Genomic DNA, 62,225 nt, shown 5'->3' on the forward strand with positions numbered 1-62,225 from the left:
CGCTTTTTACCCATTTTAGTCACTTTTCTTTCATTTTTTGCCACCTTTTTGCCACTTTTGGACCATTTTTGCTACCTTTTTCCTTTTTTCACTACTTTTTGCCCATTTAAAATTCCTTTTGCCATTAAATGCCACTTGTCTCCTCTTATTTGCCAGTTTTTGCAACTTCTTTTGGCCACTTTTATTCTAATTCTGTCCTTTTTCACATTTTTTGCCCATTTAAGTCACATTTTGCCAGTAAATACCACTTGTTTCTTATGTTTTTGCCTTATTTTGCCACTCTTGACTACCTTTAGGCTGTTTTAGTCACTTTTCTCTCATTTTTATGCCACTTTTTGCCACATTTGGACCATTTTTGCCACCTTTAACTTATTTCTATTGCTTTTTCAAGCTGTTTTTGCCACTTTCCATCACTTAGATTGTGGCTCTTGCCAAGGTATTTTTCAACAATTTGGCTCTTTGGTTGAGCAGGGTTGAGTAACACTGTTCTACAGCCAGGGAGCTCAATCGAACAAGATGACCTCAAGGTTAAAGCAGGGTGCACACCACAAGATAATCATGTTGATTTTTAGTCTGACTTCCTCCTTCTGACCAAAGTCAGCAAAGGCCCATTTATCTGATGGTTTTAAAGATTATTTTGACAGAGCTTCCTGTGGTGTGAGGAGTTTCACCCTCCCTGATCTGCTTGGAGGAAATTTTAAAAACTTATTTAATGGTCATGTCGTATGCAGCCGGCCTATGACAGATATTCAGCTATCACCCTGAATATTCAGCAGCTCTTTTCTTCTGCTCTGCTAACAGAGATTATCAGAGGGCAAATTCCCGTGAACGTCTCATTAAAGCCTCTGAGGCTTCTCCGTATTTCTACGGCCCGTTTAGGGGACAGTAACCAGAGTTTAGAAAACAAGAACTTACACAATCGCACTGACTCCTCGACAGTAACGCTCCCACATGCTCCTGAATCGAGGCTGACCGCCGATATCCCACAACTGCAGACAGAGAGAGAGTTTAAAGTTAAGTCAGAAGTCATGATTAACCCCTAAAACAGTGGCAGAGAAGCTGCTGTCAGCAGACGGTTTTTGTTTTCTCAAAACTGACTGGCGACGCCCTCAATGCTTGGCATTCACACCAAAGAGTTCGATCTTTGTTTCATCAAACCACAGAATTTTGTTTCTCAAGGTCTGAGAGTTCTTCAGGTGCCTTAGGCCAAACTCCAGGCTCCATGTGCCTCCTACTGAGCAATGCTGGAGCTCTGTCAGAGTGACCATCAGGTTCTTATCACCTCCCTGACTGAAGTCCTTCTAACCCGGCTCAGATTGGCTGAAGGGCCAGCTCTAGGAAGAGTCCTGATGGTTCCAAACTTCTTCCATTTATGGATGATGGAGGTCACTGTGCTCTTTGTACCCTTCCCCAGATCTGTGCCTTAATACAATCCTGCTTCAGAGGTCTACAGACCAAAACAAAACAGGATACTATGGCACTCATAGGTCAGTATTGCTGTATCCCATTTTCTGACAGCTACAGACTACCTACACTGGTGCGACTTTGATTAAACTGTTCATTTAACTTCAGATACTTTGAAATACACTGGATGTGTGGAGTCGGGATAGCTGGTCTGCTTGCTGGCTGAGCATGCTTTGGTGCTGTATGGAGCAACTGGGTGGAGCATGAGTGCACTCGAGGTCGTATTATAATCTAAACATTTTGCAGCAGAGGTGCTCTGGCTTAAATATCATACCCAGATTAAGAATAAAATATCTTTGTTTGGTCTACAAAATACAAAAAAACCCAATCACAACACTGTTGTCAGTCTTTTACAGAACCTGTCAATAATCATTTTTACGTTCTTAAACAACAGCAGGGATACGGAGGTGAATATTGTGATTCTTATTAGGCTATTTAAAGCCAAATGCAAGTCAACATAACTGGAATTCAATAGCTTTCCGACTTGTTATCAGAATGGTTCAACCTGCTGTAAAACAGTCAATTTACAGGCAGTATAACAGACTACCATTGATAACTCTGGGACATAAAGAAATGGATAAAAACACCTTCTCTTACTCTAAATAATGAATAAATAAAGTATAAATAATGGCTGTGTGAGGGTGCACTTACACCAATGAAATTCATATAATGCCCAAGCACACTTATGTTCCAAAGCCACGTCTTTTCAGTCAGTGTGAGTGCTCTGTACCATGCTCAGGCACAGTACACTTCCTTAGACCTGGCACAAATGGAGAGGGTGGGCTTCAACACACTGTGACTTCTCTTGCACAAGCATGGATGCTGCAAGGATGTGACCTTTAAATGATATGACCATTCCTCTAAACAAGCATTTTAAACATTTTTTGAATTCACTTTTTAGACTTTTAAACCTGGGACTGCATTTTGTGTTTGTAACATCTTTAACTATTCATTTACCTACTGATATTGTTTGCTGCTACAAAGAAGACTGGCACACGAAATCTGTTGTGTTTTTATTACGCAATGACAATGAAATATCTATCTGTCTATCTATCTATCTATCTATCTATCTATCTATCTATCAGCAGAGAGTTAGCTGACCAGAGTGATTCAGGATGAGCCACAAAGTGAGAAAACTCACTGCATGGTGTAGTGCAATAACAAACTACCCTGGCACCTTAAAAGAAAAAAAAAATGGGTATTGACCAGTATTGGCCAGTTGACTCACCTTGATGGTGACATTTCCTTTAGTGATCTTCCTCATGTTAAACCCGACTGTTGGGATCATGTCTTCACTGAATTGTCCGGACTGAAACACACACACAAACACAAGGTTACACGCAAATTTTTTTTGATTGACAATTGACACAACTTTCCAGAGGTGCATGCAGATGTTTCAAGGGAAAAAAAAAGTCTTCAAGAATCTTCACCTAGTCGGCCCTTTTAGATCAAGCTTTGGATAATCATGAAAACCTGCACAGAAACAATGCGTGGGAATGGATTTTTGCCTAAATCTGATTCGCAGATATTTCCAAACTCATTTTAACAAGTAAATAATTAAAAATTTACTTTAAGTCCTGAGTAACTACTGAGAATCGTACAGTAAAGTATAATCTTTCCTTACTGGCAAGAATAACAAGTGAATAGATCTCCAACCAGGTTGTTTAGATAAAGTCACACCTATAATAAGGTAAAATATACAGTAAAAATGACAGTGTTAATTTAACTCACATATAGTAATATTGTACACTTTAGAAGTGTCCATGCTCCATATAACCTACAGTAGTTACACCGTGGTGCGCGCAGGTGTGGGTGTTTGTCACTTTTGAAAGTTTTGAAATAATCGTTCACAACAGGACAGAAATGCAGTAACTCTAGAAAATCTCTGACAAGGTGGGTTATTTCTGGAAATAACAAAGCAGACAGTCGACCTCATAGCAAACCAGTGCATACTGATGAAGAACATGCCCTATGCTTCTTTAACAGCCACCTGAAGTCACAGACGGGACTCTAACTCCATGGATAACTTCACTCATGGTGCAAATGTGTCTCACATCAAAAATAGCAACAATGCACCAAAAACATGAGCAAAGGAACCCCAGCAGAGGTCAATGCACAGGGAATATCTAAACACAACTAAACTGCCCAAGGGCATGATGGGGAATTCTGCCCCCAATTCAAAATTGCAGGGGGGATTTTTTTGTTGTTGCAAAAATGGCTAGATAAAGTGGTGAAAATGGGCAAAAAAAGAGGAAACAAGTGGTATGCAATAGCAAAGGGTAGTTTACATGGACAAAAAGTGGCAAGGAATGGTAAAAAAAAAGCAAAAAATGGGATAAAAGTGGCAAAAATTGGGAAAGAGTGGCAAAAAAAATTGTGAAAAAGGGAAAAAAATGAGGAAAAAAGGAAACAAGTGGTATTAATTGGCAATGGGCAGCTTAAATGGACAAGAAGTGGCAAAATGTGAAAAAAAAAAAAAAGGGGGGGGGGGCAAAAGAAGGAGAAAAGTGGCAAAAAAAGATGTAGCACAAATGACAAAAAAAAAAAGAAAAAGAAAAGGGATATTTAATGATGAAAGGTAGCTTAAATGGACAAAAAGGTGAAAAGGGCAAAAATGGGATGAAAATGGAAAAAAATGGGTGAAAAGAGGCAAAAAGAAGTGGTAAAAAAAATATGAAAAGGGTATTTAATGGCATTATAACTGAATAAGAGGGAAAGGCAGATGTTTAAGGACATGTGCAAACCAAATTATCCAAAATATATTAATGTTAAAAATGTTTAAGGATTAGACATAAATGTTTGAAATGTTGTTTATTTCTTAAATATTATTTTTATTTATTATTTATATTTTTTGTTCAATTTGAATCCTTTTAGTGGGTGGGGGTCCACCGACTGAATAATTTCTTTTTAGGGGAGGCTCTCTCTCACACACTTTGAAAACCCCTGCTTTAGTGGATTTCACAAGAAATGTGTACACAGCAAGTTAGTTTGATAATGTAGGTAATTTGATAGTTATGGAGACTGTGTCTCTTAAATCAATAAATGTTCTGTCATTTTAATGAAGGTTTGTGTCACAATGCACCAAAGACAAATAAAATGTCATGATATCAAAACAGACATTTTCTAGAACCGTGTCAAACTGATAATGCCGGTATTATGAAATGACACGGTTAAATTCATCTACAGCAGATATCTGACCCTCCACATGAAATAATTGACTCATTCCCGTCCTGCTGAAGCTAACAGCTGACCTCACCACCGCAGGATAACAATGGATGCAGACAGATGCTAACTGACAGCTGGCGTTAGCACACGGAGCTAACACATGAAGCCTACCGCTATCACGTTGACGAAGGTGGTTTTCCCGGAGTACTGCAGCCCCACCAGGGTCAGCTCCATCTCCTCCTTCCAGAAGAGCGCCTTGAACCAGTCCAGCAGTTTGTTAATTAGCGCTATCATCTTTATCGTCCGATGCTAATGCTAGCTGCGGCTGCTGCTCCTACGGCTAGGTGGCTGTGCTAGCTAGCTAGCTGGCTAACGCCCGGTTGTCTTTTTGATTTGGGGGCTGAGTGTAATTATGACAACCACGGACGGTAACCGGAATCCAGCGGTAGCGGTAGACTGTGTGAGACGTGACAGGACTATCCGAGAAACCGGCTTTTTCTGTCGTTAATATCCGCTCTTTATTTTCGGCTTTCTCTGATGTTTACAGCTACGCCTTTTGATTTTTTAACAACCACCAAGCTAGCTATGATAATCTGTCGACATCCGGTTAAGCCCTTCAAAATAAAACATCGAAGGCGACATTCAACACTCAATAAACATGCAGAATGGACAAGAACACTTTTCTAAATGAGTTGAAATGCAGATATTAATGAACAAGCTTTGTGTTTAACATCTGACTTTTTCCTTCTAGCTGTTGTTGTTGTTCATAATTGTTGAAAAACCAAGCGGGTGTTAGGAGTTCTTCTTCCTGTTTGGGTGGGGTTGATCGAGGAAGCGGAACAAAAAAGGGCAAAGACTAGAAGAAGAGAGAGCGACACATTTGTGAGATTTAAACACTGCCATCTGCCGTCAACACGTGGTTTCTATAATAAACTAAATAAACGTATTATTATTATTATTATTAGGGCCCGAGCACCGAGTGGTGCGAGGACCTAATTGTATTTGCTAGGATTATTTTACTTATGCATCTGCCGTCATTGCATGGACTTTTCAGACCCTTAACATTTCTGAATTCGCAGGAAATTTTGCACGTACCTCCGGTCTCATGAAAATTTTGATATTTTCTGGGTCTCCAATATGAAAATTCAGAATTGCAAAAATTGCGCCCCCTAACAGTTTTCAAAATTAAAGCCCCCTCCTTTGACTTTGTCGTAGATTCATGAAATTTTGTGTGCAGGTGCAGCTTGGGGAGATCTACAAAAAAGCCTCTTGGGCCTACACTCTATCTCCAACAGGAAATCCGCCATTTTGAATCAATATGGGAAACAGGGGCTGTTTTTGGCCTTTTCCAGGGGTCATATCTGGATTAACTTCGCTGAGGGATTTCATCCGATCGACTTGTACTTCAGCACAGAGCTACATGAGACATGGATGATGAAAAGTTATTAGGGGTTTTCTCATTAGTCAAAAGGTGTGGCCATGGCAAGTCCTCAAATTTGCATATTTCTTTGGTAAACAGGAAGTAGTTTATAATTCAGCTGTGCATTGTCCAAGTGGACTCATATTGCTCAGGAATATTGACGGTCATGGCCTGCATCCATTCATATCATCATATTTTCTACAGATTAAAGCGCCACCTAGTGGTGATAGGAAATGTCAAGGTTTATGGTGCAAGCCACAGTTTAAAAACTACTCAAGATATCCACTTCAAATTTGTGTCGGAAGGACTAAAGAAGTGGATTTAGCTTTGCAAAAAAGAAAATTGACTTTTCGTCAGAAGGTGGGGCCTCTACGGGACGACAAAGTCAAGAGTCGCCATTTTGTCTTGCCAAAAATGTTCAAACATTCATAACTCTAGTATACATGGTCATATCTGAGACAGATTTCATGAGCTTGATAGCAGTCCAGGCCAGAACACATCCATGCTAGAAATTTTGAAAAATTGTACAGCGCCACCCTCTGGCAACAGAAAGTCACTACTCCTGAATTTCACAACGCAGTACCTACATGGTTGGAAAAATCATTCTGAAATTCACTCAGGCTGTTCCCAAGGAGTTGGCCTTACACATATACAATGGTCAAACGGCTACGTTAAAAGGCGTGGCCATGGCAATTTTTTTGTTTGCCATGAAACAGGAAGTAGATTTTTCAAATGGATTTAAGACATCTAGAGCAATGAAACTTGACAAAAAAAGTCTCATTGGCATGATGACTGATATTCATTTTGTAGGTGGGTGTGGCCTATTGGCTCAATGGCGCCCCCTACAGCATTTCAAAAATTCACCCCCCAGCAGGTTTAACCTAGGATTTTGAACATGTGTGGGCAGATGCGTCATGTCAGGACGCACAAAAAAATCCTCTTGGACCCATATCATAAGTCAAACAGGATGTCAGCCGTTTTTAATTTTTTGGGAAAACAAGCCATATTTTAGGGGTCGTATTTGAACGAACTCGTCTGAGGGTGTTCATCCAAACTACTTCATCTTTGGCGTAGAGCAAGAAGAGATGTCTTTGGTCCAAAGTTATTCGGGGTTTTCTCATTAGTCGAATGGCGTGGCCATGGCGGCCCCTTAAACTGAAATGCTTCATCATGTGATAAAAGTGGTTTGTGCTCACTAAAAAAACTTCCATTCATTACAAGATTGGCCACATCCTGCTGAAATTAGCCCACACACATCTCTTTAAGGTTGATATTACTCACATTTGAAGGTCAAGAGTCCTTACCTAAAATGGTGTGGTGGTGACAATTTTTCCTTCGCCATGTAACAGGAAGTAGAATTATCTAGCGCTTACAAAATTTGTAAAGCCATGAAACTTGGCAGAAAAACACCCAGTAGCAAAACGAGATGATTGATAGGATGATTGGCTTTTTGGCTCAGTAACGCCTCCTACAGTAATTTGAAAATTCAGCCCCTGCAACAGGTTTACCTGAGGATGTTGAAAATTCTTGAGCTTATACATCGTTTTAAGTTCTACAAAAAAGCCTTTCGGACCCATGCCGTAAAACAAACAGGAAGTCTGCCATTTTTATTTTTATGGTCAAAAAGCAGCATATTTAGCATATTTAGCATGATTATCACTATGGCCATTTTTACACAAAAACCATCCTCTGAGAACAGAATCCCTTTTCTTCTTCTTCTCTTTTTTTAAGGTTTGGTGTTTAAATGTCAATCAGACCCACTAATGTGCCTGAAACTGCTGTAGTATGCATGCCAGGCCAGTAGTTGGCAGTGTGACTGACAATGAAACACATGCATGCACACCTTTCCTTCCCCCTGGTGGGGTCAACAGACAAACATGGCTGACACACAAATGTTTGTGTGGACAGATGAAGTCGGGTTGCTTCCTAGTGACAGTCAACCAAAAAATAAATAGATATTTAAAAAATGGGAACATATAAACGTTGGCAGGAAGTGAGCAGCACGAACAAACAGCACATTTTTGTGTCAACTGTGTAGCACCAGGCCAAGATCAAGTCCCTGAAGGACTACATGCAGAACATGGAGCAGAAGAAGAGACAGCTGGAGGAGAGCCAGGACGCTCTGACCCAGGCGCTCTCTAAGCTGCAGCCTCACGGTTCACACATTTATATTAACCATTAAAACATCTTAGCTCAAGTAAAAACAGGCTAACTTGATGGAATTTTCCTCTTTGTTTTTCATCAGAGAAAAGACACGAGACGTCAGGAGAGGAGGAGGAGAAGGAGGACATCGGCAGACACGATGGGGACATAAAGGTGAGGAGGAAACACGTCACTGAGAATCTCTGTTACAGAAATGTGAAATAGCTGAATGTTTTTGTGTCTGTGTGGCACAGAAAACTCTGGAGGAGCAGCTGGAGAACCACAGAGAGGCTCACCACAAACAGCTGAGCCCACTGAGAGACCAGATCCAAGACAAGCAGAGGATTCTGGACCAGCTCACAGAGTGAGTCTGACTGTTTTAAATCCAACTACATTTTAAAGACGTTAGAGAGCACAGACATAAGAAGAAACACATGGCATGAGATATTTGAATCAAAGTCTGCAGTAAAATAAGTATACTAATTTTTAGACCAGTGTTACTGAATACTGCTCAACAAAAGAGCCAAATTGTCAAAAAATACCTTTGCAATAGCCACATTTAAAGAAGTGAAAAGTGGCAAAAATGGATTAAAAGAGGCATAAATGGTCAAAAAGTAGAAAAAATGGTATAAAGGTCAAAATTGGAATAAAATGGCAAAAACTGGGTGAAAAGTGTCAAAAAGGAGTTACAGATAACAAAAATGGTCAGAAAGTGGAAACAAAATTTGGTGAAAAGGTGAAAAATAGGCATTAAATGGCAAAAAAAATAGGGCAGAAGTAGCAAAACTGGGGGAAAAGTGATATAGAAAAGGAGTTATGGATGATAAAAACAGTCAGAAGCTGCAAAAATGTGGTAAAAAATAGTAACAAGTGACTAAAACGGGCAAAAATCAGCAAAAATGTGGTAAAAATTAATGGAAAGTGACTAAAATTGTCAAAAAGCTGCAAAAATGTAGTATAAAATAGTGGATGGTGACTAAAATGTGCAAAAAAGATGCAGAAATATGGTAAAAATGAATGAATCGTGATTAAAACGACCAAAAACAGCAAAAAAAAAGGTGAAAAGGTGCAAAATTGGAATAAAATGGCAAAAATGAGTGTAAAGTGGCAAAAATGGGTGAAAAGTGACATTGAAAAAGGAGTTACAGATGATAAAAATGGTCAGAAAGTGGCAAAAATTTAGTAAAAATTAATGAAAAGTGACTAAAATGGTCAAAAAGCGACAAAAATTTGGTAAAAAATAGTGAGAAGTGACTTTTAAAAAAATGGTCAGATAGTGGCAAAAATGTGGTAAGATCATGGTGAAAAGTGACTGAAAGGGTAAAAGTGGCAAAATGGGCAAAAAAAAATTATGTGAAAAGTGACTTAAATTGTTAAAAGTGACAAAAATGCGGTAAAAAATGGTGAAAATTGACTAAATGGGCAAAATGCTGCAAAGAGTGACAAAATTGTAAAAGGTGTCATTTAATGTCAAAAAGCAGCTTAAATTGGGTGAAAAGTGGCCAAAAAGTAGCCAATAAGGGGAAAGAATTGCAAATAGCAAACAGCAGGATGAAAGTGGCAAAAACTACAAAACTGGCAAGAAGAAGAGGAACAAATGGACTAAAAGCAGAAAAAATGGATTAAAAGTGTCAAAAAAGGGAAAAAAGGGAGAAGAATTAGAAATAAGGGTAATGAAAAAAAACTAAGAGAAAAAATAAAGGCCGACAATTAAAGCCTCCTGTAGAAGAGTGGGAACAAACTGATTAATGTGACTTGATATGGATCATTCCTGAGGTGAACATTTTTTAAGGTTTTATGGTGAAAAATATTTGAAATGTCGATATAAAAGAGCCACAAACCATCCCAATGAAGCCACATGTTGAGTTTTACTCATTTAGACTAATAACTGTCTGAGACAAGACTTGAACTGGATCAGGAATTTAGTCTCAAACTGTCTAAATTGGGCCTGAAATTTCGACTTCAAGTCCACAGAGACGAATGAAGCAGTAGAAAAATCAACAAACCTATTCATGTTTGATGTTTTTTAGATCTAGGATATTTCCACAGATTTGATTGGTTCTCATTCAACCACTTAATGCTGGTTTAAATGATCCTAAAGTTTGTTGTTATTGTTTTTTCAAACCAAAGTAGTGACAGTCATTGCGACTGTCTACTGTGTGTGATCCTCATGAGGAAGGATGTAAAATCCTCGTACCACTCCTCTTTACTGAGTCAGGAACTTTTAGCTGCATACGACTGTAGTCTGGCTTTACACTGGCTCTAAAAGTCTACACACACCTGTTACATTGTTGTCATGTGAAGGTTCCCTACCTGGGGTCTGGGCACCCCTAGGGGGGCGCCTATAATGAACTTTTATTTATAGAGTCATGATTGAAAATGTAAGAGGAAGTATTAGAGCCCTCTAACAGGTCCAACAAAAGACAGAGGATCTGTACATTTCTTGGAAAAAGGTGACATTTAAAAGTACATTTTTGAGATGATAAAGTCGTATTTTTTCAAGAACCTGAACTCAGAATTTTCTAGTTCAAAAGTCCTAAATTATTTCATCATGCACTTTAAAATTTAAAGTTTGTAATGTCAGAATTGAACATCCTAAACTAGTGAATTTACAAGGATCCGAACTGAAAACAGAGAACAGAAACGTCTCTTCAGAGTCTGGGGAATAATGATAATGTGATGATTCTTGGATCATTTCCTCACTGATCAATCCTACTAAGAAAAATCTCCTGATTAGGCCATCAACTGTAGGACTTATGGAAGGAAAACAGCTTCTTCTCTTGTCATTTTCTTTTTCCACGGCTCTTTTGGATTTTATAATGACAAAAAATTCTACCTTTTAGTTGACATAAATTTCCAGTTTTCTTTTTCTGGTAAATTTATGACTTGTTTAATTATAAATGTTTGAGATTTACTTAAAAATTGACTGAATCTTCTCATTTTGCTATTCTTATGGTGGCTCTAAATGCCGTTGTAATGATGGATAGTTTATATGCAGATATTTATCAAGAACTAGTTTATGCAGGCCTGTTATGCTGGGATTTAGTCAATAAAACAATTTAAAATGATGTTTACTTTTTCAGGGATTGTCCTGGGGGGCTTTAGAGTGTTTAGAGTAGAAGGACCCCAAAGAAAAAAGGTTAGGACCCACTGATGTAAAGGTCTATCATTTCAGAAATGTTCTGCCTTGTACCATTTTTGAAGCCAAATAACTGTTTGGAGAAATTTCCAGAAACCAGATGAACAAAATGAATCTATGTTGATGTGGTTTGTTGACATTTCTCCAGACAGGTACTCTGCCATTAAAAAGCGCCCAATCAGAGCTTAGCGAGCGTCTCCTCTCAGTCTGAACCAGGGTCTGCTGCTGGAGCAGGAGAGGCTGATGTCAGACTACGACAAACTGAAGACTGAAGAGCAGGAGAAGGACGCCAAGCTGCAGAAACTCATGTGAGTAAAGGACTCATCTGTACGTTTATTTATGCTGAATGTGAGTTCATGTGGTTTTTGTTTGCAGGCTGCTGAATGAGCAGAGGGAGCAGGCCAGAGAGGACCTGAAGGGTCAGGGTACCAAAGTATCATTTATTTTGAAAGGGCATTTGAACGTACGCAAATCAAGAAAACGGACAACTTCACTCGTTTTTCCATTCTGGACACAAATGGAAAAACGAGTGAAGTTGTCCGTTTTCTTCTTTTGTGTACGTTCAAATGCCCTTTCAAACTAAATGATACTTTGGTACCCTGACCCTGGAGGAGAGCAAGGTAAGTATTTCCTGTTTCTACAGCGGAGGAGATGAAGTCCCCATGAGGGGCTCAGTGATCATCCATGCATGCAAATAAAGACTCCATCCTGTAAAACTCCAGCTGTGTCTGCGTTTTTGTTGCATAACCCCCTACTTACATCTCTGACGGCTCCCCAGGGGGGCGCCGCACCGCATCCCCCCTTCCCTATCAGGCATGCCTTGATCCAGGTACCGGCCACAGTGGGGTTTGAACCCCAGCATCCCCTGCAGAACTGGTCTAGTCCAGTCCTCTGTGCTACTGCCGCCATACCTTTCACACTACCATCTCTTCTCCTGGCGCATTTATCCTCTTTGTTCAGGATGTGGCTTTAAAATTCACTGAGACCAAGATGGGAGTTGAACCTGGAACCTCCAGACTCTGAGTCAGTCCACTATCTCTTTAGGCTACAGAGCCAGACATGTAGCAGAGCCTCAGAGGGGCTTTTCCTTCTTTATCTGGACTCAAATCTTGAAAATTTAAAGACATTGGTTAGATTTGAAAGGCCAACTCCTGTCCAGGTCTCCTGAAGTCTAGATTTGGACTCAGACTTTTAAAATAAATGAACCCATGGTAAGATTTGAACCTGTGAACTCCTGATTCAAAGTCAGTTCACTTCCCCACTAATCCACTGAGACACACACATGTTCATGTTTCTCAGGGGATCTGATCTCTGCTTTTGGGGACTGGACTTCAAAATGCAGCAAGAATCAAACCCACAAACTTATTACTCTATGGCAGTCCTCTTTACTCCTGAGTCAGCGATTTACACCAGCAGCTTCAAAAAGATTCAAACCAACAACCTCATGGTTTCAGGGCAGTTACCTGTCCAACTGAGCTAACACACAGGCTAAAGCTAGCTGCACTTTCTCTGAGACTTCACATCTAGAGTAGAACATCTCTACAATCCACAATTTTTGCTGCTGAAGACCATTTTGACATCTTGAGTTGCACATCTCCATGAGTGATGATCTTTGCTGCTGAAGACCATTTTGACATCTTGAGTTGCACATCTCCATGTGTGATGATCTTTGCTGCTGAAGACCATTTTCATACTTGAGGAGATATAAATAGATATAGCATTGACAAAAATGATGAAACAAACTTGTACACATCCTGAGCTCTCTATTTGCTCCTCTGGTCGATCTTCATCACCAATGACTGGAACATTCAGTTAATGCTTTTAGCCACTCGATCATTTTTCTCCTGTGGCGTGAGCGTGCACACGAGGGAGAGGGAGTGAGGCTGCAAGCATGCAGGAGAGAGAGATAGAGAAACAGTGGCTGAGCCAAGCAGAGCAGAAAGAGGAGCTGTGAAAATGACAATACAGTGATTTGTTCATAATTTGGAGCTGCATTCAAAATTTTCAGGGTTCATGCCTCCTTCCCATTAGTTTTACTGCCAAAATAACGGCAAGCTCTGGAAATTAATGACGGTTATCACCCTCTGTTTGGGTGGGTACAGCGCGCCTTGTTGCTGGCATGCAACAGTTGTTACGTATCCGCTTCCGCGTAACACCTCGACATGCAACGGGTTGCGAGGGCCCGTTATCACTGCTTGCAGCTTTAATTATTATTGTTATTATTATTATTATCATTGAATTTGACGGCAGCAACACAACTCTCAGAAAAGTAGGGAGGGAGCAACAGAAGGCTGGATGGGAGCACATGTTGCTCTAAAACATTGGTCATCAACTGGCGGCATGAGGGCCATATCAGGCCCCCCAAAGCTTCCTATCCGGCCCCCAGGAGGTCATTAAATCTAGAAAAGGTGTTGAGGTTTTCAGGGTATCTTTAGGCTGCGGCTATTAAATCCACACAAAAAATGATTGAAATTGAAATTGTTTGAGAATGACTTTAAATCTGATCTGTTTTTACAAAAATTCAGACAGGCGGAAATGTTGCAAAAATGGCTAGATAGAGTGGTGAAAATGTATGAAAACCATCAAAATGGGTTGTGGAATGGCACAAAGGGGCAAACATTGGCAGGGAGAATGGTGAAAAGAGGTTAAAATGTAGCAAAAATGGGTAAAAGGGCAAAAATGGGGCAAAAAAAATTAAAAATGTGTTTGAAAAGAGCAATAATTGTGCAAAAAAGTAATAAACAATAAAATGAAGAATAAAATGAGGAAAAAAATGATTAAAAGAGCGACACAAAGGGGATAAAACATGAAGGAAAAGTGGTAGAAAGGGATTAAAGAATTGAAAATTTTGGTTTAAGAGGCAAAAAGTATCAAAAATGAGTTAAAGAAGAGAAAATATATCGAAAATACCTTGGCAAATTCATTAAAATGGGTTTAAAAATGGCTCCCAGGGGCAATAATTGGCAGGAAAGTGGCTAAAAGAAGTAGAAAAATGGGCAAAAAATGAGAAAATAAGGGTTTACAAGTGGCACATTTTTTAAAAAATAGTGGCAAAAAAGTGGCAGAAATGGCCAAAAGAAGTAGTGAAAAAAGGTTAAAAAGCTTTAAAAATTAGTTAATACTGGTGCTAAATTACCATTGGGGAGGGCCCATTCCCTGAGGTTTGAAAGAAAATATTAACACAATAATATGTTTATTAGGCCAAAATATGAACTTTTTATTTTTGTTAATTTGAAAGTCTGGCCCACAGAGTCTCTGTCAAGACTAAATCTGGTCCTTGTGTAAATGTACTTGATGACCTTTGCTCTAAAAGCTCTCTCTACATTTCAGCATTGATAGTTCCTCTCCAGATGTTAGAGCTGCCCACGCCATAGGCACTAATGCAACCCCATACCATCAGAGATGCAGGCTTTAGAGCTGAGCCAGGAGAACAAGCTGGATGCTCCCTCTCCTCTTTAGTCCACAGGACACAGCATCTGTGGTTTCCTCTGACCACAGAACAGTTTTCCATGTTTCCTCAGTCCATGTTAAATGAGCTTTGGTCCAGAGAAGACAGCAGTGTGTCTGGATATGGCTTCTTCTCTCCATGATCCAGCTTTAACTGTCATTGGTGGATGGTACGGCCAACTGAGTTGACAGACAATGATTTCTGGAATATTCCTGAGCCCATGCAGTGATTTCAGTACAGAGTCATGCCTGTTTTTAATGCTGTGGCCCCTGAGGGCCCAAGATCACCAGCATTTCCAGACTCTCTGAATCTTTTGCTGATAGTATGGACTGTAGATGGTGAGTTATTCAACACCTGTGCAATTTTACACTGAGGAACATTTTTCTTAAATTGTTCCATTTTTAGACTCCGTTTTCCCATATATTGATGAACCTCTGCTAATCTTTACTTCTGAGAGACCTTGCCTCTTTAAAATGCTTCTTTTATACCCAGCCATGTCACTGACTTGTTGACAATTAACCTCATTAGATGAATTTTTATCAGTACCACTTATTTTTCCAGCCTTTTGTTCCCGTCCCCACTTTTTTAGTGTGTGTTTAAATTCAAAATGAGCTAATATTTTTAATGAAATGGTAAAATGTCTCAATTTGAACATCTGATATGTTGTTTATGCTCTACTGTTAATCAAATATGGGTTTATGAGATTTGAAAATCACTGATTTTTTTTTTTTTAAGTATTTACACAGTGACCCAGCCTTTTTGGAACCAGGGTTGTAGATTCACCTAAAATAAAGTTAAGTTGCATTTTCCATATGCATCCACCTTTAGTCTTCAACATTTGTCTTCAGACACCAGTGGTGATGCCACTGCAAATCTGTGCATTTTTATTTTTTTAAGAACAAAAACATGAAAAAAGCAATATTCGTTCATAATGATAGCAGTTTTAATGTCCTTTAGCACATCTTTAAAATTAAAACCTAAACACCAAAACTCATTTTTCCTGATTACTGACCAGTCTGCAGATCTTTTATGGTCAGCTGATACAATCTTTTAAAACATTCAAGCTGAATTTATTGTTCTTTTTTTAGCAAACGTGCCAAAAGCGTCCTCTGGTTTAATTCCCCCATAAGTTAGCACGTTCTGCTTTGTGTCCTTGGTCTCTTCAGTAGTTCCGGTTCAGGTCTTCTCACAAACTGGTCCATCTGTCAGTGGCTGCTGGTGTCTGTTTGTTGTCATTAGGCCCCTTTGTTTCAGTCTTCCTGTTCTGTGAATTTTGTCGTATATTCTGCTGGTTCTGAGGTCTCCTGGATTTCTTTGGTGATGCTCTTCGCCTTGGTCAGTTCTTTCCTCTCTGCGTGTCGTCCAGCTGGAGGTTCTGCAGCTGTAGGCTGACCGGTTCCTCTGGATTCTGCTGGGGCTTTGTGACATGCTGGTTCTGGTTCTGCTCCTGGTGACAAGGAAACAGCTTTCACTGTAACCATGAGTACATTAACCCTTGTGTCCTCCTCGGGCCTTTTTGGCCATTTTTCTCAACTTTTTTTTTTTTTAATTATTTGTGATCATTTTGTCAATTTTACAGCTTGTGGTATGAATTTTTACAGGAACTTTTCTTTCTAGTTAAAATTTTGAAATCCAACATGTTTTAGTTTTAAATGTCATTCGTACTCTCTCAATGAATTTTGTACTCTCTGGACACCTTCGAGGCAAAAATGTACACATACGACAAAACTGCTATTAAATCAGCATACATCAATATTTTTTTCTACTTTTTTTCATAAAACTCTTTAACAACTTTAGAACTGCTCAAAACTACCAAACATTTAATAATTTTCAGAATTTTAACCCTTTTAAACTCACACAAAACTCGCCTTAAGATAACAGGCAAAAATACAAGAATTTGGTGCATGGTCCTACAATGGGTAAAAGGTTGAATCTGGTGGAATATGGTAGAAATGTCAAATTTCACTAGACTTCTTCACATTGAAATGCTGACATTAAAGAATGCATGATTTTATACTGCAATGACAGTGAGATTAAAAAACCTGGTTTTAATGGAAGTCAATGGGGGCATTTTTGCCTCAAAGATGTCAAGAGGGTATTTCTGACATTACTTAAAAAATATTAATACAATCAAATCAATTTTGTTGCTGATCTTTGACCCACCCAAGACTCTTATCACGCCTAAAGCCCCATCTTTCTACTATTTATTATATGGAAAATCATTCATTTTTTTCATTTTTTGCAGTAAAAAATGAAATATTTCAAATAATCAAACTGGCATTAAAAGGGTTAAAATTCTGAGAATTATTGATTTTTTTGTTGTTTTGAGCAGGTCTGAAGTTGTTAAAAAGATTTAGGGAAAAAACGGTAGAAAAAAATATTGATGTATGCTGATTTAATGGCAGTGTTTCTGTATGTGTACATTTTTGCCTTGAAGGTGTCCCGAGGGTAATAAATTTGAAGAGGGCACAAGGGTTAACCTTTTCTGAACATCCAAAAACTAAAATGCTGTCACTGGTACGTTTCATATACTCTTGAGAATGCAGTTAGCATCATAAAAAGGAGAAGCCCCCCTGTACCGGTTCATCTGATCTGCAGGACATGTACCTGTTTGTGCTGGAGCTGCGAGCTGTACTGGGCCAGTGTGGAGTACAGGAACTGGTACTGCTCTGTGGTCTGGATCATACCACCCCTGCATAGAATGGAGAGGTTAAATAGGAAGCATGCAGCACACATAACAAGAGAGAGGGAGGGGACTGAAGTCGCCTACCTGTCGAGTCGGAGCTGACACACAGTCTCCAGGATGTCAACCTGACCCGTGTCTCTGAGCTGCTGACAGCCGATGCTGCTGACGATAAAACAGCCCGTCCTCCCGATACCTGCACTGAGAGGGGGAGCAGAGGGTCACTTTTTAAAGCTTCCAGTGGTGGAGTTTAGCTCCTCTCCAGCTCCACTGTCTGCTCCAGATATGGTCACTTTGTAAGGATTTGGTTCCTTTGTCTGATCTCTTTCCCCAAACCCCCCACTGTTTCTTTAAGCAATGAAAAAAAAGACAAATGTGGGCGAAAAGCAGCAAAATATTGGATTACGAATGGCAAAAAGAAGTGGCAATAATGGACAGCCAGTGACAAAAAAGTGATGAAAAAGTGGACAAACAGGGTTAATTTGGCAACAAAAAAGTGTCAAAAATGGGTTCAGGTTACAGAAAGTAGTGGCAAAAATAGGTGACGAGTGCCAAAAAAAAGTGGAAAAAGTAGCAAAAAGTAGCAAAAATGGGCACAATAGTAAAAGGATTGGTTACATTTGGTGAAGAAAGTGGCGAAATGGTTGAAACAGTTAAAAAATGGTTAAATTTGGCCAAGAAAAAGTGGCAAAAATGGGTTAAAAGTAGTAAAAAGAAGAAGGAAATGGGTGAAAAGCAGGTACAATTGGTTAGTAATGAATAGAGTGACAAATGTGGGCAAAAAGCAGCAAAACATTGGATTACAAGTGGCAAAAAGAAGTGGCAATAATGGGAAACCAGTCACAAAAAAGTGGAGAAAAAAAAGTGGGAAAAAGAGGGTTATTTGGCAACAAAAAGTGTCAAAAATGGGTTCAGGTTACAGAAAGTAGTGGCAAAAATAGGTGACAAGTGCCAAAAAAAAAAAAAAAATGTGGACAAAGTAGCAAAAACAGGCACAAAAGTAAAAGGATTGGTTACATTTGGCAAAGGAAGTGGCGAATGGTTGAAACAGTTAAAAAAGCTTACATCTGGCCAAGAAAAAATTGCAAAATGGGTTAAAAGTAGTAAAAAGAAGAAGGGAATGGGTGAAAAGCAGGTACAATTGGTTAGTAATGAAAAAAGTGATAAATGTGAGCAAGGGTATGGAGTTAAACTCAGTAACAAAAAATTGGTAAAAATTGGTTAGGAGGGGCAAAAAGAATTGTCAAAAAATGCTGAAAAGCAACAAAAATTTTATTAAATTTGCAAAAAAGAGTGGCTTAAAGATTTTTAAAAAGTGTTGAAATTGGCTTTTAAAGTGTGTCAGAAATGGCCTGGAAAAGTGGTAAAGTGGTTCAAAAGCAGTGCAAATAAATCATCCAAACATCAGAATCCAATAACAGCATGATACAGTTTTCAGCTTCAAAATAGGGCTGCTGTTAGCCAGGATGCTAGCACCAGTGCTGATGATCCTGCACACATGCAGTGATATCATTAATAAATCTCAGCTGGATAGGGCTGTTCTCTGGTTTGTCAGGGTTCCAGTAAAGAGACCACTGCCGTATGCAGTCTGAGCTATCAGATATGAAACTGTTACACTCCACACAGAGCATTAAGGTTATCTGAAAACCCAAATCAAACATAAATCCCTGCCAGTGCATTGTTTCATCGAGGCTTTGACTCTGACTGGAACCTTACTTTCCTCACTGAACGTCACTCTGGACTGAAGAAGATTTCCAGATTTTCTTGTCCTCACAAAAATCCCATAATCCCCCAAGAAACTAAAGAAAGCACGACAGTCTATTTCAGTGAACCAACCTGCAGTGGACGATGATTGGTCCAGGGCCAGGGAAGTCATCTGTGATTGGCTGAGAGCAAGGGATAGAAAGGAGGGATTTTCTGTATGTCTCCACCTCCTCCACCAGCCTCAGCAAGAGAGTGGTGCATTGTGGGATGTGGTGGTCAGGCCAAGAGGTGAACCAGTAGTGTCTGACATGCCGACGCTCTGCACACAGCTGGAAACGGACGAAGAGAGCAGCGTTTCACTAGCAAGCATCAGCCCCTCAGAGAGGACCTGCTATGGAGGGGGGTTTGGGTTGCAACCCTCGTAGGGAAGCGCAGCTTCAGCAGCTCCTTTCCTTGATGTCATTCCCCAATCTCTGTCCCTGATTTTCTACATTGTTCTCTATCCTGTCCTCTCCAGGAACACCACAGATCTGTACTTTAGTATCAGACAGGTGTACTTTTACTGTACCTGGATCTCCATGTCAGTGACAGTGAACCCGTCTTTCTCTCGGCTGTCTGTCACTCTGAGGAGGAATCTCCCAAATCGACCCATCTCCTCCTCCTCCTCCTCCTCCTCTTTTTCTCTGTGCTCCTTCTCTTCATCATCTTCATTCTCCTCCTTCAGCCTCCTCCTCTCCTTCACCTGCGGCCAGTATAGCTCGCATTTCTGAATCGTGAGAAGAAACAAAGCTTTGAGGACAACTGTGACCCAGACGAGAGAGAACAGAGAAGCGGACCTCCTCACCTCGTTGTTCTCTTTGAGTCTGGTAACCATGACGATGATGCTGCTCCTCTCCTGCCACACCATGTCCCAGAAGTCCCCGACAGTGTGCAGCATCGGCCCCTGGGTGGCGATGTAGGCCCTGGAGGCTCCTTTATATCCCTGCAGCACAGAGAGAGAGAGGTCAGACATTTTTAACAGGCCGAGGCTGTGTCCATAACCACAGTCTCACTGCCTCACAGGTGTACTCAAAGGGAGGAGCAGGAGGGGGGATGACCCCCATGATAAGGTACTCCCTATGGCACAAAACACGATAAAGTGCCCTCCAGGGTGCTCTTTCATTGGGCAAAGTTCTGTAATGTGTCTCCAAGGTTGCCCTTCCATTGGACCAAACATGATAAAGTGTCCCTGGGTTTACTTTCATTTAAGTAAAAAATTATAAAGTGTCTCTTTGTTTTCCCTTCCTTTGGATAAAACATGATAAAGTGCCCCTGGGTTTACTTTCATTTAAGTAAAAAATTATAAAGTGTCTCTTTGTTTTCCCTTCCTTTGGATAAAACATGATAAAGTGCCCCTTAAATCCCCTTCATTTGGATAAAGTATGATAAAGTGCCCCTTCCTATTCCTTGGTTTTGATAAAACACAACAAATTGCCCCTACGTTTTCCTTGTTTTGGAAAGATATAACAAAGTGCCCCAGGATTTTCCCTTCATTTGGCAAAACACGACAAAGTGCCCCTAGGTTTACCTTATTTTGGATAAAGCATGATAATGTGCCCCCTCATTTCCTGATGTTTGGATGAAGCATGATAGAGTGCCACAAGGTTTTCCTTCGTTTGAATAAAACAAAATGAAGTGCCCCTGGGTTTTCCCTTGTTTGGACAAAGCACAATAAAGTGCCCCTGGGTTTCCCTTGTTTGGATAAAACACGATAAAGTGTCCCTAGGTTTTCGCTTGTTTTGGATAAAATATGATGAAGTGCCCCTGGATTTTTCCTTCTTTTGGATAAAACATGATGAAGTGCCCCTGCATTTCCCTTCCTTTGGATAATTTTATTTATTTATTTTTTATTTAACCTTTATTTAACAAGGAGAAAAACTCACTGAGATTAAAAATCTCTTTTTAAGGATGCCCTGGCAGTGAACAGGACAAAACTTGATAAAGTTCCCCTAAGGTTCTCTTCCAATCTACCAAGTTTGATCAAGTGCCCTCCAGAGTTCCCTTTCATCTAAAAATATGATTTAGTGTGCCTAGGGTAGCCAAAACATGTAAAAAATCCTGTTCTGAGAGCTCCATCATTGGAAACAAATGTGATAAAGTACCCCCTAGGATTCTCTTCCAATGGAAAAAGCACTTTAGGATGGCCATTCATTCAACAAAAGTGCCCCTAGGGTTCCCTTCAGTTTGACAAAACATGATAAAGTGCCGTCCAGGGTTCCCTTTCATTAGACTAAGCATGATAAAGTGCCCCTACATTTCCTTCCTTTGTACAAAACATGAAAAAGTGACCTCCAGAGTGCCCTATCATTGAAAAAAAACACGATAAAGTGCCCCCAAAGTTTTCTTCTTTCAGGCAAAATGTGATTATGCTCCCAATAGGGTGCCCTTCCACTGGTAAAAATGTGATAATGCCACCCGATGGCATCTAAATGTACTTGTGGTAATGACGCCACATCTCAGCACTTAATACTGGTACATAAGTCCCCCTGGTACTTTAGCCGCAGTAAACTTAAAGGGCAGGTAACACACCACATTGTCGGGTCAAAGAGATTTTTCCAAACATGCAAGAGCATGCAAACATTACCATTATTACCTTTAATACCATATTCTCAGTTATATACTCTGTCTGATGATATAATATAATATAAACGTGCTCTTTGTCATCTAACAGGTAAAAGCAGACGTGTTTACTTCTGTTTGCAGCTCTCAGAACAAGGACAGATTATCATGTCCCCTCCTCTGATGAAACCACACTACATCCTCAAGCTCATAAGACAGGAAGCGAAAGATAAGGCCGCTCTGTTCATCAACAACAACCTCAAACATCCGGATAAAGAAGTGTGCATTCATTGAATATGTTAGTCAGTTCATGCATGTTGTAGTTACTTCATCTGTTCAGCAGATTGTTAAAGCTGTCACATTTCAGCAGCAGGTGTCAAACACAGACACAGAGCAGGCCGAGGCTGCAGAGTGAGAGCGATGCGTGGGCCGCAGGGGGTGGGATGAGTCAGGGACATGTCACTTCCTCCCTCACTTCCTGTGGTTTTCCTGGTTGTCAGACTCCCACACAGACAAACTGACGGCTCATATCTGAGCTTCTGTTTGCTCCGCTGTCACACACGCACGCACACACACACACACACACCAACGAGCACACGCCCACACTGAGTGACAGCGCTGTCACACATCATCAGCTTGTTGACTTTTTAATAAACATTTCATCCTGTCATCGGACTCAAGAATCAGGAAGTACAATGAGAGACTTTAACTGCTCTCTTTCTTCTCCTCTTTGTTTCATTAGGGTGACCAAAGATGATTTTAGCGAATCTCCAGGCGCCTCAAGGCACAGGCAAAGCTGTGCATGAAAGAAGAGGTAACTGATGTGATTTTGCCCCCAAATTCCCTGAAATGATAACCTCACTGTCCAAACTCCATGTTTGGTATTAGGACATTTGGCAAAGCTTTGAAGAGAAATGCTTGTGCCCTCTCAGAGAATGCCCAGACCAATCAGCATCATCTACCCTTTAAACATACTGAAGATAAATGACTCTCTACAGCAGTGATACTCAACGCCTGGCTCTAGAGCCACATGTGGCTCTTTGGTGAGGATATGTGGCTCTTTTATGTCTAAATTTATGATATTATTCCCCCCAAAAAAACGTAAAAAAAGGTGAAAAAAAAGTCAAATTTAATTGTCAACCTTTATTTTTTTGTCTGTATATTTCCATTGCCTTTATTTGCAATTTTTTGCCCTTTCTTACCCTCTTTTGCCACTTTAATCCCATTTTTGCCCTTTTCACCAGTTTTTGCCTGCTTTTTGCTGCTTCTTGGCAAATTTAAGTTATTTTTCATTAATTTTTTCCACCTTTTTGCTGCTTTTGCAAATTTTTATTATTTTTCACTCATTTTTTCCACCTTTTTGCTTCTTTTTGGCAAATTGTAGTTTTTTTTCACAAATTTTTTCCAACCTTTTTGCTTCATTTTGCCAATTTTAGTTGATTTTCACTCATTTTCCCCCACCTTTTTGCTGCTTTTTGGGAAATTGTAGTTATTTTTGACTCATTTTTCCCACCTTTTTGCTTCTTTTTGACAATTTTAGTTATTTTTCATTCATTTACCTCAAACCCTTTTACTGCTTTTTGCCAATGTTAGGCACTTTTCACTCATGTTTTTGCTGCTGTTTTACCATTATTGCCACTTGTAAGTCATTTTTTGTCAAGTTTCACACATTTCTGCCACATTTTTTTGGTCACTTTTCACCCCGTCTTGCCATTTTCTGCCGTTTTACCCCGTTCACCCATTTTTGGCCACTTTTTTGCAGCTTTCTGACCTATTTTGCCAGCTTTAATTTATTTTTATTGCCACTTTCACCCACTTTTCCCCATTTAGATTGCGGCTCTTACAAAAGTATTTTTCAACAGACTGGCTCTCTGGTTGAGTAACACCACTCTAGGGGGTTTTAGACCTGCATAGTGACTCAGTATGGAATAATGACGAACTCTGACCCTGATGTAGTTGGCGTTGATGTAGCGGTCCGGCCCCGCCTCCTCCTCTGGGCTCCTCAGGATCACCCGGCTCTCAGGGTCTAAACGTGAGACAAACAGCATGGGTAAACAGGTTTGGAAACTGTGTGAAATGTTTCTACAGCACTGGCACTCACTGGGCAGGATGGTTTTATATCGGTCTTTGATCATGTGACCAGGAACGTCGAGCTCGGCGGCACTCACAAAGTTTGGAGGGATTTTCTGTGGAGACGACAGGGACGGGCTGGACATTAAAACAAACACACCTCGTCTCAAGCAGAAAAATAAGTCAGAAGTTTAACCGTGATTCATGATCAACACTAATCTTACATGGAGATATTAAAAAACACCTTTTTCTGTATTTTTACTCCTGAATTTGAGTATCCAGTGAATCTACACACCTATGTGTTGTAAAGTCAGCCCTCTACTCTGTAACACAGGATAATGTGACAGGGGAAACGTCCTAAGATCAGATTCCTAAGATTCTATTATTTATGCAAAACAGAAGAGTAGAAATGAAAAACGCTTTGTTTTATGTTTCATATTTTAATAAGAACTGCCGGAAAGGGCCAAAGGCAGGTTTTTCCATGCTTTATTTTCCTATTTTTAAACAGTAGTTTGTAAACTGCTAATTTTTATGATTAAAACTTTGTCGGCTGTTAAACACACTGACCCGTTACCTGGTACTCGGCGTTCAGCGTGTGTGTGTCCATGGCGGCCTGCTGCAGGGTGGCGTGTGCGAGCGGTCGGGAGGAGGTGTGGAGCAGCTGAAGCCACACCTCTTTAGGGGTGGAGACAGAACAAACAGGCTCCACCCCTAGGGTGCTGACATCCAATAGCAGAGACAGGTTAGAGCCCCGCCTATAAAATCAGACCAATATTGAAAATATTATGACCTGAACTCTCAACTCTTTATGTCACATGAGACGTTGAAAAACAGCACTCTGAACACTTCAGCATGCATGAGCCCATCAAGCATGGACCGATTTACTAGTGTGATTTTGTTTGTTGATGATACCCACCTCTCCTGCAGGCGGACGGAGGCTTTGAGAGGAGGTGTGGTCATAGGAGGCGTGGCCGGATCCTCCACAGGAGAAGAGGTTGATCGAACTGCTGACATACTCATGATGGTGTTTGTGTGCTTCAGAACTCGCTGATGATCACGAAAACATGCTGAAAGACAGAAGGAGTCCATCAAAATGGAAACTACAGGAAAAACAAAGATATTTATGGATATATGGTATCATCAAATGTGCAGGGAATGAAGAAGAATCTGATGGCGGGAAAGTCTCAGGACAGAGCGATCACTCCTACAATGATTTAAGACATGATGTATCATCCAACAGTGATCCATTTCTCTGTCTGTGGTTAGAAAGCTGCTCATGATGTTGATAAAAGAAAATTTGCATCTGGAATATTATGACCAAAATTGCAATCAAACTCCTCTGCTCAATTTTAAGATTGCACTGCCATGGTTCACTTTGCTGCAATCATTTTACCCTCTACCTTTACAAGCCTTCCAGGGCCGGATGCTTAGAAGCATCCCCACAGCATGATGCTGCTGAGAAGCATCCCCATGGCATGATACTGCTGAGAAACATCCCTACGGCACGATGCTGCTGAGAACAGTGTTAATTTTGGCAGCTATTTTTAATTTTAGTTTTAGTTTTTAAATGAAATGCATTTTAGTTTTAGTCACATTTTAGTCCTTTCTATTCTTTTTAGTTTTAATCTAGTTTTAGTCCATAAAAAGTCCTCACGGTTTAGGCTTTTCTTTTAGTCCAAGCATTTATTTTCTTGCCTAAATCTGGTACTAAGTCATGGTAGTGTGTTCTCTGCCAAACCTGGGGTCCCTGCTTTCTACAGCTGAGAGGCAGAATAGATACAGCTGCGTTGTTTTTTGACAGATTTACCCACAGTGGAGAAATATCACAGATTTTGAATGTCTGAGGAAAACTAAATTACATTTTAGTCTAGTTTTAGTCATCTTGGTGAAAATAAAACTTAGTATTTGTCAGTTTTAGTCATCACAGATCTATTTTTGTTAGTCTTAGTCTATTTTTTGTCATGGAATAAAAGGCTGTCGATAAATAGTTTTAGTCAACGAAATGAACACTGGCTGAGAAGCATCCCCACTGCATGATGCTGCTAAGTAGTGTTAATTTCAGTGACTAAAAATATGACTTACGGCCCATTTATGCTCAGCGTTAAATCCAGATCTGGATCCGGACCCGGACGGAGCCGTCTGTCCATGCTCTGCGTTAATTTCGTCCGTATTTCTGCACGTTTCCATAAAGCTTACAGATACGGGCCAAACGGAGCAGTACCACCGCAAACCGTGGGGGCAGTGTTGCTGTCACTACTCGATACGTAGCTCTAATGAGACATGAAGAAGAAATAACAATGGCGGAACTTTTTGAGGAAAAGTTGTGCAAGTTGGATAGAAACGCTGCCTCTGTTTTTGTCTTTTATGCAAGAGGTACATGATCAATACCTCCTCCACAGCTGCCATGTTTGTTTTTGAGTTTGTTGTTGTCATAAACTTTTGACTCTGGGCTTTGGTTAACATCCATGCCAACATAAAGGACACATGGAAGTATGTGAGCAGTGACCGTAACATCGTTTGAAAAGGACGTATACATTTTTTCGATGACTAAAACAAGACTAGGACTAACAAAAATAGATCTGTGATGACTAAAACAGATAAAAACTAAGTTTACTTTTCATCAAGATGACTAAAATTAGACTAAAATGTAATTTAGTTTTCCTCGGACATTCAAAATTTGTGATATTTCTCTACTGTGGGAAATGTGTTAAAATGCAATGCATTTGTAGCTCTTCTGCCTCTCAGCTGTAGAAAGCAGAGAACACACTACCATGATTTGGTATCAAATTTAGAAAAGAGAATAAATGCTTGGACTAAAAGTTAAGACCAAAATGTTTTGAGTTTTCGTCGACTAAAACTAAAAAGGGTAGAAATGACTACAATGGGACTTAAACTAAAACTAAAATTGAAAATAGCTGCCAAAATTAACACTGCTGCTGAGAAGCATCCCCACCGCATGATGCTGCCACCACCGTGCTCCACAGTGGGGATGGTGTGTTTGTGGTGATGTCAGTGTTGGCGTCTTGTCTGATGGTCAAAAATCTCCATTCTGGTCTCATCAGACCAAAGAACTTTCTTCTTCTTGACCATGGAGTCTCCCTCATGCCTTCTGGTGAACTCTAGTCCAGATTGAATCTGAGTTTTCTTCAACAGTGTGTTTCTCTTCTCCACTCTCCCATAAAGCTCTGACTGGTGAAGAACCCGGCCAACAGTTGTTGTCTGCAGAGTCTCTCCATCTCAGCGGCTGAAGCTTGGAACTCCTTCATTGTTTTTAAATTGAATTGAAAATTCAGGTTGCACTTCCTCTTAAGGTGGTCATGGTGGTTCCTGATGCCTGCACTTTGCAGCGTAAAATTAGGGCCTAATATCTTAAGATCTTAATCAACATTCACGTCCAGGGTCGGTAGGTTGCTCTTTAAACAGAAAGAGTGATCATACTCACCTTCCTGCCCTTTCATGTCAAACTTCTGTCTTTCTGCAGCCGCTGCTCACTTTTGGCATTAATGAGCTTCCTTACATAATGAGCCGCTACAGTCAGACTCCACGTGTCCCTCCCAACGCCTCCTAAAGCTGATTTGGTTCGTTGCTGGCGCCTCCTTGGAGGACGTTTGACATGACGAGCGGATTATTGATTCAGTGGTGAGGCGAGGACAAACACATCTTAAAAACTCCACCTGCCTGAAGTCTGATTAAACAGGTGTAAGCCCTGTCTGTGTGTGTTTCAGTGGGTTTCTACATCACATCAGATGTGAAACGTTTCAGCGTGTCCTCATCGGAAGAGCGTTTCCTCACAGCAGGAAGCCAGAACGCCCACGCTGACTAAACACACATATGCTTACACACACAAAGTGTTGAGTCAAGACATTTTAAAGAAGCATATGAAACTGTGTCTGCTCAGACACTGACTGAAAGAAAACACCATAAAGCTGAACACTAATGCAACTGAAGGGACTGATGTGGGGGGTTCTGGATATTTGAAGAATTATGGTATTAATACTGTATAAGTAAAGAAAGTGTCATGGTTCGGCTGGTTCCTCGGTTTTGAGGTTACGGTTCACTTCAACAGGAAAAAATAAGAAATGGTTGATGCGTGCAGTGCTGTGAAAAGTATTTTCCCCGTCCTGATTTCTTACTTTTTGCATATTTGTCACACTTAAATGTTTCAGATCATTAAACAGATTATAATGTTAGAAAAAGATAGCCTGTGTAAACACAAAGTCAGTTTTTAAATGATGATTCATTTATTAAGGGAATAAATCCATCCGAACCGACCTGACGGTGTGCGATAAAGTCTCTGCCCCCTAAACCTAATATCTGGTTGTTCCATCCTTGGCAGCAACAACGGCAAGCAAGCATTGCAAAGCAATGTTGGCCCACTCTTCTTTGCAGAATTGTTTAAATTCAGCCACATTGGAGGGTTTTCCAGCATGAACAGCCTGTTTAAGGTCATACCACACATCTCAGTCAGATTTAGGTCCAGACTTTCACGAGACCACTCCAAAAACATTGAGCCATTTCATTGGTCAGCTGACTGCCAGCTGATTCATGCTAAGCTTACTATTGGCTGAACGCAGTAATGCCAAAACATTTAAGGTACTCTGGCAGCTCACTCTTCAATCCTTCAGGATTTTCGGCTAGAGAGCAGAATTCATGGTTCAAGTGGTCCAGGTCCTGGTCCAGACCATCACATTACCACCACCATGTGTGACTGTGTTAGTTTGACTCCAGATGGACACACCTTCCAAAAAGTGGGGAAACAAAAGGCTTGAAAAGTAAGTGAAAAACCACTGAAGAATAATTTGCAACAAATAAGTTTAATCAGAAACAGGTCAGAAACATGACTGGGTATAAAAGGAGAATTTTAAAGAGGCAGAGTCACTCAGAAGTAAACAGAGGTGTCAAAAGTATTCACATTTATTACTCAGGTAGAAGTATAGATACAAGGGTTTAAAAAGACTTCTGTAGAAGCTGAAGTATCAACTCAGGCTTTTTACTCAAGTAAAAGTATAAAAGTACTGGTTTCAAAACTACTTAAAGTATAAAAGTAAAAGTAATGTAAGGGGGAAAAATTCCATTAAGGACAAAAGCTTAGGCCGAGCCACAGGGGCAAATTCTATTCTACCATTCCATTCTATTCTACCATTACATTCCATCATTTCATTTCATTCCATTCCATTCTACCATTCCATTTCATTATACCTTCAATTCCATTCTACCATTCCATTCCAATCCATTCACTTCTACAATTCCATTCCATCATTTTATTTTAATTTCCATTCCATTCCACTTTCCATTCCATTCTACCATTACATTCTATTCTACCATTACATTCTATTCTACCATTCCATTCTATTCTACCATTCCATTCCAGTCTATTCCATTCCATTCTACCATTCCATTCCACTTTCCATTCAATTCTACCATTACATTCTATTCTAATATTCCATTCCAGTCTATTCCATTCCATTCTACCATTCCATTCCAGTCTATTCCATTCCATTCTACCATTCTTTTCCACTTTCCATTCCATTCTACCATTACATTCTATTCTACCATTACATTCTATTCTACCATTACATACCAGTCTATTTCATTCAATTCTACCATTCCATTCCACTTTCCATTCCATTCTACCATTACATTCTATCCTACCATTACATTCTATTCTACCATTACATTCCAGTCCATTCCGTTCCACTTTCCATTCTATTCTACCATTACATTCTATTCTACCATTACATTCTATTCTACCATTACGTTCCAGTCTATTCCATTCCATTCTACCATTCCCTTCCACTTTCCATTCCAATCTACCATTCCATTCCATTCCACTATTCTATTCCATTCTACTTTCCATTACATTCTACCATTACATTCTATTCTACCATTCCCTTCCACTTTCCATTCCAATCTACCATTCCATTCCATTCCACTATCCTATTCCATTCTACTTTCCATTACATTCTACCATTACATTCTATTCTACCATTCCCTTCCACTTTCCATTCCAATCTACCATTCCATTCCATTCCACTATTCTATTCCATTCTACTTTCCATTACATTCTACCATTACATTCTATTCTACCATTCCCTTCCACTTTCCATTCCAATCTACCATTCCATTCCATTCCACTATCCTATTCCATTCTACTTTCCATTACATTCTACCATTACATTCTATTCTACCATTCCATTCCAATATTCTATTCCATTCTACTTTCCATTACATTCTACCATTACATTCTATTCTACCATTCCATTCCATTCCACTATTCTATTCCATTCTACCATTCCATTCCATTCTACCATTACAATCTATTCTACCATAGTGCACTACCCCCCCCGAAAAAAAACATTTTTCTAAGGCCATAATGACTATAATGTTATATTAAAATGTTAATGTTGAAAAATTTGGGATTCACCTGTTTCAGCGACATTTATGCCTGTTGAAAATAAACACATTTTACTACAAAGCAAATACATTCAAGAACCATATATGTGTACTACTGAGCATTAACATGTGTTTCATGGAGTGGAAGATATGATGACTAGTTGCCTATAAGTATTGGTCTTCCTGGCTACCAACCTCCTCACTGGTGCTTGGTTGGGACATTTAGCTCCAGTTCTCTTGAGTCTCTGCCACGGACATCTTCATACTAGGCTACATACGTCTGCTATTTCCTTGCTGGAGTGTGACGTGATTAGTGTCGTGCGCAGGTGCGATGGATCACATACGGACCAATAGGGTGTCAGAATGGTATTATGTCTATACTTCTCATCCAACCACAATCAAATTCACTCTATCCGGATGGCGTGATTTATCTGGATAGGTTTTGGGTTTTTATTTGTGTTTTTTTAAATGATGCCAAGCTGAAAACCAGCTGAAATGAAAAAGCAGTAACGAGGCTATTTTTAAAATGTAAGAAGTAAAAAGTCGACTGAAAAATAATTACTCCAGTAAAGTGTAGCTACCCAAAATTTCTACTTAAGTAAGGTAACGAAGTATTTGTACTTAGTTACTTGACACCTCTGGAAGTAAAGATGGGCAGAGGTTCACCAATCTGTGAAAAACTGGGTCTAAATATTGTGGAACAATTTTAGAAAAATGTTCGGCATAAAATTGCAAAGACTTTGAATCTCCACCATCTACAGTCCATAATATCATCAACAGATATAGAGAATCTGGAGAAATCTCTGTAAGGGGCCCTCAGGGGCCACTGCATTAAAAACAGGCCTGATTCTGGACTGAAATCACTTCATGGGCTCAGGAACATTCCAGAAATCATTGTCTGCCAACACAGTTGGCCGTACCATCCACCAATGACAGTTAAAGCTGATCATGGAGAGAAGAAGCCATATGTGAACAGGATCCAGAAACACCGCCGTCTTCTCTGGACCAAAGCTCATTCAACATGGACTGAGGAAACATGGAAAACTGTTCTGTGGTCAGAGGAAACCACAGACGCCGTGTCCTGTGGACTAAAGAGGAGAGGGAGCATCTAGCTTGTCCTCCTGGCTCAGGTCTAAAGCCTGCATCTCTGATGGTATGGGGTTGCATTAGTGCCTATGGCGTGGGCAGCTCTAACATCTGGAAAGGAACTATCAATGCTGGAAAGTAGAGAGAGCTTTTAGAGCAACATGTGCTCCCATCCAGACAACGTCTCTGTCAGGACCATGCTAAACCACAAACCACATCCATCACAACAACATGGCTTCACAGGACAAAATTTCTGGTCCTGAACTGGCCTGTCTGCAGTCCAGACCTTTCATAGAAAACATTTGGAGCATCAGAAAAGGAGACCCAGGACTGCTGAGCAGCTAGAATCCTACATCAGACAAGAATGGGACAACATTCCTCCCCAAAACTCCCAGATGTTTCTTGTTGGGATTTTTCAGTCACTGCATCCTGTCTTACACAGCGCACTCTTTTTTTTTTGGATTGGGAATGTAGGTATTTAGTGCAGAAGTCTCGATTTGCTAATGCTAACAGCTGACTTCCTGTCTGGACTCCAAGCTGCTGATTGGCTGATCCTTAAACTAACCGTCAGCCGGCCTGATTCCAGCTGAAGTGACTCGTTCACACTGTGTGTGGCTCTGCCAGCCTCTACTGATCTGGGCTCTAGAGAAACTACGGATCCTTTGAGACACATCAGCACCGTTAAAGCACTTATTTTTGGAGAAAGACACGAGAAATGAGCTGTCAGTCAAGTGTTTGTCAGGCTTACCGGTGACTTCACAGCCATGCTGTTCTGTTTTTGTGTGATTCAGGTGGAGCTCCTGTCGACTCTCTCTGCCTATAAAAGAAACATAACCGCCTTTCCTGAACCTTTAGCTGCTCGCACATCTCATTAACCGAAGAACTACCGGCTTTAACTGAGCAAACAAGCGGGGGAAAGGGATCTCTGCTGCTTGGCTCCCTCCTCACATGGAATCGATGAGTTTCTGACAAACCCGGGGCAAGAAGAAACAAGACGAGGGAGTGAGGGAGAAAGTGATAGTGAAGGAGAGAAAGTGAGAATGCGAGGTTAGAGGCAGCAGGAATAGACATGTCCTGTTTTTCTGGCCGTTATTACTCTGGTTTACGGTGCTCAGGTGGAGAGAGAGAGGTAGAGAGAGCTTAGGGAGAGCAGAGAGAGGGAAAATGAGTCAGAGCACGAATGAAAAGATAGAGAGATAAATGAAAGAGAGGAGGAGAGATGCTCCAGGCGTTGATTATTAACACACCAACAACAGCTGCTCATGAATCATTTATGTTAAATCACACAACAACATAAGGAGACTAAACACACAGACATGCTACACACCATCATCGTACCGCCATGAACGCCACGCTGAACCACACAGGAAGTACGAGCCAGCAGTGAGTCAGCCCTACACCTCCACCGTGTTTTTCTCACATCGCTTCACAGCGGAAACTTTATTAATTTCCATCGTTAAACCCTGAAACGATGACCGTGTTTACCAGAGTCACGGACATGGCCAGAAAGAAGAGAGCAGCGGCTCCAGCGACCACGAGAGGCCGTCTTCATCGCTCTTTATCAGTAAGAGGTTCTCCCTGATCCTGATGTGACCCATGGGATCCACAACTCTCTGTGAAGCCATGCTGTTGTGATGGATGTGGTATGTGGTTTAGCATGGTCTTGCTGAAATAGTCAAGGCCTTCCCTGACAGAGACGTTGTCTGGATGGGAGCAAATGTTGCTCTACAACAGTGTTACTCAACCAAAGAGCCAACTTGTTGAAAAACACCTTTACAAGAGCCACAATCCAAGTGGTAAAAAGTGGAAAAATGGCTTGAAGTAACAATAAAAATAAGTTAAAGATGGCAAAAATGGTCCAGAAGCAACAAAAATGTGTGAAAAAGGGGCAAAAGTGGGGAGTAAAGTGTGAAAATGATTTTTTTTAAAAAAGAGTTACAGGTGGAATAAAAATGAGAGAAAGGTGACTAAAATGGGCAAAAATGGAAACAAGTGGTATGGAATGGCAAAAGGTACCTTAAATGGGCAAAAATGGGAAAAAAGTGGGGAAAAGAAGAGGCAAAAATTTGGGACAAAAAGGAAACAAGTGGTATTTGATGGAAAAAGGTAGCTTATTTAGACAAAAAGTGACAAAAATGGGTAAAAAAAAAAAGGGCTAAAAAAGTGGTATTTAATGGCAAAAGGTAGCTTAAAAGGGCAAAAAGTGGCAATATCTTGGTTAAAAAAAAGGGCAAAGTTGGATAAAAGTGGCAAAATGAGGAAAAGTGGCAAATAGAAGCTGCAAAATGGCCAAAAAAGGGTAAAATGGGGTATTCAATGGCAAAATGTAGTTTAAATAGGTGAAAAGTGGCAAAAAATGGTGAAAAAGAGCAAAAATGGGAAAAAGTGGCAAAAAGAAGAGGCAAAAATTTAGGACAAAAAAGAAACAAGTGGTATTTAATGACAAAACATAGCTTATTTAGAAAAAAAAAGTGGCAAAAAATGGTTAAGATAGGGCAAAAATTGGATATAAGTGGCAAAAAGAATTTGCAAAGATGGGCAAAAATAGGAAAAAAGGGGCATATAATGGCAAAAGGTAGCTTAAAAGGGCAAAAAGTGGCAATAAATTGTAATAAAGGGCAAAAGTGGGGTAAAAATGAAAAAATGGGGAAGGGTGGCAAAAAGAAGCTGCAAAATGGCCAAAAAAGGGTAAAATGGGGTATGTAATGGCAAAAGGTAGCTAAAATGGGTGAAAAGTGACAAAAATGGTGAAAATGGCTAAAAAGTTCCCCTTTTTAAGATTTTCTGGGGAAATAATATTTAAAATCATGACATAAAAGAGCCACAAAATCATCACAAAGTGGCTCCAGAGCCACAGGTTGAGTATCACTGCTCTAAAATCTCTCTCTACTTTCCAGCATTGATAGTTCCTTTCCAGATGTTAGAGCTGCCCACGCCATAGGCACTAATGCAACCCCATACCATCAGAGATGCAGGCTTTAGACCTGAGCCAGGAGGACAAGCTGGATGCTCCCTCTCCTCTTTAGTCCACAGGACACGGCGTCTGTGGTTTCCTCTGACCACAGAACAGTTTTCCATGTTTCCTCAGTCCATAGCCGTTTTTAAACAGAGATTCCGCAATAAAGGCAGAAAGGAATGCCCGCCTCTGTTCCGAACCAGAAATTCACACAAAGGTGTAACAGAGCCATGCACGCCCGAGCTTACACACACCCAGGAGGTCCATAATCAGATGGCAGCAGCTGCCTGAGCTGCTGCTTTCAATGAAACTCAAAACTCTGGATTTCTCAGTTCAAAACTTTGTACTTTCTAAATGAAATACGGGGAAAACAACATGAACATTCATTTTGATCAATTAGATCCAATAGACTTTTCCCTCCATGTTTCTGAGTTGGAGGTCTGACTTTAAGCAGTGTCACAGTGCACGTATTTATGTCGGAGGTCAGAAACTTCAGAGTACCAAGCTCACGTGAACACATCATGGAACTTTTCAGACGCTGCTGTGAGCAGAGATGTGTCTGCTCTCTCCGCTCCTGTACAGAGTGTGATCAGCTCTCTAACCTCGCAGTCTCTCCAGTTAATCCACATTATTCTTTGTTTTATCCCGCTGTTGTTTTCTCTGATGAAATGCCACTCGATTAAATCGCGCTGTTTTTAAATCTCCCGTTTATGGAGACAGCAGCGCACACTCACCGTTGCAGAATGCTGTGACGTCCTTTCACGCTCGTTACGGAAAAGTCTGTTACGGCTCTGATGCTACCTCTCGATCCGGATCAGAGGTGGGATGAGATCGAGCCCCCATTGCGAAAGTCGCTTTCATACAGAACAGCGTTGCGGAACGAAGGCTAACAGACATGGACAAGAGAGGCAGTGTGAAAGTAGCTAATGTTAAATGAGCTTTGGTCCAGAGAAGACGGCGGTGTTTCTGGATCCTGTTCACATATGGCTTCTTCTCTCCATGATCCAGCTTTACCTGTCATTGGTGGATGGTACGGCCAACTGTGTTGACAGACAATGATTTCTGGAATGTTCCTGAGCTCATGCAGTGATTTCAGTCCAGAATCAGGCCTGTTTTTAATGCAGTGGCCCCTGAGGGCCCCTTCAGCCTGGTCCTTTGCTCTCAGAGATTTCTCCAGATTCTCTGAATCTGTTGATGACATTATGGACTCTAGATGGAGGGAGATTCAAAGTCTTTACTGTTTTACATTGAGGAAGATTTTTCTGAAACTGTTTTTTTTTTTTTTTTCACAGATTGGTGAACGTCTGCCCATATTTACTTCTGAAACTCTGCCTTCCTTAAAATGCTCCTTTTATACCCAGTCATGTTACTGACCTGTTCCTAATTAACCTGATGAGTTGCAAAATTCTCCTCAAGCTGTTTCATATTAGCACCACTTACTTTTCCAGCCTTTCGTTGCCCTGTCCCTACTTTTGTGGGATATGTTACTATCATCAAATTCAACATGAGCTAAAATTTTTCATGAAATGTTAAAATGTCTCAGTTTAACGTCTGATATGTTGTTTATGTTCTATTGTGAATAAAATTATGAGAATTGACAATCTTTGATACTTTTATTTACATTTTACACAGCGCCCCAACTTTTTTGGAATCAGGGTTGTGATATTTTGAGTAAATATATATGCACAAATTGCATTTGTGTTGACAGGAATACAAAATGACGTTTTTAAGTGATAACATCATTTATAGAGGTGGAAAAAAGCCGTTGATGATATTGACTCAGAGTGTTAACCTTCAGCTGGCGCGGCGCTCCGTACCGACGTACCGACAGGAAATAAAGAAGGACAAACACTCCTTTTTGTTAAGAGAGGAACTTTGGGATTTTTCAGGAATGGATTACTTTTATGAAAAGGTAACTAATAACAGATTACTTGATTTAATTGAAAAGTAATGCTTTAGTTTCCTTGTTACTACAAAGTAATCTGATTACTCTACTGCAGAGCTGCACATGTCTACTACCTCATTTTGTCGTGTTGCTCTGATTGGTCCATCATGAATGTAGCTGGGTTTCCATTACACTTGGAAATGGGCAAAATCGAAATAGTGCAATAAAAACTGGTAATGGAAACACCTGAATTTCGAAAAAACCCTAAAATATCGCTTAAAAGTTTTTATGCCTTCATGAGGAGGTTTTTCAGGCGTTTCGATATAGAAATATACCGCAAACGTGTAATGGAAACACTTTTTCCGCATTTACAAGTCATGGGACGTGACATACGGTGTCACATGACCAGTCACTCTGAGACAACATGGCGTGGTATGTGTGGGCAGAAGAAGAGACGAGACTTTTCTTAACATCATACTTATACCTTTTTACGTGGCTTTTGCCATACATACGGACTTGACCTCTGAACTATCATCCGTTTCCTTTGTATTTTGTTCAAAATTATCAAGGCAGCCGCCGTAAATGTAACCAAAACTGTACCAACACGCAACAGGTTTTGAGCATCAAGCTTCCCTGCAGCAGATTCACGCGAGATGAGATTTTACAAGAATTGCAAGGTACGCCCAAAACTCTCTTGAATGGAAACGCATTCAAAGTGCAATTGTACTTAAATCGAAATTTAAGAAATATCGGTTTTGTTCTGCGAAGAACTGCAATGGAAACCCAGCTTGTGACAGACAGAATGTTCGTCCAATCACCTTCTTAGAATTTTTTTCCAAAGTCCTACCCTTCCCAATGCTTTCTTTGTGACGTTTCCCAAATGAACCTAAAATGTACTCATGCAATGGATGTATGAAACGGTCTATCTGGTGTGTCAGGTTTTAAACAGCCCCAAGTATTTACCAAACGATCTATATTTTATTTTCATTCATAAATTCTCAAAATGAGGGAGAAATGCAGTTAAAAGTGCACTTCTGCATTTGAGCTGGAAGCGGTCCCTGAATGCGTTCTTGCATCACTTTCAGCGCAAACCTGGAAGTCCTTTTTTCAGTGCATTTGTCCCTCATACGCCTCATGAGGGGACGTTTTTATTGAACACAGTCCTCAGTCCAGAACAAGAAGCGGTACTGAGAAGGAGTCCACAAAGCTGAGCGACACCTGTCTCAACTCAAGACTGCCCATGAGGGGGGAAAGGGACCTTTCTTTAAAAAAATGAACTTCATTTATTTATGCTGTAGTATAAATACAGCCTTTTCTAAATATAAAGCCCTTTATCAAAACAGAATAATCTTTTTATTAGTAATGTTAACAATGTGGATGGATGCACTGAACTATTTGGACAGTAATGTTAGACTCAATAGCTCAGCAATGATGTGCACTAATGCCAAGAAACAAAACATAATTTGGAAACATAGTGAATAATTGAAGAATTGTGAAAGGAGACAAAAATGAGGGAAAAGTGGCAAGAAGAGGTTAAAATAGTTTTTAAAAACTGAATAAATGGGTTTGGTGGCAAAATGGACAAAAGGCAGCTAAAGCAGACAAAAAGTCGCAAACCAGTGTTGCAGAAATGGACAATAAAGGGACAAAAAGTGGTTAAAAAGTGACAGAAATTGACAATAAAGGGACAAAACGTGGTTAAAAAGTGACAGAAATGGATTATAAAGGGACAAAAATTGGATAAAAGTGGCAAAAAAAAGACAAATGGGGCAAATGAGTTAAGATAATAGAAAAAATGGCTAAAGGAGGCAAAAAAATTGACAAAACTGTCAAGAAATGGGTTAAATGCAGCAAAAACTGGCAAAAATTGACCAAAAGTAGCAAAAAGCAGGTAAATTGGCAAAACATGGCAAAAAGATGTCGCAGAAAGTGGCAACAAATGTTTAAAAAAATAACAGAAATTGGGGGAAAAGGGAAAACTGTCAAAAAAGGGCAAAAAAGCAGGAAAACATGGCAGAAATAGACCAGTGGGCAAAAAAGGGGGGGAAAAAAGCAAAAGGCTTACCTGACAAAGGAAAGCTTCAATAGGAAACGTTTGAGAAAAGGCAGAGACTTTGAAAAAAACTCGGAGTGTGATTGGGTGAACGTTCTGTCCATCACATCTCTACGGGCCAATCAGAGCAACAAAACACGTGACGTAGCCACTAGCAAGCTGCGTGTGCACAGCTACTGAGGAATAATGCGAAACATGGCGACTATAAACATGTAAGTACTTGACTTTTGTGGTTTTTAAAAAGAAAACAACTCACTGCTGTTCTTTGTTCTTCTTTTAACCAAGAAATGTCATCAAGTTCTGATAAAACTGGCGCTTTAGCAGCATCCGCGCTAATCTCTTCCTCCATAACTGCACCAGCTCTTGCTGCTGCTTGTTTACGTCACGACTCTGCTGCACCTGAGAGTACTGTCCCTCGAGCTGATTGGTCCTGTCACTTTCTAACTGGCCCAAATGGTTCAGATGGGAGCTTTGCAAGATGGATTCACCAGTGATAAACTAGGAAGGCGTATCCATCTGCTTTGTAAGGTTAGCAAAAGGCAGCAAAAGTAGGCAAACGATGTTTCAGACATCGGCCAGAAGTGGCAAAAATGACAAAACAAAAAAATGGAAAAAAATTTAAAATGGGCATGAAGTGTTTTAAAAATAGTGGTCAAAAATTGGCCAAAGTGGCAAAAAAGATGTGCCAGTAATGGATGGAAAAAAGTTGCGAAAGTGGTTAAAAAGTACCACAAACTAATCATCCCAACATCAGAACCCAGTGAGAGTTTGACAAACTTTCCAGCTGGAGAAAGAGGGAACTGTTAGCCCGGATGCTAGCACTGATACTTCTGATGCTACACACGCTCTGATATCAGTAAATGAAAACTGGGGAGGACCCGTTCTCTGGGTCAGTCATAGACTGTAGAAAGAATTGGACAAACCCCGTGTGACGTCAGTCGTCTGCTTACAATAGGTGGACTCAAACGGCTTTTGAAGCCCATTCGTGGATGCTTCCATATTGAAATCACGGTCTCAACTGAATTTTAGATCAACCTAACAGCCCGCCCACTAAGCGTGACTTCCTGTCAGCCTGCTAGCTAGCATTCCGGTTGACAGAAACTGAGCCTCTGCCTGCTGAGCTATCTGTCAATCAAATGAGACGTGCCAATCACCGTGAAGTGAGGTTTATCCTAAATATAATCCAAACGATCGTGGTACAAAAAAACTCACCCACCGTACAGTGGGAGCACAATTAGACACTAGCTAATGAGACACGTTTGGTGTTTTGAACCAGGCTGTAAACCAGTTTATTTTGTGTGTCAAAACCAGCTGTTTAACACGTGTGCAGATGGAACTTCCGGTTTTCCTGCAGCCAGCCTCAAGTGGACACTCGCGGTATTGCAAGTTTTTGCACTTCTGCATTGACTTCATTTTTCTGGACCGGGGGTTGCCGCTTGGAGTCAGTCAGCCTGTCCCAACCAGTCTCCTGTCTCCTCAAGTGCAAAGCATGCACTTTTCATACAGTAGCTATAAAATATTACACATTAATAATTTATTCTACTTTTACTGAGCTCGTTTCTCAGCTACAACCGACCTAATCATTGATATCAAATATTCATTTATCTTTTAAATATATTTACCCCTTGAATCCCAGCTTATTGTCATGATGCCACCAATGTTTTCCGATGGGGCAAAAAAACTTTTTTTTTTTGTTCTTCAATAAACAGTATGCAAAGTAAATTCTGTGTGTTGAAATATTACAGCCTGGGATATGTCAGTGATTAGCAGCAACACTGAATTTTATGCATTATTATTTTTGGTTCAATGTCAAATACTGGCTCTCAAACTGCTAAGCACAAAAAATGCACTTTTCATACAGTAGCTATAAAATATACATTAATATTTTATTCTACTTTCATTGAGCTAATTTTCCCCTACAACTTATCTAATCATTGATATCGAAAATCATTTATTTTTTAAATATGTTTAGCCTTTGAATTCCAGCTTATTGTCATGATACCACCATGTTTTCCAATGGAAAAAAAAAAAGAAAAAGTTTTTTTGTTTTTTTTTCAATGAACAATATGCAAAGTAAATGGTGTGTGTTGAATTATTACAGCCTGGGATATGTCAGTGAGTAGCAGCAACACTGAATTTTATGCATTATTATTTTTGGTTCAATGTCAAATACTGGCTCTCAAACTGCTAAGCACAAAAAATGCACTTTTCATACAGTAGCTATAAAATATTATACATCAAAATTTTATTCTGCTTTCATTGAGCTATTTTTTCAGTTATGACTGACCGAATCATTGGTATCAAATAATCATTAATTAGGCAAAGGTTTTCAACCTTTGGATGCCAGTTTTATGTCATGATGCCACCTTGTTTTTTAATGGAAAAAAAAAAAAAAAAACTGAGAAAAAGAAAAATTGTCTGCATGCAAAGTAAATTTTTTGGGTTAAATTCTTACAGCCTGAAATATGTCAATGCTTGGCAGCAACATTGATTTTTTTCCATGTTTATTCTCCATATGTCAAATATGGTCAAAATGTCGCCACCTGGTGGAGAGTAGTAAAAATGATCAACTCTAAGGCAAAAACCAAGATTGACATCCAGAGAGAAAAAAATGTATGTACTAGCTTTAACTGAAGTGAGATCAGAAATTACAGTTTGAATGGATTTCAATGGAGCATTTTTGGCTCTTAACAGCTTGAGTGTAACTCTTACTTGTAAACAGTGTATTTTTGACTTACTGTAGGAGCTGAACTGGAAATAACAAGATCAAATTAAAATACACAATCTTGCCAAAATCCATGGCATATAAATGAACACAGCTAAAGTTATCAACAAATGCACACCGCCTCCCCTAAGGGTTAAATGCACCCGCCTAAATGCTGTCATTGTAAGTCCGATTATGTGGTTTCAGAGAGTTCATACTTCCATCAAAGCGCTTAAATTGAATTTAACGTAGATGAAAATGCAGAAACTGCTGACATATCAGGATTCTAAATAAAGTTCAAGTACTGTACTTTACAGACTCCAGTGAACGTATCGTGCATCTACCTGAACGTGGGGCTGTCTTCCTCACCTGGTTCTGTTCGTCTGCCGTCTTTCTTTCTCCTCCTTCCTCCTCCTCTTCTCTTCTGCCGCTCCTCTCTCCTTCCTTTTCTCTCATCTGTTGCTTTCTGTCGTTTTCGTCCTCACTTCTACCTTCTTCTCCGCCACTTCCTTTTCTGCACCCACCCACTCTCTCATTGCCACACACACTTTCAAGCGTGCACACACACTTTCTATTCCCCTCATCCAAGGTTACGGGTCCCCTTTAGACTGCACGCCACGGGCTCCACCGTCGTGTATCTGTGTATTTAGTTCTTTCTGTGTGGATGCGAGCGCGCTAAACTGTCAGCGGGGCCGTAACAACTGATTTGTTTTTTTCTCTCCAGCTGTCAGATGAGCAGCAGCAGGATACGGTCCTACTGGGACGCGGGGAGGAAGGCTAACCTGCTAGCGTTATTAGCCGTCACCATAGAAATAAAATTAATAGAAAAGGCACCGCTGATCACGACAGCGCTTTCTCTCTATCAGATGAGGAGATAACGACACAGCGGGGGAACTTTTAGAGGTTTGTTGAAAGCTGCTGAGCACATTTTCTGCAGAACATTTGATGAAAACACTCAGTATGTTTCCACGATGTTACAAGAGCCGAACTATGGCGTCGGTCTGGCTAACGCTGACCACAAACTCAAATAGAAGAGCACAGATATAAGGGTGAGTGAATCATTTAGTCTCTCCTGGACATGTTTACCTAAAAAGCCTGCAAAACATCAACCCTGTGGAGCACAGTCAGGCTGTAAACACCCTTTTCTTCAGGACAGCCTGGGCTTTAAGAATATGTCTTTAAAAAGTTATGGGGCAAGATAGAAAAAAGAAAAAACTATATGAAAATTAAAACAATGGCTTTCACACGAGGGGGCCCGGTCCTGGATCGGAGTACACTTGAGCCCAAAGTCTGTTTCGTTTTGGTCAGTGTAAATGCAAAAAAAATGCCCAGGCTCTGGGATCAGTTCAAGAGGACTCTGGCACGGTTTGAGATGTGAACGCAACCGCGCCCAGTTACGGGACAGTACAACAACAGTGAACAAAAAATTAAATTGTGGCCACGATATAGCTATAATGTGCGCACGAAATACAAATTCATAGTCACTAAAAACTAATTTGTGGCCACAAAATACTAAAATGACAAAATACTAATTCGTGGCAACAAAATACTAATTCATGGCCACGAAATAAGTATAACGTGTGCATGGTATACTAATTCGTGGCCACAAAATACTAAATTGTGGCCACAAAATTGTAATTAGTGGCCACAAAACACCAAATTGTAGCCACACAATACTTATTCATGGCCACGAAAAACTAAATAGTGGCCACAAATTACTAAATTGTGGCTACAAAATAGCAATTTGTGGCCACAAAAAGCAATTCGTGGCCATGAAATACTAAATTGTGGCCACAAAAATCATTTTGTGTCCACGAAATACTAAATTGTGGCCACAAAAAAATAATTTGTGGCCCTGAAATATTAAGTTGTGGCCACAAAATAGCAACTCGTGTCCACAAAATACTAAATTGTGGCCAGAAAATACTAATCTGTGGCTGCAAAATACTAAATTGTGGCCACTAAATACTAATTCGTGGCCACAAAGAAGTAGGTATAATGTGCTCATGTAATACTAATTGATAATATAAATATCATTCCTGGACAGCTGGATAAGCAAATCGAGCACACCTTTCTATCCTGGCGTCCAAGTCGTACCTCTGTCGGTAAAGCAACCTGGCTCTCAATATTCTGTTGAAATGTCTCTGGGTAATAACCATTCCTTGCAATGCCAGGCTTTTCAGAATGTCTTTGCTCATTCACAGCCTAAAATAAAATTCAATCATACTGTTCCTGTCCATCATGTAGCCTTAGCTCCTCTACTGCCTCTACCTTAGACCTTAGAGAAGGTCAATTAGTATTTCGTGCGCACATAATACCTACTTTGTGGCCACAGTTTAGTATTTCGTGGCCACAATTTAGTATTTCGTGGCCGTGAATTAGTATTTTGTGGCCACTATTTAGTATTTCGAAGCCACAATTTTGTATTTTGTGCATACGTAATAGCTATATTGTGGCCACAGTTTAATTGTTTTTTTTACCATGTCATGAGTGGGGCTCCAAACAATTGCGACGTGAATACAACCGCGCCCAGATGCGGGACAGAGAGTCGGATCAGCTATGTGTCATCATTGTAAGAACAAAAATTCTTTCCATTTGTTCACATTTTTCCTCAATAAAAGGTGAAAATCGTCAGCATTAAGTCAACAAACGGTGTTAAGACTCACCTTATGGATGAACAAAAGTTGGAGTCAGTGAGATGAGATACCAAGGCAATACAAGTCTCCTGTCCCTTTAAGAACTGCTGTATACACGCAATGCAAACCCATTTAATCTTGCAGCTGCGTGTAGATGTGTAGATATGAAGAGTGACGCTGCTGGCATCTTAAAAAGTGATTTTAAAAATATCCACACTTACAGGATGGACTTTTTTGCAGGTTAAAACATAAACAGGTTTTGCTCAGGTCATGACCTAAGTGGCTGCCATGTTTGTTCTTCTTCTGTCTCCTCCTCGGCCGGGCTTGTAAACCAGCTATGCAATATTGGCACCTGCTGTTTCAGACTGAGAAAATACACAAGTGGGCCGGGGCATGGATCTATGTTGCTAGTGTGACAGCAAGCCGGAGAGGGGAGGGGGAGGAAGAGTGCCATGGCGCAGCTCGAATCAATTGGGCCTAATGTGAAAGCAGGGATGTTCTGATACCATTTTTTCCTTCCTGATACGATTCTGATACCAAGGTGTTGGGTATTGGCTGATACCGAGTACTGATCCAATACCAGCGTGAAGTTTCTGGACTGACTTCAGAACTGCAAATTATTGTTTCAATTATTGTTTCATCGCTGATATTTACACACCATGTGCATTGCCTTTAATACTGCACAGCAGCACCTGAATCCAAATGGACTTGAAGCACTTTGTGGCCCTTACTGATGTTGTTTGGTCTTGTTTAGATCTCTTTAAGACGCCAAGACTAGCATGTCAGAAATGTTCTAACATCGTCGTCTAGTTTGACATCAACCACGGGAATCCTGGCGCCTACCAACAGGAGAGTATTTGCTCCTTATCTTTGCATCATCATTTACAACAGTCCCTTCCTTTCCTCCCTTTTGGGAACTATTGTGATAATCACGTTATCACATGCATACCTTAAGTTATATCTGAAGTATAACAAGTCTGTACTGCCCTCCTCCTGATACATCCATGATAGTTATCCATATTCCAATCAATTATTGTTTTTTAAATTTGTTTTCTTCTTTTATGAGCAAAAGACCGCTACGGTCACACTGAGCTCTTCTGTTGTAGAGTGATTGACACTCTTTGACCCGCCTCCCAACAACTATGGTAGCTGAGATGGACAAAACAGCTACTCCACCAGCCATGGTCAGCGGCATCTGGAACACAACAGTGTCCATGGTGTGGTGCTTCCACGGACGTCTGGCCTCTCAATTTCATTACCATTCTAGCTGCTAATGCTAATACTGCACTGTTCTGTTCTCTATCAATCAAAGCTGCTGCTGATTATTCACATATTGGTACCATTGTCACCAAAGTTAGAGCAGTTTCCTACAGAAAGGGATGTATGTTCATGTCACAACTATCATAAATTAGTCTTTTATTTGTTGTTTTGTTGTTTCTCTTGTCCTTCTCTTCTTCCTCATGATGATGTCATCTTTTAAAGTTAACAATCCATCCTTTCCTTAAAAGATGATGTCATTCTTCAAAGTCGATCAAACATTATATCCTTCATTTGAAGATTATGCCATCCTTTTAAATTCTTAAAACGTTCCATCCTCTCCTTTAAGATTGTATCATGCTTTTAAGATTGTAAAACATTACATCCTTTCCTTTAGGATTATGTCATGCTTTTAAGTTTGTAAAACATTACATCCTTTCTTTTAAGATTATGTCATGCTTTTAAGTTTGTCAAACATTCCATCTTTTCCTTTAGGATTATGTCATGCTTTTAAGTTTTTAAAACGTTATATCCTTTCCTTTAAGATTATGTCAAGCTTTTAATTTTGTAAAACATTCCATCCTTACTTTTAAGATCATGTCATGCTTTTAAGTTTGTAAAACATTCTATCCTTTCTTTTAAGATCATGTCATGCTTTTAAGTTTGTAAAACATTCCATCCTTTCTTTTACGATCATGTCATGCTTTTAAGTTTGTAAAACATTCCATCCTTTCTTTTACGATCATGTCATGCTTTTAAGTTTGTAAAACATTCCATCCTTTCTTTTAAGATCATGTCATGCTTTTAAGTTTGTAAAACATTCCATCCTTTCTTTTACGATCATGTCATGCTTTTAAGTTTGTAAAACATTCCATCCTTTCTTTTACGATCATGTCATGCTTTTAAGTTTGTAAAACATTCCATCCTTTCTTTTAAGATCATGTCATGCTTTTAAGATTGTAAATCATTACATCTTTTCCTTTAGGATTATGTCATGCTTTTAAGTTTTTAAAACATTCCATCCTTTCATTTAAGATTAAGTCATGCTTTTAAGTTTTTAAAACATTCCATCCTTTCCTTTACGATTATGTCATGCTTTATAGTTGATAAAACATTCTATCCTTTCCTTTAAAGATGTCATGTTTTTAAGTTCATTTGACATTCCATCCTTTCCTTTTAATATTATGTCATACTTTTAATTTTGAAAATGAGATTGTCATTGCAGAGGAAAGGTTGGAACGTTTTCATGTCAAGGCCATGGATGGTGTCTGTGAGTTGAGTTGCCTCGTCTGCACAGTGAAGGATGCAGAACTACTGACGTGGCGTTTAGAGAATGTTAGAGAGCATTCTTGGGTTTTCTTCAGGACTAGGATGTTTCTCAGAACTGATTCTTGGATGGAAAATCTCCAAAAATCTCCAACAGCAACAACGATTAGCTGTTTAAGTAGACGTTGTCTGACAAAACAAATTTCCCTGATGAACCGTTTGGGCTGAAAGGCTGAACCGACATCACTGGGGAGTCTGAGTGGTTGCCTCCAGCGGCTCCCTGAGACGCTGTTTCATTAGTTGCAATGGCAATCCACACAGCACAGCAGTCTGACAACCAAAATACTTTAATTCATCTGCTACTGGCACAGAGCATGTCAGCGCTACCACGTGTGTCATACCAGGATGACAGAGAAGGAGAAGAGACAGAAGGAGGGGGTGAGGGGAAGAGGAAGAGCGATTGGCAGCTGTGTGCAGACAGGAAGTTTGAGAGGAGAGAGATAAAAAATAAAAGATAGAAGGAATAATAACGAAATAAAACAAAATAGATGACTCTGAAAGAGGAAATCTGATTAAAATTTAAAATGGGACACTGCATCTGAGTCTGTGGCTTCTAAAGCAGCTGGCCTTCACCAGAGTCTGTTCTATGAACACATTTACCTGGATGACACCGGGGTGAGCTCCTAACACTCTCAGATTTTAGCCTGTTCAGCCCAGTGGAAAACTGAATCTTTACGCCTGTTTCAGAGTGGGTGTGTGTTTGCTGCATGCTCCAGCTCGCACGCTTACAGTGTTTCTATGAGGCACATGTGTTGGCCCTACCACTATGTGTTTCTTCCTAAGTTCTACCTCAGTAAATCTCCTACAGCTGACTTCTTTATTTGTAGAAATAGGCTGGGTAATATCAGATTAAAAGCATGACGGTAGTTTCTCCACAGAATTGCAAAACCAGGTTTTTACTTTGAAAATCAACCAGGAGTATTTATTTATCCTGCCAGTGACAGAGTCTATTGATGTGGAAACCGAAAGTTTCACAGATGGTTGAAGTTCAAAATAAGTTCATTAGGCTGACACGTTCTGACGTGCATCCTTCACCAGGGTCATCAGGGAACAGATTGCAAACATATTCTACTGATGTGGACATAGATATCTGCTAAAACGAGGTGAAAGTGGCTCTCTGATCATCATTTTCCTGTCAGTTTTGACCAAGAGATATGCATTTCATTAGATCAGTGGTTTTCAAATTTTTTCACCCTAGAGACACCTTAGGTTAAGCCAAAAACTCAAGGCACACCATATTCATATCAATACAAAATAGAATTTTAATATTTTAACAATCAAGGTGGCCTATAAGGAGGAATAAAGGGGAGAGGTTTCTGGGAGCCAACTGGGGGTGGCAAAAGTGGGCAAAAGGTGGCTCAATGGTGGGAAAAATTGGTTAAAAATGATGAAAAGACATGGCAAAATTGGGCATAAAGTGGCAAGGCGAAGTCAAAGTGGGTAACAATTAGCATAAGGGGCCAAAAAAAGGGTTGAAAGTGGCAAAAAAAATGTTGAAAGTGGCAAAAAGGTGGCAAAAATGGATTACAAGTGGCCAAAAAGTGTTAAATGTTGTTAAAAGGTGGTAAAAGGGGTTAAAAAAAAAGGGCAAAATTGGGTAAAAAGTGGCAAGACGAAGTCAAAGTGGGTAAAAATTAGCATAAGGGGCCAAAAAAAGGGTTGAAAGCGGCAAAAAAAAATGTTGAAAGTGGCAAAAAAGGTGGCAAAATGGGTTAAAGGTGGCTAAAAAGTCTTAAATGTTGTAAAAAGGTGGTAAAATGGGTTAAAAGTGATTCAACCCTCGGATCCTACTGTGTCTGTTTTGAGGACATTCATGATTTTTATCATCATTTTTTTTTGAGTTAATAGTCACATTTTTATAGATTGAGGCATCAAATTTGGCCAAAGTTATTATTTTTCTTCATATTAAAACACAAACAACCAAAAACAATGTGTTGCCCATAGAACTCGATTGACACGAAATAGCTCCATCCATCCTTGTTTGTCTGAAATCAGACTAATAGACTTCCATTAAAAACATGTTTTCTGACAGTGTGTCTATGGCACCAAAAAAAAACTTATAGCAACTGTTTTATTGCAGTCAGCTGATCTCCAGGGCACTAAATTTCACCATTCCACAGTGATCCAGCAGATCGTGCCAGCACACCATTTTAACCCCTTCGGCAACACAGACATGGTTTTCCTTCAGTGGACTCAGACTGTCTGGAGCGCTATTTCACCCACTAAACATCATCAGAATTAAATGAACCGATTCGTACCACTAGATATGGATGTCTGAGAGTGGGCTACATGTGTAAGGAAAAGTTTGTGTGCTCCTATGTATGTGCTCGGGTGAGAATCTGCGTCTATGTTTACAGCAGGACATGCCGTAAATGGAGTGTTTACAGTTGGAAATGTTACTTCTGAGTTCTGCAGTCTGGGACTAAGAAAGAGTGACATTTGGACGATTTCAACTTTGCCCTCACTTCATAGCAAGTGGATGGACATGCATGAGGATGCACGGGTCCTTTTGATCAATAGGTAAGAATATATCATATCTCAAATATGCAGTAAATTTATATACGCACGTAATTGGCATAATTGTGGTCACATTTTAGTTAGAGGTGGAAATGCGCGTGTTCATGATTCATATCCTACATATATATCCTCTGATCTTTTTATACCTGTACATAAAATAAATCTAGCATGAACAAATGCATTCACTCGCATATGATTTGGTAGAGGAGGAGGCTTGAGAAAAGGACGGTAAAACTGGCGTGTTTTTCGCTCTGATATACTCATCTGTTTAGCATGGACGCTAAACAGATATGAAGACATGAACATTTTTGAGCTATTAAGAGGAAGATTTGGAAACAGCAGTGTCAGAGCATTACGCCAACTAGAAAAACTGGAATAGACACGAGCCCGCTTCCGTAACCATTTAATCTTTAACCTCCGATGCAAGGATGAGGAATTAACGCCACAAAGCCTCAGTATCAAAAACCCCATCCGAACCAAAAACGCAGAAAACATCATTATCAGAGCAAAAAAGGACTTACTCAAGGAAAGGATAAGGGGAACAGTAAACAAAATTGACAGATTAAATGCGCAAATCAACGAGGGTATGTATGATCTCACCAAACATTTCCCAACGGATCAGGACACGCAACAAAAAATAAAAACACCTAAAACACGCACATGAAAAGGAGTTTACAATAACTAAAAACCGGGAGGTGAAGAAATTGGAAAAACTAATTCAGCGGAGAGACAGCAGCAAACACATACAACCAGGAAATAAACGTAAAATGGGTACATAATTCATCACAACGCATCCTCACAGCAACAGAAAAGAAGTTCTATCTAGGGGTTTAAACTACCCAAACACGCCAAAAGCCATCCTGTATGAAGACTACATCCTGGCCACAGAATTGGCCTGTCATAAAATACAGCAACAAGGCAAGAAGGCCAAACTGTGCAACGCGGTAGCAGGCATTCTTAAAACAACTAAACTCCCACAAAGCAACATCAGCAAAGATGTAAGAGCAGCCAAAGACTCTAAAAAAGGACAAAAGCATCACCATCCTACCAGCAGATAAGGGAAAAACCACAGTGGTCATGGACACAAACAAACACATGTCACATATGGAAACCCTGCTAGCCGACAAAAACACGAATGAATAAAGACCCCACAGAAAAGAAGAAAAAAGCACTGAAAGACCTGCTAAAACCACTACTGGACAGCAAGAAAATAACACAGGAAGCACATGATCATCTCATACCCACAGCAAACGTCACCCCCCGAACATATGGTACTCCAAAAATCCACAAAAAAGACCCCTCTACGGCCCATAGTCGACAGCATGGGTTCTGTTACATACAATCTATCAAAAACACTGGTCGAAATAATAAAACCGCTTCTTGGACTCACACAACACCACTGCAAAAATTCAAAAGAACTGGCCAAAGAACTCCAACACATGAAAATAGAAACAGATGAGATCCTCATTCCTCATGACGTGGCGTCATTATTCACAAAAACCCCGGTAGATGTCGCCCTACACATTTACGGGAACGACTAAAAAAGGACAAAACCCTCCACAAACGCACAAACCTCACAGCAGACGACATTTACAACCTTTTACAGTTCGTTTCTAAGTCCACATACTTCCAATTCAATAACACCATTTACAGTCAAAAAGAGGGATTCACCATGGGTGACCCCTTATCTGCCATCATCAGCAGTTTTTTTTATGGAGGATCTGGAACAAAAAGCCATCACCACAGCACCACCACGACTCAAACCCACCCTCTGGAAAAGATACGTGGACGATATACTGGAGAAAATCAAAATCGGACATACACAACCCCTCACCGACCATCTCAACACCATTGACACCACAGGAAACATAAAATTCACAATAAAACACTGGCATTCCTGGACATGAACATCCGCCACAAGGATGACGGCAGCATTAAAATCACAGTTTACAGAAAACCCACACGTACCGACCAGTACCTCCTATGGACTTCAGGACATCCAACAACACACAAATTATCAGCTGTCAGGACTTTATTTGAACGGACCGGTTTCATCACAGAGGAAGAGGACAGACAACAGGAGGAACAGCACATACAGCAGGCCCTCACACGCTGCCAGTACCCCAGGTGGGCCATCAATAAAGGAAAACAACAGGTCAAAAACAAACAGAAAACAAAAAAACAACAACAACAAACAAAACAAAAACAAGAAACCCAAGACAGCAATAAAACTACAGTCACACTACCCTACATAACAGAACCCATTCAACATATCATGAGGAAACACAAGCTCGACACGGCCATGAAACCACACACCAAATTACGACAACTCCTGGGACACCCAAAGGACAAAACTGAACAGGACAAAAAGTGTGACGTCAGACGAAATTCCATGCAACCCCTGCAAAAACACAAACATCAGGGAGACAGGGAGATCATTCAACACAAGAAAAAATAACATCAAAAGGAGTGTGAAAAGGAAACTGCAACACGACTCACAAGAACTCAGACAGAAAAAGCACTACAGGAAAACCTCAAATCTGCAACATCAGACCACTGCAAAAGAAATAATCATGTTATGGACTGTGACGAGGCCAGAACCATCGGAGTCGAGGAAAACAAACACAAAGGTTGGATTAAGGAGGCTATGGAGATTAGGAGACGCGCTTAGAGGGTCTTCAACAGGGACGGAGGGGGCTTCATGCTTTCCCAAACCTGGGACACTCTACTCCAGAAGAAATAGGATGGCGGGGGCCGCGGTGCGCTTGGCGGAGCTGTTGGGTTCGTTTGGGCCCGTCATGACATGCCATTACGGCGTGGGCGTGACTGGCCCGGCGGATCCGGCAGCGCCGCTGGGCGTGCCGCGTTAGCCGGCTGTCAAAATCTGCCGGCTGACACGTCACACGCCGTCAGTGAGACGCTTCTGAAGAAGGCGAGAGCAGCTCGCCGAAACTGTCAAGGTAGAAACTAACATCTTTATTTTCACCCTATGTCTGAACAAAAGAACTCAAAACTCCTGTATGGACGCTGTCTCACTGAATCCAAGTCACAGGCATGGTGCACAATAACTGGCATAAAAAGGGTGTAACATTGATTTGTTTTATATAGTGGTCAGGGTTGAAGATCTGAAGCAGTGAAAGTTTAAAAAAAATGAAAAATGAGTGTTTTATTAACACTTTTCTGCATGTCCGTTTTCTGGCCAAACACAGACAGATGGAGCTAGAAATGACGAGGGAACGAGATTTAAAAATGGGAAGAATTGGGTAAAAAAGTGGCCAGACAAAGTCAAAGTGAGTGAAAATTGACGAGAAGGTGGCAAAAATGGATTGAAAGTGGCAAAAAGTTGGCAAAATAGGTAACCAGTGGCAGAAAGGTGGCAAAGAGGGTTAAAGTTGCTAAAAGGTGGTAAAAAGGGGTTAAAAGTGAGGGGGGAAAATGGCAAAAAATGTCCAAATAATAGTAGGCAAAAAAAAAAAAAAAAACACCAAAAAGGTAGCGAAATTGGTTAAATGTGGCAAAAATGTTTTAAGTTGTCAAAATAAGTGGCAAAATGAGTAGAAGAATTGGTTAACTTTGTAAGAAGTGGCATAAATTAATAATTTCAACACCAATTTCAACTCAATAATAGTTTGCCAAATGAGGAAACTGTTAGCCAGGATGCTAGCACCAATCCTACTGATCGAACACACATGCACTGATATTACCAATAAATCAAACCAAAATAAAGGTGTCAGAGACCGGGGACCCCCACTGGACCTGACGGTGGATGAACGCAGCCATGAATATTCTAGATTAGTGTGCAGACAAGGCCGTCCATAAGGGGTGAGCTTTCTGGGGCCCAGCCAAACTGGGGGCCCATGGAGGTCAACAAAATCATGGTCTATTGTAAAGTTTAGCTGTGATATTCATATTTACATATTTACATATTGCAAATGAGAGCATGCTCTCAATGGAATCTCAAGATTAAATAAAGGCTGAATAAAAAAATGAACATTTGATATGTTGTTTCTGTTCTAATGACAATCAAATATGGGTTTATGAGATCTGACAAACAAGCCTGTTTTTACTTACATTTTACAGCGTCCCAAATTTTTTTTTTTTATTTTGGGGAGACTTTTGAACAGACCCAGGGTCTAAACTGCCAAAGTGAGCTGTTTTTGATCAAGATTTTCTCACTTTTGTTCATTTTCACTCCACATTTTCAGTCCACATTTTTGTGGACGATTGATGACACATCAAATCTGAATATCACATTGATTTTTTTGAATTTCACGCCAAGTTCAGTGACGCTTTAAAAACAGAAAACTCTGAGGAAGATAGTGAAGAATGAGACCTATGAATGTGACTAAAGTATTTAATCTACATTTGTAAAAGAGCAGTCGAGTCAAGGAAGACTGTGAAGAGTTTAATGAGACATGAATGCACAGCATTTCATTTTCATGATCCAAGAATAACGTCGGCATTTCAAACGGACTCATCCTGTTACTGACACTTTAGCTTACAATGCATTTAGAGGAAAGGACATTTTTAAACCGGCATCATTTAAGAGATTTAAAGTTTTCTGCAGAAATCACTGGAACTCCGTCATGATTTGATGTAAACATGAGACGGGTGGAAACTGTAGAAGTCTCTAGATCATGTCGTCCCTCCTCCTGGTGCTGTCTGGAGAAGAAAACAGTCACTTCAGAAAGTGTTCAGATATGGCAGCCATCCTAGAGTTATCATTAGAAACACCAGGGAATAAAACCATCAAACTCTGCAGAAATAAAACTCATTGATCGTTAAGTTTAACCTCCTGAGACTGCATGCATGTGAGGACAGTACACAGTGAAATCCAATAATTTAGAGACAAATGTTCAGAAGGTACTTTGACGTTTGAGTGCTTTGCTTGGGAGAATTTGCTCTTCTTATTTCTTTAGGACTGTGCCTGGAACTTCACAAGTATTTCATGGGACATGTAAAACGTATGTTTTAGAGTTTCGTTGGAAGATTTGGGTTAAATTGCTTTCATTTTTTTCTGTATTTTCATTTTCATGGGAATTTGGGAAAATTGGCTTTTCAGAGAAATTTGTTTGGACATTTTCTGGCATTTTCACAGCAAATTTGAGAAATATATTTGTCATTATTTGGGAATTGTTTTGGGAATTTGGGATTGGAGTTCGTCCTTTGAGACTTTCAGGAATTATAGAAATTTCATGGAATTTGTTCGGATGTTTTTGTCATTTTCATGGAATTCTGGGTAATTTCTTCATCTGATGTTGAGAAAAGAAAAAAGAGAAATGAGGACTATTTGAGGAAAATCTGGGTCACTTTTTTATGGCATACTTTTAAATTATATTTGTGAATTTTCGCAGAAAATTTTTAGGGAATTTCTTTGAAATATTAAGGAATTTGGTGGATTTTGCTGGAAGACCTTTTTGTCAAAGACAAAGCTCATGTTTGAACTGATCAGGTCCTACTTCTCACAAATACACGGGGAAACTACGAATGTCCCATTGAAAACCATTGAAAATGTCTTTTTTTATGCCACATTTATCTTACCATAAACTTATGGATTCTTTCATGTTAAAGTTTCATTTTGAAGTACTAGCTTTGAATTTTCAATTTTCATAATTGTCCACCAGATGGCGCTGCTGTTCACCATTCAAAGTATGAGGAAAATTTCGCTGTTGCTCTGCCTCTCCGCTGTGTTACTAGTATTGTTGGAAAACAGTGTGTGTAAAAATGTGTGTTTTTGTGTGTTATTTATTTGAATTGCTGTGATTGTGTTTTATTAAAACAGTAGAACTGTGTAAACAAACTGACCTTCAAAGAGTTAAATCCCAGAAAAGATTTATAATTGATATGTACAGGAGATTCAGGACAATAATCTAAAAATGTCCACTGGCAGAAATGAGCACTGTGTTGTGAAGCCAAAATGTCTTAAACATGTAGTCTAATGAGACAGCATGGATTATTCTGGAATAAAGAGACATCCTACAGACCCGAGGGACTTCTCTGTACTGTTTGGAGAGGCACCGATTCCTCAGGGTTCTGCTGGTTGTTGCTCTGCACTCTGCAACCCTACGAAACACAAGTAGAAATGACTGAAAATACAGAAATGTCTTCCTGCAACAATCATCACTCCAAGTCAAGATGTTGATATAAGGTAAACTTCTGATCTTTGGTGGAAAAACTGAATTAATCTGTCTGATTCATAAAGACAAAGAAAGGACAGCTGCAAGAGCAACACCAGTCATGTAGTGTTACTGAGATAACAGTGAACTCTAGTGGCGTTGTTTGGTATTACATGTACATAAAAACACAAAACAATCAGAATAGTAAGAACAGCTGAGTAAATAAAACCCAGAGTTCCAGCTGAGGTTCATCTAGCCTAGACCCCCCCCCCCAGCCCCTCCCTCCCTACTGTCCCTAACCAGCCACAACATATTCAGTCAATACAGCTTTAAAGATCTATTAGCTTTACCAGGTTTACTCAACCCTTCTTAACCAAAGAGCCAATTGATTAAAAAATATCTTTGCAAAAGCCAAAATCTAAGTGGTGAAAAGTGGAAATAAAGGATTGAAGAGGTAACAAAAATAAGTTGGAGGTGGCAAAAGTGGTCAAAAGGGGCAAAAGAGTGGTAAAAAAAATAAAAAAGGAGGAAAAAATAGGCATAAAATGACAAACACTGGATGAAAATGGGCAAAAATGTGGAGAAAAGTGGCAAAAAGATTAGTTACTGTTGGTCAAAAAGTGGCAAGTATGTAGCAAAAAAATGAGTGAAAAGTGACTTAAATGGGCAAAAAGCAGCAAAAAGGTGGCAAAAATGGGTGAAAATGGCAATAAAGGGGAAAAAACTGCAAATAGCAGAGAGCAGGACATACGTGGCAAAAATGGGAGGAAAGTAGCAAAAAGAAGGGGCAAAATGTCAACAGGCAATAAGCAACAAATTAGTGAAAAGTGACTAAAATGGGCAAAAAGCAGGTGGCAAAAAAGGCATTGAAATGGGCGAAAAGTGGCAAAAAAGGGGGAAAAATTGCAAATAACAAAAAGCAGGATATGTGTGCCAAAATTGTGGGAAAAAAGTAGCAAAGAGAAGTGACAAAATGGGCTAAAAGCAGCAAAAAATTTTAAAAAGTGGGAAAAAAAACTGAAAAGGGGGAACAAAATGCAAATAAGGGCAATGGAAATACACAGACAATAAAATTAAAGCCTTCTGTATAACTGTGGGATACAGCCCACACAGTCCCAGTGACGTAGCTGATTGGTTGACCCCACTTTTACTAGCAGAACTTCCATGTAACAGCTGTCTTTGAACTAGCAAGTTTTGCATGTAAAGGTGGAATCAGCCACTCAGATACCTCACTGACAGCCTAGGATTGTGGGTAATGTAGTGCTGTTGACTGTGATTGCAGACAGAGGGGCAAACATCACAATCTGCAAAAATAAAAAAGGAATGACAGAAAGACAGAGCACTGAGTTACCGTCACTGGTGCGATCATTTTTTCCATAAATTGTAAATAATCCACCCACTCTCCTTTCGGCACTTTGTCATTAATCTCTTTCTCCTTCATTTCTCTCTGAGCCTTGGACACAAGCTCTTCTCCAACCTCCAACATCAGCTCATCGCCATCTACTTCTTTGCTGCAACATTTCAGACTCTGGCAATCACCACAGGCAGAGTAGGAAGTAGCACGGAAAGTTCGCCAAAACGGCGGCACGATGCAGCCCACAAAGGTGATTCCACAGAGTAAAATCATGCCGTAGAACTGAAAGAAGAAAAACATCAGGTTGTATCATTGAAGCATTCAGTGAAAATTTACAGCAGCAGCTTCAAAACCTTTTATTTATATATATATAGACATATTTATACACATATATGTGTCTATACACTCCCCTCCAAAAGTATTGGCACATTTCAGCTTAAATTTCCAGGTAGTAACATCTGGATCTGATACACAACTTCTGTTTAAACAACTTTTCATGTGAGCAAAAGTATTGGAGCATGTGACTGACAGGTGTGTTTTGATGCCCAGGTGTGTCAGATTACATTGATTATTTACACAATAAATAGTGCTGAATGTCTACGCTCAGTTTCAGATTTGGGTGTTGCCTGTGCTGACTGTATTTATAGTTAGAGGTGTAAACAATATGAAAACCAGAGAGCTGTCTATGGGTGAAAAACAAGCAACTGTGAAGATGAGAGACTCAATCAGAACAACAGCACAAACATTGGCCATAGCCAGTACAACTATTTGGAATGTCCTAGAGAAAGGAGAAACCACTGGAGTCAAACAGGTAGACCAAGGAAAACAGCAGCAGCTGATGACAGAAACATTGTGAGAGCTGTAAAGAAAGAACCTAAAACAACTGTTAGTAAAATCAGCAACAACTTCCAGAGGACAGGAGTGAAGGAATCACCATCTACTGTTAGTGACATCATCAACAACCTCCAGAGGACAGGAGTGAAGGAATCACCATCTACTGTTAGTGACATCATCAACAACCTCCAGAGGACAGGAGTGAAAAGTGACATCATCAACAACCTCCAGAGGACAGGAGTGAAGGAATCACCATGGACTGTTCATAGACGACCTCATGAACAAAAGTACAGGGGCTACACCAGTTGATGCAAACCACTCATTAGCTGGAATTTGCCAAAAAGTACAGAGGAAAGCCTTATGCCCCATTTATAAGACAACATTTTGCTTCATTTTCCATTTTTGTTTCCAAAAAGTTCTACGTTCAGGCAGCAATGTTTTCAAAATGATCTCCGTTCACACGAGACTGTGGGAAACACCATAAACAATCGGGTATACATGCCAGGCCAGTAGATGGCAGTGTGATTTTCGTCCCTGTACCAGATTCTGACTCGACCCATACACTCTTCGATTGCATATGGGTCAGAATCTGGCGCAGGCATGAAATACATCTACGTTACCTCACCAAGTGATGGTGAGGTAAATCAACGCTTTGTTGGAGAAGTACAGTTAAATTCAAAAGAATGAGGAGCACGAAAAGTACACTGGTATCGGCCATCTTTGTTTTGAGATACACGCATGCGCTATAAGCCTACTCGCGCATGGATATTTACTGCAGCCGCAGTGAGCATGTTCGTTTTCAGGAAGTGCTGTTTTCCCTGTTTACATGGAGATGGAGACGGGGGTGTTTTGAAAAACTTCCACTCTGGAGCGCGTTTCCAAAAATTTCAGTTTTCAGGCACTAAAACGCCGTTGGCGTCTAAAAAACAGCCAAAATGCTACAAAACGTTTGCGTTTTCACTGGAAAACGTTGTCGTGTAAAGGGGGCATTAAACTTTCTGGGACAAAGTTCCAAGTTCCTGGCCAAGGCAGTTCTCCACACAGTCTGGCCAGGTGTCCAGCTCTTGGAAGAGCCCTTTTTGTGCCAGACTTCTTGTATTTGACATTTATGGAGGCCACTGTGCTCTTAGGAACCTTCAGAGCTGCATAAATGTTTTTGTAGTCTTGCCCAGATATGAGGATAAAAACTTATTTTATAGACTGTAGCATCAGGCAGCAACATAAAATAGAACAAAGTGAAGGTGGTCTGAATACTGTCTGAATGTAATGTTAATGCATTGTATCAACAGAGAGTGAGTAGCAAAAGAAGGATCTGATGCAACATTTGACTCATAATCAATAAGATATGTGCACCGTAACACTAGAAATATGATGCATATAAAAAACAAAATCTTACCCTTGAATTTATGATCATTTGATTGATGGTCACCACAGGTTCACCCCCAGAAGTGACGTCCTTCTTTTCCTTACATTGCAATTCTGCCACAGCCCTGGAATTCTCGTTCATGCAGCAAACGTACCATTCGGCATCAATAAAGACCGCGGCGATCCACAGCAGGCCAACACAGAGCGCCTTCAGTGAGCGAAGGACCAGGATGGAGCTGAAGTTAATCGAACAGGTCCAGCAGGTGTACCTTATCACTCTGCCAAACCGAGCATCAGTTGCCAGCATCAAGGTGGTTACGATAAAAAATGGCATGAACAGGTAACCGTAGCAGAAAGAAGGCTGGGGTGCACAGATGCATGGAAATTCTCCCTTTAATGCTTGGTAGGAAAAAATCAGGCTGGTGAAAATAAAGGTATTGGTGTTGTCTTTGAGGTCCTTGAGTAAGGTCTGCACTGGCTCAGCAAGAGACTCCATGGTGAAAGGAGAAGTGATCCTCTGCTGTGACCTGCCAGACTCTTAAATATGTCTAACATCATTTCCTCTTTTTGCAATAAAGCAGTCACCCAGAAACAGGAATAACTTTTTGGTTTCCAGATCTATACTACCATAGGCCAAGCCCACATCTCAGATCTGAGGGAAGACAAAGACGACTGTGAACGAAGGCCTGGTTCAATCCGTTTTCTTCGCTTTTTTTACAGGATGTCTCAAGTTTATATCCAATGTGATAAACAAGTAATATTTTCATGTAAAACATCTCTGCAGTACATAGATCATCGGCCTTTGTCCAGAGGTGGTGACTGTGTGGTGGAGCAGCAGCCAATCACAGCCACTGTCCTGGCGTACTCCCTCACGAACCTTGAACCTGGAAACCCTCATGCACTGTTTGGCAATTACATCACAGTTGAACTTATTTAAGACTGTATCACACACAGTTTGTGGAGATTCAGAATAGACTGCAGAAATGACAAAATATGAACCAGAAACCAAAATAATAATTAAAAAAAAAAAAAAAAAGATTCGGCAGAACTTTCTGATCTGATAGATTCTTTCAGAGGTAACAAAACCGAGCTCCGGTCATAAAATGATATGTCTGATTCTTTGGTGGTGTTAGTCATCCCTTTTATTCACTTCTTTTATGATCTGTTGAAAAGGAAATTATTATTGCCGTCTGAAGAGATTACTTTATGTTCATGTTTAGCTGCTTGCTCAAGCTTAAGGTGTGTCTAAAAACACAGACACTAGTCCCCATTGGTAGTGGTGTGATAACACATCTGGCTCAAGAGACCAGATTTATGTTTCATTATTTTTGAATTTAAAAATTTTGATAAAATACATCTCTGGAAAGATATAATTTCATTGTAAGGATTCCCAAATTTAGAGCCCATGTCTATATGTCTATAAAACATTCAGTCCTTGCCATCAAGGATGATGTCATCATTTGATGTACTGTATATAAACATTCTAACCGTGCCTTTAAAGATGATGTCATCTTTTGATGTATATGATCATTCTAACCTTGACTTTAAAGATAATGTCATCTTTTGATGTATATAAACATTCTAACCTTGACTTTAAAGACGATGTCATCCTTTTATGTATATAAAACGTTCTAACCTTGCCTTTAAAGATGAGATCATCTTTTGATGTAGGATATAAACATTGTAACCTTGCCTTTAAGGATGATGTCATCTTTTGATGCACTGTATATAAACATTCTAACCTTTCCTTAAAGATGATGTCATTTATGATGTTTATAAAACAGTTCGTCCTTGTCTGTGAAGATGAAGTAATCCTTTAATTTCTAGAAAACATTCCATCTTTGCCTGTGAAGACGACATCATCTTCCATCCTTGCCTTTTGCCTGCAGACCAGTCCAGGCCTCTAGTTGCCATTTCAGTCAGACCAGTACCCCACAAGACTGAATTTCTTGATATTGTCAATTTTTGCATTATTTGGCCTCTACTATTGGACTACATATTTTAAAAAGGGATCATATTCAAAAGCAACGTTTCTGAACCTTTGTTTAGTCGAGGCACCCTTTAAAAATTTCTCATGTCAAAATGGGGTAATAAAAAAATCACAAGCATTTGAAATCCCCATGCCTGCCTAGGGAGCCATGAAGTCATTAAATTAGGAAGATAAACCTCATCTTTAAAAAATTAAAAGGCCTTTCTTTTCAGAGAATGGTCTGTTAGGCCTTAAACACAATCTTCACAGATCCTCTCTCAAACACCTGCTGAGCTGAAGAACGAAGACCTGATCCAAGGAAAAGAATGATCTGTCAATTCATGGTGACTCTTGGTTGAATTTGGTGCATGTGAAGACACCCCAGAGTTTAGGAAGGCTGTTCTAGAGTGCTCTTTTTGAGACAGTTTCACACAGTCCAGCAAGAGAGATTGTGTAAAAGAGGAAGTGAAAGTTCTTTGGTTAGTCAAAGAAGTCTAAAACGCAGTTCTGCAGAAACGAAAGAGATAAACAAATTGAGTCTCTCTGTTTCTTGGAATCATTCAGGAAAAGGAAGGGTTCACAGGCCAATGATAAACTAAAGTCATCTGACTTTAGTATCCCTGTTTCTGACATGGTTTTTAAGTACCTGGGGTTTTGAAAACCCCAGGTTTTGCTACCTGGAGAACTCAGAAAAAAATCAAAAAGGCGGATACTGTGACATGTATACGCCAAATCCTGTTTCTGAAGGCTGCAGATTAGCCACTTTGAACTATTTTGGAGGTGTGGTGTACATGAGCAACCATACCATGTTTAAGCCCACCTCTTCCATCTGTGCAAGAGCCAAGGAAGAACCATAGACTAAAAATATCTGAGTAATGGCAGTCATATAGCTACTGTAGCTACTCCAATCTACAGCAGCCACCACAGTGAAAACACTGCCTCAAAACTAACTTGAGACAAAGAGGAGGAGCGTAGGTGGGTCTTAATCCTGACAAACAGCTGCAACACACTGGCTTGCAGCCATAGCAGCCAGACCCCCGATCATGCATAATCCTTCTTCTGACCTAAACTAGCAAGTTATACAAAAATCAGCATACTTCATCTCTCTGTCATAATGAGAACACATAAATACCAACAGTCTTCCCTTGTATTGACTGTACTTTGGCAGCTTTGTTTCTGCTCAGTTCCACCATAACGTTATATTTCTGTCCAATAAAAAGTTGGAATAAATGAGGTAAAAAGCCCCCAAAATCTCCTGCTTCATGAACATTCCATCCCACCTTTGATTATAATGTCAACCTTTAAAGGCAAATAAAACATTCCATCCTCTGCATTCAAAGTTGATACCTACCCTCGTTCAAACCAAATCAAAAATCCATCCTCTGCCTTCAAAGATGATGTCATCCTTCAAACCTAAAAAGCATTCCATCCTCTCCCTTCAAAGATGATGGCATCCTTCAACCCCTCCCCAAAAGTTCCATTCTCTACCTTCTAAGATGATGTCATCCTTCAAACCTATAAAACCTATAAAACATTCCATCCTTCTGGCCGTGTACTGTAATGAAGTTGAATATTTCTTTGTGAAAAATTGTGAACTTTACCATGACTAGAAAAAATAAAATGAAATGAAAGCCTATAAAACATTCCATCCTGTGCCTTCAAAGATGATTCCATTCTTCAAAGCCCATAAACCTTTCCATCCTCTCCCTTCAAAAAGGATGTCATCCTTTAAGGCCTAGAAAACATTCTGTCCTTGCCTTTGAAGATGTCATTGTTTGATGTATATAAAACATTCCGTCCTTGCCATCAAGGATGGTGTCATCATTTAATGTCGAAAAAACATTTCAACCTTGCCTTTGAAGAAGCTGTCATTGTTTGATGTATATAAAACATTCTGTCCCTGCTATCAAAGATGTCGTTTGATGTCTATAAAACATTCAG

General features: G+C 40.0%; 4 protein-coding genes across 8 annotated transcripts in view; 1 reads left to right on the top strand and 3 right to left on the bottom strand.

The window, feature by feature from the left end:
* The window catches only part of LOC121517813 (ADP-ribosylation factor-like protein 8A), a 15,155-nt gene extending 9,818 nt beyond the window's left edge, over nucleotides 1-5,337 (bottom strand). The window contains exons 1-3 of the mRNA XM_041799861.1: nucleotides 4,801-5,337; nucleotides 2,693-2,773; nucleotides 916-989 (exon numbers count right to left, since the gene is read on the bottom strand). Coding sequence (XP_041655795.1) covers nucleotides 916-989; nucleotides 2,693-2,773; nucleotides 4,801-4,923 — 278 coding nt within the window. The 5' untranslated portion in view covers nucleotides 4,924-5,337. The remainder of the gene's footprint in view (nucleotides 1-915; nucleotides 990-2,692; nucleotides 2,774-4,800) is intronic.
* Nucleotides 5,338-8,037: 2,700 nt separating this feature from the next.
* Nucleotides 8,038-11,523, top strand: LOC121516957 (kinesin heavy chain-like). Its single transcript, XM_041798408.1, has 4 exons — nucleotides 8,038-8,205; nucleotides 8,295-8,365; nucleotides 8,446-8,555; nucleotides 11,479-11,523. The coding sequence occupies exons 1-4, from the start codon at nucleotides 8,121-8,123 to the stop codon at nucleotides 11,495-11,497; spliced, it is 285 nt and encodes a 94-aa protein (XP_041654342.1). The 5' UTR covers nucleotides 8,038-8,120; the 3' UTR covers nucleotides 11,498-11,523.
* Nucleotides 11,524-15,705: 4,182 nt separating this feature from the next.
* On the bottom strand, nucleotides 15,706-41,587 carry LOC121518174 (tyrosine-protein phosphatase non-receptor type 7-like). 4 transcript variants are annotated; one of them, XM_041800416.1, is made up of 11 exons: nucleotides 41,255-41,577; nucleotides 24,750-24,900; nucleotides 24,408-24,588; nucleotides 23,865-23,949; nucleotides 23,710-23,789; nucleotides 20,010-20,147; nucleotides 19,734-19,931; nucleotides 19,298-19,494; nucleotides 17,549-17,662; nucleotides 17,386-17,470; nucleotides 15,706-16,225 (listed from the first exon to the last, which is right to left on the bottom strand). In XM_041800416.1, exons 1-11 carry the CDS (start codon nucleotides 41,364-41,366, stop codon nucleotides 16,115-16,117), a joined length of 1,452 nt encoding a protein of 483 aa, XP_041656350.1. In that variant the 5' UTR covers nucleotides 41,367-41,577; the 3' UTR covers nucleotides 15,706-16,114. The 4 variants fall into 4 exon arrangements, with proteins under 4 accessions (XP_041656350.1, XP_041656349.1, XP_041656352.1 ...); XM_041800415.1 differs by having other exon boundaries at nucleotides 19,734-20,147; nucleotides 41,255-41,587; XM_041800418.1 differs by having other exon boundaries at nucleotides 19,734-20,147; nucleotides 41,280-41,574.
* Nucleotides 41,588-53,035: 11,448 nt separating this feature from the next.
* Nucleotides 53,036-59,118, bottom strand: LOC121517106. Of its 2 annotated transcripts, none has more exons than XM_041798634.1 (4): nucleotides 58,347-59,118; nucleotides 56,114-56,398; nucleotides 54,631-54,709; nucleotides 53,036-53,304 (listed from the first exon to the last, which is right to left on the bottom strand). In XM_041798634.1, the coding sequence occupies exons 1-4, from the start codon at nucleotides 58,809-58,811 to the stop codon at nucleotides 53,282-53,284; spliced, it is 852 nt and encodes a 283-aa protein (XP_041654568.1). In that variant the 5' UTR covers nucleotides 58,812-59,118; the 3' UTR covers nucleotides 53,036-53,281. The 2 variants fall into 2 exon arrangements, with proteins under 2 accessions (XP_041654568.1, XP_041654567.1); XM_041798633.1 differs by having other exon boundaries at nucleotides 53,036-53,308.
* Nucleotides 59,119-62,225: the final 3,107 nt, after the last annotated feature.

Source organism: Cheilinus undulatus, linkage group 11, assembly GCF_018320785.1.
Source record: "Cheilinus undulatus linkage group 11, ASM1832078v1, whole genome shotgun sequence".
NCBI classification, from domain to species: domain Eukaryota; kingdom Metazoa; phylum Chordata; class Actinopteri; order Labriformes; family Labridae; genus Cheilinus; species Cheilinus undulatus.

Bases quoted from the DNA above. Each gene is read 5' to 3' on its own strand.
- LOC121516957 (XM_041798408.1), top strand. From the start codon at position 8,121: ATGCAGAACATGGAGCAGAAGAAGAGACAGCTGGAGGAGAGCCAGGAC. The intron at 8,206-8,294 runs GTTCACACATTT...GTTTTTCATCAG, and splicing joins CTCTAAGCTGCAGCCTCACG to AGAAAAGACACGAGACGTCA. The intron at 8,366-8,445 runs GTGAGGAGGAAA...TGTGTGGCACAG, and splicing joins GACACGATGGGGACATAAAG to AAAACTCTGGAGGAGCAGCT.
- LOC121518174 (XM_041800415.1), bottom strand. From the start codon at position 41,366: ATGAGAGAAAAGGAAGGAGAGAGGAGCGGCAGAAGAGAAGAGGAGGAG. The intron at 23,790-23,864 runs GTGAGTGCCAGT...TCTCACGTTTAG, and splicing joins ATATAAAACCATCCTGCCCA to ACCCTGAGAGCCGGGTGATC. The intron at 16,226-17,385 runs GTACATGTCCTG...CCTTGTCACCAG, and splicing joins CGCAGCTCCAGCACAAACAG to GAGCAGAACCAGAACCAGCA.
- LOC121517106 (XM_041798633.1), bottom strand. From the start codon at position 58,811: ATGGAGTCTCTTGCTGAGCCAGTGCAGACCTTACTCAAGGACCTCAAA. The intron at 56,399-58,346 runs GTAAGATTTTGT...TTCTTCTTTCAG, and splicing joins AAATGATCATAAATTCAAGG to TTCTACGGCATGATTTTACT. The intron at 53,309-54,630 runs GTCTGTAGGATG...TTTCTTCTCCAG, and splicing joins AGTACAGAGAAGTCCCTCGG to ACAGCACCAGGAGGAGGGAC.